General features: G+C 38.9%; 1 protein-coding gene across 2 annotated transcripts; it reads right to left on the bottom strand.

Annotated features, from left to right (window-relative positions):
- Positions 1-19,330: 19,330 nt before the first annotated feature.
- On the bottom strand, positions 19,331-50,391 carry PELI1 (pellino E3 ubiquitin protein ligase 1). Of its 2 annotated transcripts, XM_023746379.1 has the most exons (7): positions 50,263-50,388; positions 31,634-31,776; positions 29,753-29,882; positions 26,225-26,326; positions 23,238-23,435; positions 22,951-23,139; positions 19,331-21,772 (listed from the first exon to the last, which is right to left on the bottom strand). In XM_023746379.1, exons 2-7 carry the CDS (start codon positions 31,702-31,704, stop codon positions 21,206-21,208), a joined length of 1,257 nt encoding a protein of 418 aa, XP_023602147.1. In that variant the 5' UTR covers positions 31,705-31,776; positions 50,263-50,388; the 3' UTR covers positions 19,331-21,205. The 2 variants fall into 2 exon arrangements, with proteins under 2 accessions (XP_023602147.1, XP_023602149.1); XM_023746381.1 differs by lacking the exon at positions 26,225-26,326 and having other exon boundaries at positions 50,263-50,391.
- Between the last annotated feature and the right edge of the window lie 21,698 nt (positions 50,392-72,089).

Genomic DNA, 72,089 nt, shown 5'->3' with positions numbered 1-72,089 from the left:
AATGCATTTTATTGCCTGATGAAGCCAAATAATCCCCCTTTGCCAACTAAATTGTTTTTGCAGATGTCTTGGAGCTACTTGTTTGTCTCTATTCTGTTTTTCATAATTAGATAATATTTCAAATAACTTTCCTTTTTGCTTGATGGAAATAACCAAGCCAAGGTCCCTGATCTGATACCTCACACTGCACTTCTAGTTTTATAAAGAGAGCTGTATTGAGGCCTTGGTTTTTAGAGTTCTGTTTACACGTGTATCCTCCACTCTCTTTTATTCCCACCCTCTGGTTTTTCATGGGAGTGTTTAATGCTCATGTCCCCAGAGACCTGGAAGGACTGGCTACATGGATGAGCTACTCACACAGGTATTTACATGATCTTAAGAAGCAGGCATTGTATCTCACTTATGGATTGAAAAACTTTAAGCAAGATAAAATCTAGATCTTTCTTTCTTTTTTCTTTTATTTTGCACTTTAAGTGCAAAGACTTGAGTTAATCACCTGCATCACATGATCACCCACATGATATCTTTCTTACTTTATTTTCTCTCTTTATCTATATTCTTTCTCCAAACAATTCAGTTATAGAATGTTGACACCAGGCTTGTCTCTTTGACAACAATGGTGTTTGTTCGTTTTTTTAGGGTAATTCAACAGACAGTTTTATTTATAAGTAAATCTGTTGTGATGTTGACAAATACATGAACTCAGCAGGACCTGGTTATTCTTTGGATGGATAAATGAAATTGAGTTTTTGAATCACAAAGCTCAGGTCTACACCTCAGAGCAGGGGTACAAGTCACTATACCGAGGAAGCCTGGCTTGGACAGTGAGACTTCACTCACCATTTACTGTGCCACGTAAGGATAGTGGCTGCTAATCAATGTCTGTCACCTTGTTTGAAATTTGCCCCAGTGCAAACTGCTTGTGTGAGCCTATAGCTGCATAGCCTACAGATTTCTCGATTCACACTTCCAGTTTGGATTTGGGTGTGAAATGGCTTGCTGAAATGGGGCATGTGAATCAAGTTCTCTAGAATTCAGTTTCATTACTTGTAAAGTGAGGAAGTTGGTAAAGATTATGTAATTGGTATGTTGAAGAAGCACAATTCTCTGATCTAGTCAAAACGCAACTTTACTGCCTGGCCGAGGTGGCTCAGTGGTTGAGTGTCAACCTATTAACCAGGAGGTCATGTTCGATTCCTGGTCATGGCATATGCCCAGGTTTCGGGCTAGATCTTCCGTGGGGGGTGTGCAGGAGGTAGCTGATCAATGATTCTCTCTCATCATTGATGTTTCTATCTCTCTCTCCCTCTCCCTTCCTCTCTGAAATCAATAAAAAATATTTAAAAAACCCCAAATGTAACCTTATTCATTTATTTTTGTCCCCACTGTTCCTTTGCATATATATAAAGTAGGGTGTGTGTGAGTTGCGGGGGGGCGGGGGGCAAGTTCATCTTTCTCTGCTCTGGGATGAAAATTCTGACAGGCCCTTAAATTTTCCAGCCGCTCTGACACCAATTTCAGTTATAAACACAGTCTTGATGCAGAAATGAGGTAAGTCCAATATATTAATCAAAACCCCAAATCTGCATTATAAACTGATGAACAAAAATAGATAGAGGCAGAGCAGCATCGAACAGACTGTCAAACTACAGCGGGAAGGCCAGGGAGGGTTAGGGGGCAGGAGGTGGGGTAAGAGATCAACCGAAGGACTTGTATGCATGCATATAAGCATAACCAATGGACACAAGACACTGTCGGGGGGGGGGGGGTGTAGGGGAGGCCGGGGGAATGTCAAGGGGGAAAAAAAAAGAGGAGACATATGTAATACTCTTTGTAATACTTTAAACAATAAAAAAAAAACAGAAGCCCTAAAAAAAACCAAAAACCCAAATTTGATTTTTAGGACACATCCTTTACTCTTCCAGCCCCAAATGGCTTTTCTCTGAAAAGTTGAGATGGGAGGGGAAGGCATGTTGGATAGTTCTTCCTCAGCACTTCTCATCAGGTGAATCCTGGATATCTTCCATTTGCTCCTGAGATCCACTCTTCACCCTTTTCCACATTCCTCTCTGCCAGGGCGGCTGAACTTTTATGGATTTACTCCTTTTCCCTTTTGATTCCCGTTGGGTTTGGCCAATGTGGAGCCCTTGCCGAAGACCAGAGGAAGAGAGAAGAGGTCAAAGTATTCATCTCCTTGGCCTTTTCCCAGTGAGGTTGCCTCTGGTTGGCTGCGTCAGTCATTGCTCCTCTCACGGTGGTCTGCTCCAAATAATACTCCCTCTCCAGGTTCTGATAATCAGTCCCCCAGAGCCCATGCTGCTGCTTCTAACCCCTTTGGTTTCCATTACACTCCACCAACTCCCTTGTAAATAATCTCTTGGAAAAAACCCTCCTTAAATTATCCTAATTTAAGTATGCCATCTGTTTCCTGTTGGGACCCTAACTACTAGTAGAAAAAAAATCCATTAAAATTCATATTGCATAGCAACACTTGAAGTTAAAAAAAAATCCATTTTCTCAAATTAAGTAACTCACATTATAAAACTTACTCTTAAATAATTTGCTCCACAATATTATTGTCCAAAGTCATTCAACAACTACTGTAGCGTACTGCTCCATTCTAGGTTCAGAGAAACTACAGTTGGTGTTTCTAGTCTTCCCCGATCAGCTCTCTCTTTCAGGGCTCTCTCACTGGTCATCTCTCCCACTGGAAGGAGCATGGACCTAATTACTTTCAGTATCTTCATGAATTAGTCTAATATATGTCCAGGAATGCATGCATTTACAAAGAGAATTCCAGGATAAAAAATGAAGCGCTAATGGTAGAAATTTCAGACTCCGTGACAGCAGGAAATGAAAAAAATGCTTGACCTCATCCAGTCTGACCAAGATGAGGCCTCATTTCCCTGCATCTTTGCTCTAAGGCAGTGGTTCTCAACCTTGGCTGCACATTAGAATCACCTGGGAATCTTTTTAAAATCCTGATTTCTGGGCCTCATCCTCCGGAAATTCTGTTTCTTTGTTATGGGGTGAGGCCACAACATTAGTAACAAAGAAACAGCATTTCTGGAGGATGAGGCCCAGAAGTCAGGATTTTAAAAAGATTCCCAGGTGATTCTAATGTGCAGCCAAGGTTGAGAACCACTGCTCTAAAACGTGTCACCTACAGCAGCAGAGTTTTGAAGTCCCTGCTTCAGTGTTTGTGTAGCCATTCAGGACTCTCCAGTGAATCAGTTATTCAAATGTTTAGCACCTAGCAAGGAGCGCTAAGTTTCCGGTTTTGAAAGCACAAGACACACCTAAAGGCGCCTGAAAAACCATTCCCATTGCCTCTCTTTTTACATCTTGCCCCTGATCAGCTCTGCCTCTTCAGCCACCCTTAAAACGGAAGAAATCAAGTAAACAACTTGCAGCAATCAGGGGCCCTAAAACAGCAGATGATCTGCAGCCGGGTAAGCACACACCAACACACATGCAATCATTCAAATTTTGTACCTGGCAAATAAGACTAACAATTTGTACTTTGATCTGACTTGATTATTCGGAAAAGCTGCTTTTCTGTGGCCTAAATGTAGATAGTAGTTCTATCCTACAGCCAAGTGCCTCACTAGAAAGTCACATTAATCTTATCATTCTCTTACAAAGAAGCTAGTAGAATTGAATGGTTCCCTTTAAATGGCAAACTAATAAAAAGGTACCCACTAGAGCAGTGATGGAGAACCTTTTGAGCTCGGCGTGTCAGCATTTTGAAAAACCCTAACTTAACTCTGGTGCTGTGTCACATATAGAAATTTTTTGATATTTGCAACCATAGTAAAACAAAGACTTATATTTTTGATATTTATTTTATATATTTAAATGCCATTTAACAAAGAAAAATCAACCAAAAAAATGAGCTTGTGTGTCACCTCTGACACGCATGTCATAGGTTCGCCATCACTGCACTAGAGCTTGTGGAGTTAAAAAAAAGTCTTCCTTTTCCCCTCTGACGGAATTTTGCTGGGTTCAGTCCAACAAATATTTACTGAGTGTTTACTATGTGCCAGGCACTGTTTAATGCAAAAAATAAAGTGCTGAAGAAGGCAAACTGAGTCCCTGTCCAAGGCGACTCCATTCCAGGTGAGGGGAGATTGGTAATAAATATGTAAACAAATAAATAATACAATTTCAGGAACAAAGTGATAGGAAGAAGATAAAATAAGGTAATTGGTAGATGGTACTTGGGGGTGTGATGTGGCTCCTTGGTGACATCAGAATTGAGACCTGAAGGCTAAGAGGCAGGAGTATGACAATCTAGGGAAGGACTCTACTAGCAAAGAAACAGTAAGTGCAAAGGACCTGGGGTAGAAATGAGCCTGGCAAAAAATGGGCAGTGTGGCTGGAACAGAATAAGAGGGAAGGCTTAGAAAGAAAATGAGGTTGAAGAAGGAGGCAGAGCCAAGTCAAAGAATAATGGGAAGCTACTGAAGAGTTTAAAGCAGGAAAGCTAGGAAGTATTTGATCTATTTTATATTTTAAAAAGACATGTCCATCCCTGGCCAATGTGGCTAGGTGGTTAGAGAGTCAGCCCACATACCAAAGAATCACGGGTTCGATTCCAGATCAAGGGCATGTACCTGGGTTGCAGATTCGATCCCTGACCCTGGTCAGGGTCCGTGTAAGAGGCAACCAATCGATGTGCCTTTCTCACATCGATGTTTCTCCCTGTCCCTGTGCCTCTCCCTCTCCCTCTCCCTCTCCCTCTTCTCTCTCCCTCTCCCTTTCCCTCTCCTTCTCCCTCTCCCTCTCCTTCTTCCTCTCCCCTCTCCTTCTCTTCCACTTTCTCTAAAAATCAATGGAAAAAGTATCCTCCAGTGAGGATTAACAAAAAAACAAACAAAAAAGGTCAAGTCTGGCTACTTTGTGGAGAATGGGCTGTAGGAGATCAAACATAGAAATGGGGAGACCAGAAAGAAGGAAAGGGCAGAAGTCCAGTGACAGTCACTGGTGGCTTGGCTTAGGGGTTTAGCAATGAGGCCGCTGCTGGTCCATACAATGCTTTTGTAAAAATTAGAAGATGTCTCCCCTTTCCTTTAGTGGTCCCTAGGAGCAGCTGGATTAAATGCAGGGTATGAAGAAAAGAGAGGAATCCAGGATGACTCAAGTTTGCATCTGAATAATTGCGTGGATAATGGTGGAATCAATAGTTCAGTCTTCATCATGTTCACTTTGGACCATGAAATGTTCTCATGAAGTGGTGTACCTGTGTCACAACATAAAAACCTAGTAACACTTACCGTGCTGACATTGGCTTCCCTTCAGCCTGCCCTGGAAACCTTATGCCGATGTAATGGAAACAACGGTTGTGAGATATTCAACCTACAATTTACCTTCTCAGTAAACCCTTGTCCTTGGCTCCTCAACCATTGAGTCAATGGCATGCATTGAGTCATGGGGAGAGAAAAGAACCAGCCAAGAACGCATTAGTCATCACTTGGCTTTGAATTTCAAAATGCGATTTTAAAAAATTCATAGCAAGTGTTTGAAATCAAGCGCTTTTGATTAGAAAAAGCCAGACTTTGTTGAAAGAAAGAAAAAAATGTTTTTGTATACACCAGTGAGACAGAGGTTGGAGGACTGCCCCTGAACAGATCTTAGATAGTGCCAGGAAGAACACAGGATATGATGGCAGAGCCGTTTTCCCATGACTGCAAAGGGAGATAAAAGTTTAAGCAGCAGGCAGGAAGTGGGGTGATTCAAAAGGTATAGGCACAGGGTTGCCCCTTTTGAGTGGTGGTGGTAGTGGTAGTGGTGGTGCGGGGCGGGGGGGGGGGCGTGTTTTAAAGCAGAAGTGTGTATGGCTTTCCATTTGGAACTAGGCCAAATACAGAGAAGGGGAAGTGCTATGATTAGGCAGCCAGAGGCCCGGAGACAGTGCTCCCAGTCGCTGGAGGTCTGTGCATGGTCTGTAGAAGATCCAGTGGGAAATGATGAAGGCTGACAGGATGAACGGGCTGGAAGAGGCCTGGCCTTGCATCAAGAAAGTGCAAGTGCTTGACCACTGAGCATGGTGGCAGGGACTGTGGCTGTCAGGAGCTGGAATCAATCAATGTAGCCCAAAGGCCAGGAAGGCTGGGAAGGCTAGGAGGTTGACTGACTTTCCTTGTAAGTCCCCTGTAGCTTCCCCTCCACCTGGGCCACATTTTGGGAAAGGGAAGAGGGAGAGGAGAGTTCTGGGATAATGGGGAAACCCCAAAAGACAGAATGATTTCTCAAGGGAGACTGTTTGAAACCTAAAGTGACCGAGATATCTTTAATCTGCAAGGTCAAATGTTTTCAGGAATGGAGACTTTTTTAGCAAGAAGTCATTATAGACAATAATATATATATATATATTTATTTATCTATATAAAAGCCTAAGTGACCATCACAACTGAACGGACGACCGAACAGGCTGCGTGGGGTGACCAGGCTGGCAGGGGCGTGAAGGGCGACCAAATGACTGAGCAGCAGGCTGCATGGGGCGACTGGGCTGGCAGGGGTATTTGTTGGGGGCAACCAGGCTGGCAGGCAGAGGCAGTTAGGGGTGATCAGGCCAGCAGGGCAGGGAGGACAGTGAGGGGCGATCAGGCAGGCAGGCAGGTGAGTGGTTAGGAGCCAGCGGTCCAGGATTGTGAGAGGGATGTCCGACTGCCGGTTTAGGCCCGATCGGGCGTAAACCAGCAGTCGGACATCCCCCGAGGGGTCCTGGATTGGAGAGGGTTCAGGCTGGGCTGAGGGGACCTTCCCCCCCTCCCCCCCGCATGAATTTCGTAAACCTCTAGTTTATATATATTTATATAGATATCTGATCTTTTAGTGTGTATATTTCAAGATCTATATTAGGAAGGTCAGTATTGTTATTGTATGAAGAGAACTTGGCTTGATTTACCTCAGCCAATAATGAAGGGGTGTGGGAGGAAAGGGAAGGGCAGGGATTGGTTCTGTCAACACTGGTTACCTCCAGGGAGAGTAACTGGGGGACAGAGGAGAGAGTAACACATTTTTTACTGTACACCTTTTGTACCTTTTGCACCTTTTGCATTTGTACCATGTGTCAGCATTAACTATTCAAAAAACCAATTAAAAGTTTCAGTTTCCTAGGAGATCACACTCACTTATAGTACCTTAGGCTGATGATCCCAAATCCATTATTTGCAAGGTGGATCTCATTTTGTGCTTTCAGACGCACACATTCAACTACCAACATTACAGCATCGTGGCTATCTTATAGTGATCTCAAGCTACATTTATTCTCTGCCTCCAGTCTTGCACACCCATTCTCCACGGTACAGCAGAGTGATCTTTCAGAAGTGCAGATCTGATCCCATCATTCCCCAATTCCCTATGACTATTCCATTAAAAGCTCCTGGTGTTTCCAACAGAGCTCCTGTCTGTGTCCCCTGCCCATGTCTTGGCCTCTTCTCTTGCTATCCCCTCCTTTTACTCTCCACTCAACTACATTTAATTTCAGTTCCTCAAACATGTGCTACTCTCTATTGTGCTGAGCCTCTCCACAAAATCAGCTGTTTCCTCTGCCAGGACTCCTCTTCCCACTGTCTCCCCATCCTGGCTACGTCCCTGTTCGGTCAGGTCCCTGGCATTTCTTTCATCTGGAGAGCTTCTCAAGTCTGGTTCAGTGCCTGTCCTATGTGCTCTCAAAGGATCTTTATTTCTGACATGGCACTTACACATCATACTTTAATTGCTTATTACCCACTTTCTTCCACTAGGTTTTCAGCATTGTGAGGGTAGGCACCATGTCCATTTTATTCATCTTTATATCTCCAGTGCCTCATTTAGTAGATGCTTCATATATTTTTATTAAATAAATGAATTCAAAGTAGGTATTCAGTATTCAATACCTGCTTCCCTTTTCAAATGGATAAACACATCTGACTAGTCAGGCAATTAAGAGCTAGTCATTGGGTCCGATTGGCTTGGCTCAGCAGTTGAGCCTCAACCTATGAACCAGGAGGTCACCGCACATGCCCAGGTTGTGGGCTCGATTTCCAGAGGGGGGCATCCAGGAGGCAGCTGTTCAATGATTCTCTCTCATCATTGATGTTTCTATCTCTCTCTCCCCCTCTCCCTTTCTCTCTGAAACCAATAAAAATATATTTTTTAAAATGGCCCTAGCCGGTTTGACTCAGTGGATGATAGAGCACTGGCCTGTGGACTGAAGGGTCCTGGCTTCAATTCCTGTCAAGAGCACATACCTCGGTTGGGTTGCAGACTCCTCCCTGGCCCAGGCCCTGGTCAGGGTGTGTGCAGGAGGCAACCAATTGATGTGTTTCTCTCATATTGATGTGTCTCTCTTTCTTCCACTCTCTCTAAAAATCAATGGAAAAATATCCTCAGGTGAGGATTTTTAAAAAAAGATTCTCTGTCTTTGCCTGGCTGGTGTGGCTCATGGTTGAGTGTAGACCTATGAACTAAGAGGTCATGGTTCGATTCCCGGTCAGGGCACATGCCTGGGTTGCAGGCTCACCACCTCCCTCTCCCCCTCCCCTGCAGAAGGCAGCCGATTACATATAAAAAAATGAAGGTAATAATAATTATCTACACTAATAAAAGACAAACATGCAAATTGACCATACCTTTGCTACACCTTAAGCCACACCCACCAGCCAATCAGAGCGACTATATGCAAATTAACCCAACCAAGATGGCGGCCGGCAGCCACGGAGCTGGAGCAAGCAGGAGGCTTGGTTGCCCCAGTGATGGAGGAAGACAACTTCCCACCTGCCCCAGCCGGCTCTGAGCTCCACTCAAAGCAATAAAGTTTCAATTATAGAAGGTAAATAAACCCCAGATACCTGCTTTCAGCTGGCCATGGCCACGGAGCTGGAGCGAGCAGGAGGCTTTCCCTCCTGCCCGCCCTGGCCTGCTCTGAGCTCCTCTCAAGGCTACAAAGTTTCAATTATAGAAGGTAAATAAATCCCAGAATAAAAAAGAAAAAAGAAAAAAAGGAGAGGCTGTGAGCTTCCAACGCTGTGGGGGCTTGGCCAGCCTGAAAACGGCCCTCAGCCCCTCACCCAGACTGGCCAGGCACCCCAATGGGGACCCCCCCCCACCCTAAAGGGGGTGTGGCCAGCCTGAAAACAGCCATCAGCCCCTCACCTAGGCTGGCCAAACCTCCATGGGGTGAGGGTCCCCACTGGAGGGGGGTTTGACTAGCCTGCAAACAGCCATCAGACCATCACCCAGGCTGGCCAGGAACCCCAGTGGGGACCCCCACCCTGAAGGGGGTGTGACCAACTGCAAACAGCCATCAGCCCCTCACCCAGGCTGGCCAGGCACCCCAGCGAAACCCCCACCCTATCCGGGACACCCTTCAGGGCAAACCAGCCGGCCCCCACTCGTGTACCAGGCCTCTATCCTATATAATAAAAGGGTAATATGAAAACTGACTCTAACAGTAGAACGACTGGGAATGACTGGTCACTATGACACACACTGACCACCAGGGGGCAGACACTCAATGCAGGAGCTGCCTCCTGGTGGTCAGTGTGCTCCCACAGTGGGAGCTCTGCTTAGCCACAAGCCAGGCTGACGGCTGCCAGCACAGCGGTGGTGGTGGGAGCCTCTCTCGCTTCCTCAGCAGCGCTAAGGATGTCCAACTGCAGCTTAGGCCTGCTCCCCGCTGGCAAGTGGACATCCTCCGAGGGCTCCCGGGCTGCCAGAGGGATGTCTGATTGCCAGCTTAGGCCCAATCCTGCCTAAGCCAGCAGGTGGTCATCCCCCGAGGGGTCCCAGACTGCGAGAGGGCACTGGCCGAGCTGAGGGACCGCCCCCCCAAGTGCACAAATTTTTGTGCATCGGGCCTCTAGTAATAACAATAAAGAGACAGTCAGTGGAACAACCACTCTCATGGTGAATGAAAAAAAGAATTCTGTTCTCCAGACTTCTTTAATTTTTAAAAAATCACTAAGTTTACCAGAGCACTATAAACTGTGGTGCTCATGTAGGGAAAGAAATCAAATTAAAATCAGCTCTCACTTTCCAAGTTAAGTCGTCACCAGGCTTTCTTCTTTGAGGTTTCCCCAGGATTCCCAAGGACAAAGAGAGCGAAAACGGTGTATCATAACTGTCACCAAGACACTCATTACTGTCCTGCTCCACTCAAGAGTTCCTCTCTCCTATCTTGTGATCTCAAGGTGGCTAGAAAATTAAAATAGCTCTTCATCCTTCATGAAGGATGAGGAGTCCAGTTCTGCTCAAATATTCAATGAATATTTAACTGAAGGCTGACTATATGCAAGACATCCTCTGATGTCTTCTCAGGTCTTATAAAGGATCTGCAAGTATTTTATTTTAAATATATTTTTATTGATTTCAGAGAGGAAGGGAGAGGGGAGAAATAGGAACATCAATGATGAGAATCATTGATTAGCTGCCTCCTGCATGCCCCCTACTGGGGATCGAGCCATTAACCCAGGCATGTGCCCTTGACTGGAATAGAACCCGAGACCCTTCAGTCCACAGTCCGATGCTGTATCCACTGAGCCAAACCAGCTAGGGCTCTGCAATTATTTTATTTTCTCACATAGACCTCCCCCCTTTAACGAGGGTTCCTTATTCTATTGCCAAAGACTCCCTGGTCTTTAAGAAGCAGAATGAAATCAGATAAGTAGTTTCAGTCCCAATCATACAGGTTCAAACCACATTACTGATTTAAGACCCCCAAAATAATTTTGCTCTGAGCTGTTTTTCTAGTCATATTGATCATGATGCATTGCACTATTGCACTATACTCTCATATTCATTCATTCTAGTATATATTAGTCCCTGGTACATGTTTGCTGCTCATGGAATAGTTTTTCTCCATGAAAAAATAATTGGTCCAGAAAGGGGATCAAATTTTAGATTAATAAACTTACTCCACTATCTCCAATTTCACTTAGAGAACTGATATCCTAAAATTCCACAAAAACATAGCATTACCTTGTTGGCACCCATATAAGTTTATTTTGCTTAGACAAAACACCAGAAAACAAAAAGCAAATGCTAGCATTTCAAAGACGCTGTGTTAGTTGGAAATGAACCATGCAAACAGAAGTAAATGAAAAGTCAATGTGTTCTTACCAGCCAGGAAGATGGTGGTGTCACCGCAGAAGATTCCATTTTGTGTAATTATAGCTAGTTCCCCAAATAAAGACTCCTATCACCTTTCTACATAAAAAGAAACTTGAAAGAAATGAAGTCACAAGCCATTTTTTTTTCTGAAAATGTTTATACTTAATGAGATGTGAGCCTCGTGTTTGTGTGTAAATCTTTTCTAGCAAATGCTGGGCTCTGTGGTTACAGGCGTACTTACGAATCAGACCAAGGGTATTTGGGAATCCAGGTTAATTGGTAGCTCAAAGTGTCAGCCATCACGAGCAATAATAATGACCAAAATAAAATTAATGTAATATTCTCAGAGTAAAAATTTAACCGACTACATGTTACATCAAACCTTTCATTCATGTCTCTCCCATCTTGCAGTATATTTCATTGGTAAGCAGGCTTAATACATCATAATGAAGACATGCATGAAAAGGTTAAGATCAACTTTCTATTTGAATTCCCATTAAATCAAACATTTTTGCAGATCAAAAAGATGTTCAAACCAGTGCCACGTGTCAACATATAATTAAGTTCCAATATGGGTAAACAGGAACTGCTCCTTTGAATTTGTTATTAGGGAATTTGACATGTTGGGTCACTGCTCTAAAAGCTTTGTCTCCCAAACTCCGTCTTTTCAGAAGTGTTTCAGCTATAAATAAGATGGCGTATCTTTTCCATTAGTCATTGAATGATTAAAAACATCTTTAGACGTTTTTAGATAATTTTATAATTAAGGTTCTTTGACTTTGTTGTATTGCAAAGAGGCTACTGAGCTCCCCAACTGAAGAGGCCATAAATTTATTAGTCTGAGACCATCTGCTTTTACATAGGACCAGCACCAAAGTCCTAAGAAACTAAAACGAGGTAGAACAAGTAAGTATTCATTCACTGGGGCCAAAGAGTTGCATTATCTTGGTCCCATAGGATAGCAGGTAATGAGATTCATGACCACAGATAAAGCCAAGGAATGACACATAAAAAAGTCTGCTACAAAATTACAGGAGACGCTGGCTTCAGTATAACTGGATCCTTTCTGAAGGAGGATTGCTTATCTTGCTATTTTCTAACTCCCCTCACTCACTTAGCCTCTAGTTTATTTACAGTGAATAAGTGCCTATTGTAACCTACTTTGATAAAGGAACATCTAAGGACTGGTATCTGAGGCCAGACTGGATTAAGGCTTGGACTTGGGCCTTGTCTGAAGAATTCCTTCTGTTTGTAAAATTCCACCCAGACATTTTCAATGGTCCTTTTGTATTTAAAGAGGAATTAAAAACACTTTGGTAAATAAATATGGCCATATTTGAAGTCAGTAGCAATAATGAAACCATAAAAGCACCTTCAGACAAACTCTTGATTGTTAACTCTCAAACTTTCAGAATCCTATAGCCTATACCAAAGCTTAAACATTCTTTTACTGCTTCTCTGCAAAAGGCCACATCCCAAGAGTAATGCCTCTGGCTTTCATTTCATCACATCACACGTATCACGTCACAACTGTGTTACCTCTGCAACTAGATATCAACTTTGCATGGTACACCCAATTCAAGGATTCTTGCCATGGTTGAGTTATTGGAATAACATTTAATCAAAAATATAATTAACATTTGCATTCATGCAGTGTAACTGATATAGAAATTACACTAACAAACTTATTAGAATTTACATACTCAGGTGAACACTTTCTTTTTAAAAAGTCATCTTGAAAAGCTATGCTTATTCCAAAATTAGGAGCAGCTGTTTGGTGTGTGTGTGTGTGTGTGTGTGTGTGTGTGTGTGTGTGTGAGAGAGAGAGAGAGAGAGAGATCTCTAAGAAACTGTCTTGTCTCTTGATATGATTCCTTCCTATAATTTCCACACCTGGACATTTGGATAATTACTGTGGGGCTACAATAAGTTCTCTAACCCTGCACCCCAACCCCAATCCCTGTGCAACCTCAACTTTGGAAATAATTACTTTAGGGCACCTATCATGTTACTAAGACCTTCAGTGAGGAATTCCTACCATTACTCTTCAAATGCCACCTGGCCCATCCCTGCTTTGGGAGCTCTTGGATCCATTCTGTAGGAAATTCCTCTTCTTGCCCCCCTCCCCCCGCCCCCCGCTGTATGCCTAGCCAATTCAACTCCTGTCTCTCCACCTAGGGATCTGCCCACCATAATTCAAGATTTAGACAACTTTCTGGGCACTTGGGGTTTAGGTTACTATTATTATTCAATTATATTGTGGATTAATAAAGATCCTGAGGTGCTTGACAAATAATTTTAGCAAAGCATTACAATCACCATATTTCAAATAACGCATTTTCTGAAGATCATTTGACAAGGAAACCAATTGAAGGTAGAGTATCTGAATGTGTTGCATTCCTGTAGAGAGTGGTATGCAGAACAACTGTGCTAACTTCACAGTAAATAGAAAAGTAAAATAAGAGCTTTGTCATTGAGTGAGCACTCACCTTGGCTGAATGACTCATGTAGGGTACCGAAGAGCTCTAAGCGAAACTGCTGGACAACTTTTTTTTTAACATATGTTTTTATTGTAGAGAGAGAGAGAGAGAGCGAGAGAAGGGAGAGGGAGAGAAACATGGAGAGAGAAACCTCGATCTGTTGACTCCCACATTGGGCATCGAGTCTGAAACCAAGGCATGTGCTCCAATTGGGAATTGAACCAGCGACCTCTTGGTGCATGGGACAATGTTCAACCAAGTGAGCGACACTGGCCAGGGCTGCTGGACAACTCTTGATTCTCTCTTCCTACTCTTGTCTTTCATTTCCAAACTAGGCAGCCTCTTAGTGAAAAGACTTCTGAAGCAAGTATCCCCTACATTTGGGAGCCATTGTTTATATGACAAGAGCTGATGTTTTGACTCTGCTGACACTTCTAATTTAAAAATAAAAACTATCAAAGTGCAATGTACTTACTTCCGTTTCAACAAACAAAACATGGGCATTGAACGGAATCTTGGTGACTCAGGTTCATGATAATCAAGAGTATTAGGATAGACACAGGAGACCGAGCTTCTAGTACCAGATTTATCAATTAGTAGCCACTTCATCTTAAGCCTTGGTTTCTCATCTGTAACTTATGTTAAGATCCTATATTTTTATTAATAGTTATACACTAGTGATATGGTACAACTTTAGGAAGTTATAAGGTGGGTAGATCTTAGTTTCCCTTCCAATCATGGCTGCCTTCTGTGCCTTTCCTAACCATTAACAGGCTCAAAAACTTGACTGTATGGCCCTAGCCAGTTTGGCTCAGTGGATAGAGCCTGTGGACCGAAGGGTCCTGGGTTCAATTCAGGTCAAGGGCACATACCTTGCTTGCAGGCTCCTCCCTGGCCCTGGCCCTGATCAGGGAGTGTGCAGGAGGCAACCAATCGATGTGTTTCTCTCACATTGATATTTCTGTCTTTCCCTCTCTCTTACACTTGGGTGAGGAAAAATATCCTTGGGTGAGGATTAACAAAAACAACACCCTTGACTGTATGGATGGCATGTTTTGGGCTATAATTGATATTTTTTCTCTTTCTTTAGGATTTCTTTTGTTCTTTTCTGGCACCACCATGGGTTTTCTCTTGTAGCCCTGTCAACCTTCTAGTATTGTCACTTTTTGCAGTATCCCCATCTTTTCCCCATTTTTGTCTTTTCAGCCAATGAAAACACATTTTCTGATCACATAAATAGCTTCAGTAACCTCCATTCTTTTGACTATTTTGGTTAATGCTACTACTCAGAGACTGTTTTGGTATCTAAATGGTTCAGAGTTATAACAGTTTTCTATAATTATCTAAGAAATAGCTCTTGAGTATCTACCAGGGGCCAGGCGCCATGATAGTCCTTTATCAACTTGGGAAACAATTCCTTCAATGTGTTCCATCATTAAAGTGGGGAAACAGCAAATACGACACCAAAAACACAAGCAACAAAAACAAAAATGAACACGTGGGACTATATCGCATTAAAAGACTTCTGTACAGCAAAGGAAACACTGCAAAGGCAACTTATGTGATGGGAGAAAATATTTGCCAACCATATATCTGATAAAGGATTAACTTCCAAAATACACAAGAAACTTTATAATTCAACAGTTTAAAAAAACCTAATAACCTGATGAAAAAATTGGCTAAGGATTTGAACAGCCATTTCTCTAAAGAAGATCTACAGATGGCCAATAAATATATGAAAATAATACTCAAAGTCACTAATCATCAGGGAAATACAAATCAAAACCACAATGAGATATCACTCCACACCTGTCAAGTTGACTATTATAAAAAGACAACAAAGTATTAGTGAGGATGTAGAGAAATTGGAACCCTTGTACACTGTTGGTGGGAATGCAAAATGGGGTAGCCACTATAGAAAACAGTATGGAGGTTCCTCAAGAAATTAAAAATAGAAGTGCCATATGACCAAGCAATCCCATTTCTGGTTATTTATCCAAAATAACTGAAATCAGAATCTTCAAGAGATATTTGGACTCCCACCTTCATTGTAGCACTATTCACAAGAACAAAGATGTGAAAACCACCTAAATGTCCAAGAGATGAGTGCAGAAATAGAATACATACGTATATTGGAATACTATTTAACCTTAAAGAAGGAAGTTCTGCAACATGTGACAACATGGATGAAACTTGAGGACATTTGCTAAGCAAAATAAGCCAGTTACAGGAAGACAAGTACTGCATGAATCCACTTATAAAGGAATGGCACTACTTCCTGGATGTGAATTTCTCTGGTTGCAGGGCCAGAATTGATTCAGGCAGTTGCACAGATTTTGTAACTGATCATATTCCCTTATTAAATAACCTATTAAACACCTTTACACTAAATTGATTTGTGACTTAACCTATAGCAACTTTATAGGCTCTCATTAAATCCATTCATGTACTCATGCCACTCTGCTTCTTTCTTATTTTGTTATAATACCAAACTATTTTTCTTCTTTCTTTCAAAGATTTTTGCTGTTGATGTTTCATCTTAATTATAATTTTTGTTTGTAAGCCACCTAAAATCATTTTTGAAAATTTGGGATAAAGAAATAGAGTTCAAATTTCAAACAAATAAAAAAAAGGAGGGGCGGGGGGTTGAGGGAAGCAGCAAAATGTGGTGGCTGCCTACACAGATGTGGAGCAAGACTCCCAAGGTTCAAACGGACTCCTCTAGTTACAAACCATGTGAACCTTGGGCAAGTTACTAGACGTTGCTGTGTCTGGATTCTATTGTAAAATGGAGACAACAGTTCCTAGCTCATAGTGCTGTTTTGAGTTTTAAATAGTATCAGTAAAATACAGGGTGGAACAAAGGTAGGTTTACAGTTGTTCATATGGAAAATAATACAATAATAAATAAATAATAATACAAGGATAAATATTCCCATACTCACATCTGTAAACCTACTTTTGCTCCACCTTGTACTTAGAATGGTGCTTTTAGAACAGTGCCTGACACATAGCAAACACTCAAACATTAGCCGTGAGGAATTATTTTATGCTGTAGTTTATCCTTTAGCATACATAGCTGGGTTTACAGTCAAATCAGCATTCCTAACATATCATCCAACAATGTTTGGACATGATACTTTGCTGTTACTAGGAAAATTCATTTTTATCTTATTTACACCCTTTACTGCTGACAACATTATCAAACACAGGCATATTTCCTTAAGAGAAACTGGATATTAAGATCTGGGCTTATATACTAGTAATAGGCTTAAGAACTCTGTAAATATTTAAATAATAAAATAAAAAATAAAAATATAAAACACAACATGTACTCGGCCACTGCCAAAAAAGATTTGAAGTAGCAAAATACTGATTCAGTAAAACTGAGGACTTTTAAGAACATAAATGCAAGAGCTAAAGAAGAAGGTGTACATGAGTGAGAAGAGAGGAAAACTCTATCAGAACATGTTGGCTCAAGGAAGTTACTACTGCAGTTGAAAACAGAATTTCATTTCCTGAGAAGGCTGCCAAAACAAAGACAGAAACTGGAGAGGTGTCCCAACTCTCTATTTCAATGAAAGGAAGTTCACCACTAATCAGGAGAAATATTTTTTTGTTTGTTTCTAAGCAAGCATAGAATATATGGAGAACACTGATCATAATAGTTAAGTTTAAAAAAAAAAAAAAGCAGAGGTTTACCTTTGGCAAACATCTTGTCTAAAAGCAGTCTCAATCTAACGTCCAAGCTAAGTTCCCAATTCCACAAGCAGTGTAACGCTCCCCCTCCCCCCAAACCGCTCATAATCTTCCTCTCCACTGCAATACATGACAATTTTATCCTTTTAGTTGCTTAGGCAAAGCTGAGAAAAGCCTTGACTCTCCTTTCACCCCCATATCTGATCTGCCAGCAAATACTGTCAGCTCATATCGCCTTCAGAACATACCCAGGTTCTGGCCACTCTTCAAACTAGCTCCACTACCCCACTTGGATCCACATCACGTCACCTCTCTCCAGGATTACTGCATTGGCCTCTAAACTGGTCTCCCTGCTCCCACTTCAGTCTATTTAAATCTTTTAAAAATATGTCAGATCACATCTCTTCCCTGTTCAAAATCCTATGGCCCCCATCTCACTCAAAATAAAAGCCAAAAGTCTCAGAAGGTCCTCCAAGATTTAGTTTCATCCCCATGCCCCACTTACCCTCTGCTGCTCTACCTACTACTCTTCTTTTCATACAACAGAACCACACTGGCCTCTTTGCTATTATAGAAATGTCCCAAGCATGCTTCTACTTTAGGACCCTTACAATTATTGTTCCTCTGGCTCAATGTTTTGTTCCTAAGTAGCCACATCTTTCAGCTCCGTCAGATCTCTACTAGTATTCAAGTATCACCTTTCCAGCGGGGCTTTTCATTCCCCTATTTAATATTGCAAACACTTTACACATTGTACCTCCCTTCCTGCTTTATTTGTCCCTTCAAAACTGCTATCATGCTTTATCTTTTATTTTACTTATTCATTTCTATTTTTCCTACTAGAATAGAGCTTGGTGCATAGTGGATATTCAAATATCTGTTGTAAGAATAGATAAAATTTGAGGGCATATGGCCTTAAAGTATACTTATATAAGAGTAATTCCAAAAGTGGGAGTGGGAGATAGAATAATACTGTTCAATTATATATTATCTTGGTGATTAATACTTAGAACATAAACACAAAAGTGTGGGTCACAGATCTTTTAGCCAGTGGTCTCTATAGTAGGGTAGCACAAGATGATCCTGATCCATTGAAATGAGGAGGCCAAAGTGTTAGAATTTTATTTATCTTATAAATTTAAAGATGAATTTCCATGGAGCCCTTACTAATTCTATGTTTTAGAAGGCCATGCATCACACATGGTTCTTGAAGTATCCTGAGGGAAGAGTGGAGTGGAAATACTCATGTTAGATGTAATTATATGTTTACATTATTACTTATTCCTATTCGGTTTTATATGTATTAGACTTTTATATGATGAAAATGAGCAATTTCAGCTTCAAGAAGATAAACTGGTAAAGACTTCTCCTTCTGGCTACTGTGTCTTGCTTCATGACCCTACCATTTCAGATGAAGGGAAGTTTAATCCTCTGTACAAATTAAGGAACATTTAGATATTAAGACGTTTAGGTATTAGATATTTATAAAACAGTTAAGCCATAAAGAATGTCTTTCTTGAGAGTGCACTTAGGAGACCGGAATACAACTCTTTTCCCTTGGCCAGAATACTGGCATTGCCCTAATACAAGCATGTAAGTGAAAGTGTTTCATTTGGAATTGGCAAAGTGACAGAACAAAATTTTCAAAATGCTTAAACAGAAAAATACTTGACTAATGATTTAAATTACCTGAGTTTTCAAAACATGAATTTGATGTGGCATGAACCAGATTTTTTCCAGTTGGTAGAGGAATTTAGGCACTTTGTAATGAACATGAATCTTTTCTGGTCATTGAGGCACTATTTAAACAGCCTAGTATGCAACTTGCAAGGAGCCAACTCTCTTGTAGGACTTAACTTAGAGAAGAATCTCAATTCAATCATTAATAAGTAAGAGATGAGAGAGAACCAGAGATTTAAAATTATACCTCAAATGCAAACTCATCTATTTCAAGTGAGTAGTTTTGAAGTGTGCAGTAGTCTTGTCTGCAAATTAACACCTCTGATTTCCCATTCTAAGTTATGCAAAAACAAATGCACAGAGACAAATTCAAATATCTATTTTGAAAAGTATTTACTTAGTTTGAATAAATTAATTGCAAATAAAAATTAGCTACAATATATAGACTGAATAGAAATGACTAGAACAAATACAACACAGGACTTGATTTCCTTGCATTAGTCACAAAGCATGTGACAATCTAGAAAACTTCAAAATTAGTTATATTTCTTTGAAAAGGGGGTAACAGCAGTTACTGATACATCACAACTAATAAACTTATAATACAAATTTCCTGACATGCATTTCCTGAGTGAGCCCACATGATAGTTTTTAAAAACAAGTAAATTTTGACAAGTTGAAGTAAAGTAAGATAGTTCATGGCTTCTAAGCAACAGGTTTTGTGTGTTTTTTTTTAAACTGAAAGAAAATTCAGAACAGCATTGTAATAGGATAAATTAAAACTATGCTACCACATACAAAATTTTGCTAGAGTCAATTAAGTATTATACAACTTCTCAAACTAAAGGAAAACAAATCAAAAGATTAAAATAATGATTCCGTCTAATCTAAAAGTGTATTGATTTCTACAAGTGCCACAGAGGGTTTGATGTAGTGCAACTGTCTGTACTTTCCTTGTGGTGCATTAAAAAAAAAAGGGGGGGGGGAGGAGGGATTGGAGGAGAAGAAACTTTTTCCTGTTTCTGAAAGCAAATGAATTTATTGGAATTAGAGACTAAACAGACCATGCAAATATGTCCCTCCACTCTGCTGTCAATGGTGCTCCTCTGCCAACCAAACATTTCCTTAACACTGGCAACTTTCCTTAGGATTCAAGCCAGAAGCTAAGGCTGATCTGTGAGGTTAAAAAGGGGGGGCGCACTATTATTATTCAACCCTTTATATCTCTCTAGATTTCTTAATGTCTGGATAAGGCCCAAAATAGAATAATTAATTACTTAAGCATTTCTTTTTCTAAAAGCAAATCAAGTCACTCTCCTTTCTTGTTAATTTATGCTTTTTCTCATGAGAATGATTTTTTTTTCTAGAAACAGTGAACAGATGAACCACAGTTTATATCTAAAAAATAAACTTGCCAAATGTTGCTGATACTAAAAACAGATTAGTTATCACGGGAGAAAAATAGATAATCTAGATAAATTGCATATTCAAAAGGAGCATATAAAATGTTTCTTAGCATTAAGTTTTGTTATAGTACTACACTTGAGAGAAACTTTAAGGAAAAAAGCTCTTTTCCTGATCATCTTCAATGTGGTTAAAAACAAACACCTTTTACACAATGGTAATTAATATAAATTTCATTTTACAAAGTATTCTAATTTACCAAAGTCCATATTTAGACAGGGGGTGGGGAGAGGCTCTTTTGCCCATCTTCCTAACTTTGCAAATCCTTGAGCTATGCTCACTAACCTACCATTCACACCAAGAGTGTGACACCATCATTTACCATGCTACTCTATCAAGAACATTCTAAGATATTTTCTATAATAAAGATAAATAGAAAAAAAGTTAATATACATGTTGCTGTAATTTACAATGTTTGCAATAAACTGTAAACTAACATAGTTTGAACCAACAGTACCCTCAGTTATACAAAACAATTTTTCAACACTGAGGATGGGTGATTCAAAAACACTAAAATGAAGGCATCATATTAGACTGTCTTTTTCTCCTCAAAATAGATTTTAAAAACTCAGAATTCAGAAGTCAGGTACTTTTGAAAATTCCTTTGCTTGAGTTTCCCAGATTTTTGCTCAAAAATTGCTACAATTTATTATAAATGTTTAAAAAAATTCTTCATCTTAATGCAAATGACCAGATCAGAGAAACCGTGACTTGGACAACAAGTTGAAAAACCCAACTCACTTAGCTTATCAATGTATAATGCAGTCCTGGAGGACAACTGTCTGTTAGTCTAGAGGTCCTTGGAAAATAAGTCTGATGTAGCCTTGTTCACCAGCCAACTGATGTGCACAAAAGGGACAGGCTGCGTGAAAGGTATGAGTACCATGAGGAAGTGGGATCTGGGACCAATAGGCAGTTGTCTTTTCTGAACATACATGCCCACATGGGCTAAACGCGTGGGTTGGAGGGCCGGCGTCCACATAAAATCCAGCTTCACATCCAAGCCACAGAGGGACATAGGGACCAACAGACCTACACATAGGACATTCCCGATCTTTTCCATCACGTTCTTCTTTGTTTCCCCAGTTATGATAGCCATGCACATGGCCGCAGTTTAGATAGACCCATGGTTGTTTCTCATCAACAACATCTTTCCTCTTCATACTAGGAAATGCTAGTGTGTTGAACCCTACAGGGCATTGAGGTCGTGCTGCATTGATTTCCTGTCTTAAAGCTTCTAAATGCTTCACTGTTGGAGTGTGGGAAAGGCCTTCTGCAGTACGCCACAGCAATGTTGCACCACAAAGGTCAATTAATGAGCCATCTTGTAACTGATTGGTTTCAATTTCCACCTAGAGGAAACAAGAATTAAAAAAAAAAATTTCACCATTGTGCTTTAGATATCTGCATAAGAGTGTTGGTCTTACATGTATTTCTTTTCAGCCTTAAAAAAGATAATTTATGATTAAAACAAAAGGGATAGGCTGCATGAACAGTTTAAGTACCATGAAAAAGCAGGGATCAATAGGCAGTTGTCTTTTCTGAACATATGTGTCCCCACAGGCTTATTTTCCAAGGCTAATCAGTTGGTCAAATATATCCAATAAATATCATGGCCAAAGATAGTACAGATGTAAGTAGAAAATATAAAGTGCTGTTTAACTTAGGAAAGCTTACATCTTAAAATATCCTATATAATAAAAGTCTAATATGCAAATAGACCAACGGCCGAACAACCGGTCGCCATGACGTGCACTGACCACCAGGGGATGTGTGCGGAACATGGCAGGTGTCAGTAGCATGCAGAATGGTGGAGCAGGTGAGCGGGGGCGCCAGACCAACCAAGGTGGGGCGCCAGTCGCTGTCATTGGGGCGAGCCTCTGGTGATTACTGAAAATTCTTTGCTCCCACGTGCCACAGTCCTGCCTGGCGCTCGCACCCACTGCTGGTGCCCGGCGTTGGCCCTGATTGCTTGGCCCCGTGAGTGGGTGCAAGCAGCGGCTGCCAGCCCCAATCGCCCCTGAGGGCTTCTCCACCTCCCCCTGCTCCTGAGGGGTGATTGGGGCAGCAGCCACCGCTCGCACCTGCTGATGGCACCAGCCCCAATCACACCACGCCGTCAGCGGGTGCAAGCTGGGCTGGTGCTGTCAGCGTGTGCGAGGGGCTGCTGACAGACAGGGAACCGGGGGCCGCAGCAGGAGGGGCCGGGCGGGGGTGCGGAGGATGGGACAAGACCTGCCCCTGTGCCCACCACAGCCTTGAGACCCACAGTTCCTTTCAAGGTGCATGAATTCGTGCACTGGGCCCCTAGTATTAACATAATATGAAAATAAACTTTTAAAGTTTCTAATTGAAATATTAAAATATTATCCTATAGTATAGTATTTAGTAGTCAGTGTATGATAATCAGACTTAGTATTATGTATCAACAAGAGATTTAAGAATTTTTGGGAATATGTAATGCGTTCAGTCCAACTCACCCCTATGTATTTACTGTAGCTAAATAAAGGAGCTACATCTCAGTACTTACCATTTTTCCTCTCTGCTGAGCTGATCTGGTTTCACGCAGGCTGAATACATTTCCACACACTGATATTTCTCTCCATATTCCAGGCTTGGAGTCTTCCATGAACCCATTACGTGGATGCATAACAAGAACGCCATTAGTGGTTAAGCCATCCATCTGCCCATCTGATGTCTTCCATTTGGCAGCCTTCTCCTAGTAGGAGTAAGAAGAGTGAGAGCTTCTGCTTATTTGTAATTTGGAAATACAAGTGATTATAAAATAATGCATCATATAGGAAAAAAGCTTTTTACCCCAAGAAAGATGTTTTTTGATGAGTCAAATCCTGCAGCATAAATCCGTGCTGTAAATGGGGGATTCCGTTCACATATGATTCTACAGGCAAATCTTGATATAGTGCTTTGCACTGACTGTGTATCAGAATTACTTTGACTTCCAGGAACTGTGTCTGTTACTACAAAATCAATGGGACTTTCAGTTGACCGGCCAATCTAAGGGAAAAAGAAATGTCTATAAACCTAGTCAAAGGAACACAGTGGAAAACCCATTCAAAAAAAGACACAATAAGGTGAAATCATTATGCCTCTGAAACTTCTAAAGCTCAAACTTATACTTAACTCTGGGGGCATCTATACTCTTGAAAACTAATCTGACTTGCTCTGATATAATAGTCGCTTAGAGCGTAGAATTAAGTGAGAAGTGATGACCCAGAATATATGAAACCCTCAGGGAATAAGGAGTTTAGGATGGCTGAGATTTCTTGATGGCTGCAGATTTTAATTTTAACCCACTTGGATGAAAATGTCTACCATATACTACTCTACCTTCTTTAACAGAATATAGTTGACATATAAGTAAATCATTTATGATGACTCCAGTTTATGATATTACACTAAGAATACCATTTATATTCAGCTGAACTAGTGATATCTTTAGGTGCTATTAAGGTGTACAAGAACGCTGATCCTTATGTTAAGGCCTTACATAGTCTTGCTTTGCGGTCTTATATATACTTTTTTTTTTGGCCTTTTCTGCCAGGTTGTCAGTTATCATTTCTTGCTGTTGGGCAAATTTGTCTCCAGCACTATACACCCCTCCTCTATCCAGCTACTCTTATATGGGTTGAGAAATCAAATAACTAAACTTCAAAGAATAGTATTTCAGAAGGTTACTGTTAAGAGCTTAAGGGATTCTCCAGGGAGCAGAGAAAGGAATGTCAGTGCTTGGCCTATCTGACATTTATTTTATATGCCTAGATGTCCTTTTAATTTTTTTTCCTTGTTCTTGGCCATATTTCAGAGACAAGATTCCCAGATAAAGAGTTCTGGTGGGTAAAGTGTTAGAGAATTGAAAACAACTTCAGAGTACTAGCTAGTAAATAAATTAATTTCATTTTGAAAGATAAAAGTTGAAAAGAAAAAAGGAAATCTGTGGGATGGATGATAGAACTAAAAAGTGTCACAGAGTTTCAGAGTAAACATTTAAAATGATCAGTTCATTAATGTATTTATTATAAAGTAATATCATAAAATTGAAGAATGTGGGTACTAAAAAAAAAACAAAACCTGACCCTCTACAAAGATGATGACTTTTAAAAGCCATTCTTTGCATAGCTGAGTCTCAGGAATTCCTCATATCAGCATACTTTCAGATAAAACTCTTTAGTGTTTTGTTCCTATCATCAAGTATAAAGTCTTTATTTAGTTTGGAGAATTTTAAGGGGAAATTGGTTGGTTAACAAATGTAAGACTCAATGTCCCTTTTCCTCATTTTAAAGATAATGATATCCAAAGAAAATGGTCTCAGACCTTTGAAATAGTTCCAAAAATAAAAAGGCTGTTTTAGAGCCAAAAGATGTAGACCAAGGATTGGATTAAGAATTGATATTCAGAAGCAGCATTTATTTGGGAAGAGAGATTGTTCCAGAGGAGCTGATATTTGATCTAGTCTTAGAGAAGATTTGAGACATCAAAGCAATATTGGTAATGACAGGTAAGAAGGAAGAAATCAGAAATATCTATAAAGAGAAAACCAACATGATTGTCCTCAGGTACCAACATAGAATTGTGCTAAGATAAACTTTAGTAATTCCTCCTCTTTCTAATTGCTACTATTAACTTCAAAAGTATAGATCTTATATCTCTCCCACTCCAATTAAAAACTTCAGTAGTTCCTTACAACCTATCTGAACTTATCAGTTTATTTCTGATAATAATTAAAAACTGACTTCACAATTTGCCTCCCACCTACCAATCCAGACTAATTTCCTGTTATTTCTGTTGACACGAAAGTGTATTCTAGCTACCAGTTACTTATTCATCAATCTTCTACCATACTGTGTATTTCTTTGTCATTTCTTTTGTCAGAATGCTTCTACTGGTTGGACTGGCAAAATCCTACTCAACTTGATTAAAAAAAAAAAAGGCACTGCCATAAAGCCTTTCCTCACCCTTCTTCAACCCAATTAAAAGACTGTACTTCTTAGACTGCCAATGTAGCACCTGTATGTAATCAACTTGTTATGTCCCCTGTATTTACTTCAGAGTGTTAAGCAATGCACAGAGTTGAAGTTTGAATATCTGATGTTTTGAACAATAAAGTTCTTGTTCAGTTTAGAAGGTAAGTGGATCCTTGAATGCTTACAAAACTAGTTCCTCAAAGACTGGCTAATTTATCGGGGTAGTTTCTGATATATTTCAGGTTTTTTATGTAGAAATGTTCATATCATCCATAAGTACAATGCCTGTAGAAAGGATATCATCAGTTTACTATTATTGGGGGGAAACTCCATTCCTTTATGAAAAAGACAAAACAAAACAAAAAAGACCATAATTTATTTAAAAAGTAGTGGGGGGGAAAAAAGGTCATAAACATGTGCAGAATATTTCTTGGTTCCTTTTTTCGGGATAATAATAGCTAACAGAACGACTACATCTATATTATAGCTAAGTGTTTACTTACCATCTACCTGATATACCTTTGACCACTTTACATGTACTAAACTATTTACTAGTAAGCCTCCTAATAGTGAAGTTCTATTAACCATACTTTAGGAGGACACTGAGGCATACAGTGGCTAAGTAATGCTTACCAGGAATTATAATTTCAGAGACCATCTCTTAACTATGCTACACTAACTTCTATATATGGGGTTTAGAAAACAATATATATTTAAATAAAATACATGAAAATATGATCATCTTTAATCTGAACAGAGCAAAAGTCAATGACAATAGGCTTTAACTTTTTTTATGAAAAAAGAATTCACATATTTTAATACCTGAAACATATCAGTGTTGCTGTCATGAGTATATTCAACCACCACTGTCTGGGCCCGAGATAACGTATATGATATGCTATGCTGGTCCTTGTTGCTTATTGCCTAAGAAAGAAAAGATTAATAGCAAAACTAGTGGGCAGGTCAATCAAATCAGATTTTTTTTAAAAAGGGTAACCTATCACACATATGACATATTTTCCCCCCTCCCCCCAACAATTTAGGTTAGAGATTAATAACTCTTGTATAACCTCAGCTGTGACATAATTTCTCAGGTTGAGAAGGGTACAGAAGAATACTTCAAAGTAGTTATAGCGTAAGAATACAGTTTCATTGTATACAAGGAATAAAATTGAGTCTCCCTTGTATTTTAAATTATAAAGTAATCAAAATCAAATTCCATGTAGAATCTGAAAACAGTACTCAGTACTGCTCTGATAAGAAGAAAATATAAAATCCTGCAAGACAAAAGGAATTTTATTTTTAAAGTAACTCTAAGAGTTATAATGTTAACCAATAAGGAGAATTAACTGGTTTACTTAACCATTCTGTGACTACAGGTGACAAATAATTGCCATATGCTGGGCTAGATACAGAGAGATTCATAGAATGATTAAAGATTACCAAAGGAAATGGATATAAAGCTTATAACTGTACTTCTGACTTATCCCAAATGAAAAACATTGCTAAAAAGAACTTTTCAGTTTTGTTTTCAGGCATATTCTATGTATATGAGTTGGAGATAATTTCAGAGTGGGGAAAACCCAAACAAAGGAAGTTGAAACAGGTTGAGTAAGAGGAAAAGAGATACAAAGAATGATTATACACAGAGAGGCTAAATGGAAAAAAAAAAAAAGGTTTATTAATTAGAGCTCTGGCATTTTCAAATTTTACTTGGTTTCAATTTGTAGCTAATCTATAATAAACAAAGCCTTAAAATAATAGCTCTAAGATTAAATAAGATTGTGATATTTTCATATACTATACAAAGAGAATAAACAAATACCTGGGTACTAACTACCCAGCTTTATCCAAGTTTAATAATGTCATTTTTGCTTCTGATCTTTTAAAAGAAATTAAACTCTACAGATCCAATCAAGGCTGTTTGCATGTCCCTTCCCACTCCCCCTTTAAAAAAATATTTTTATTGATTTCAGAGAGGAAGGGAGAGGGAGAAAGAGATAGAAACATTAATGATTAGAGAGAATCATTGATCGGCTGCCTCCTGCATGCCCCCTAATGGGGATTGAGCTTGCAACCCGGGCAATGTGCCCTTGACTGGAATAGAACCTGGGACCCTTTAGTCTGCAGGCAGACACTCTATCCACTGAGCCAAACCAGCTACGGCTCCCTTTTTCATAGAGGTATCCAACCTCAAGAATGCAGCATAGATCATTCCCATGCATGCGGTTCTTTTTTTACTACACATTTATGTATTCATAAATACTGTGTAATTGTTTTATAGGTTTAAAAACCTACAATTACTTTAACTCGACATTAAGCAACTGGTTAATCAAACACAGAATTGCTCAGTATTTTGGAAGTTAATTCTTAATGGCTAAAGAGATTTAAAAACAGGTTTTTGTGTACTTTGAGATTGTAATCCCTGTGTACTTTTTTTTAGCGATTAAACCTACTCTTAGATTCAGATCAAGAACTATGTCAAGTTAAGGTCTCACTGGACTGGAAGGCAGGGTTTAACCATTCATCCCAAATGACTGCCAGACTAAACAGTTTTCTTCCTGTCCTCATACGGCACTCCTCCAAAATTGAAATAGTAAAGAGGTAATCTTTGATCCCTAAATTTTTTGTTGTTCAGTAAAGATGAGAAGGAGCTAACATGAAAACATGAGAAGTATGACAGTTAAAAATGCAAAGAAAGGTACAGAATAAAATATTACAGATATAGGAATTAGAAATATTTTCCCATGATAATTGCTCTTAACCAGAGGTCATATTAGCTGTGTAAGAGGCATCTGGAAATATGTAGATGCATTTTGGGGCTGTTACAATGATTTGAGGGCTTAAAAGTCGTCCTGCAATATGTGATACAGCCCTGCACAAAGAATAATTGGCACATCCAAAATGCCAAAGCATTCCAATGGGGAAATACTGAAAAGAAGCTCTTCTGATTGGATCAATAAGTTGTCCACTTCCACCACCTGCTTAGCTCATCCGTTCTCTTCAAAGGAGCAAAAAGAAACACCTAAAAGAAACTATCCCTAAAAGAAACACCTAAAAGAAACACCTGAAAGAAACCATTCACTGGTTCTCAAATAGTAATAGAGGAGGCCTAGCCAAGGCATGAGGACTGTTTTAGACACCACACTGAATATAAAACAAAGCCAAAAATCTGACTAACTCCAAGGACTGGAGTTATGACCCAAAACAAGGCATTATATACCCATTTCTCTGTCTCTCGTTACTTAGCTTACAAAGATACACCTCAGATGGTATAATATTGGCGTACATCCTGAGGATGCTTGGCTACAGATATAGATACTTCCCTAAGTCAAGGAACTCTTTAATTTTTATTCACTCATCACAGTATCAAGTTCAGTTTGTGTTATACAACTGCAAGTACAGGATTTACAGGAAATGTGTGGAGATCTAAAACTCCCCCTAATTGTCTATCACTCTAGGCAAAGTCTAAGTGTCCTGAAATGGTGGCCCAGGTTCTGGAGATTTTGGTAGGGAAAGAAAAAGGGGCTAAAAGCATTAGGCAAGTAGATAGAGAAGTTATACTGTAGATAAGGTTGAGTATTTGCTTTTTCATAGCTTTGATTTAATTTAATAATTACGGAAGTCTACTTTTTTCAAGACACTATGCTAAAACCTATGAAGGTCATAAAACAATAATATAAATAAATAAATAAAAGTAAGAGCATCCATAGAATCTTTGAGAAAAACCCTTAATTTAAAAAATTGCCTCATCCAGCCCAGCTAGTGTGGCTCAGTGGTTGAGCCATGAACCAGGAGGTCCTGGTTCAATCCCAGTTGGGGCACATGTGGGCTTGATCCCCAGTAGGGGGCATGCAGGAGGCAGCCAATTAATGATTTTCTCTCATCATTAATGTTTCGATTTCTTTCTCCCTCTCCCTTCCTCTCTAAATTTGCCTCATCTAAACATGCTTCTAATACCTGAATATACTTCTTATATACTACATTCCTTGCCAAGCCTAGGCAAGGGGCCTTTAGTAAGAGCAGGAACGTCCTACTTCTCAGGGCTGACAGCTACACAATTCTAAATATTAGATAAAGCCCCAAACCTACCCCTGCTCTGGTTTAATAGGAAAAGAGATGTTTCTTTCTAATTTCCACCTACTGATTCTCGTTTGTCATTTTTAAAAAAGTTGATGCCCTTTCATATGGCAGCCCTTCAAATATCATGTCTCCAACGTGTGTTCTCCTATCCAAACAAAAGGAAACTTCTGGTATAGAATGTGAAGGGAATGCTAGAGAATATAAACAACATGTACAAGTCTTTCAATTTCTCCAAGTTAATTCACAGTTTTTGTTTTGTTTTTTTACCTTTGCAGCCTGAGGAGTACAAGCAATATGCACAGTGCTGGGCTTCACCCCATTTGCCTTAGGTCTTTTAAATAAAGCAAATCTACTTTTCCTTCTTCCTCTATCGCCGTTTGGGAGAGACCCATTATACCTGATTAGGGGAGAAAAAAGATTAGGTGATCTCTTGTAAGAACCATACAATTCTAACAAATGTGTTACTTTGCCTTATAGGATCAATCCCCAATTATCTATTAACACAATATAAGTATCTAAAATTCTTTTTAGCAATTGCTGATCCCCAGTTGCCTGAGTAGAAAACAAAATGAGATTCCTCCTGGCCACATTCTAAGTCACATAGAACTACTGTTTGTATTACACATATAAAGCTAGAATTTGGATTGTGGTATTTGTCATTCTTTTTTTCAATATTACTTTAAGTTACCTATATTTTTCTTCAAAGAGATGATTAGTGGCATATCTGACTCCTCATGACTCATTCTATTTTTTTCTAAAGGTTAATGTTTGCATGTGCTAATCTAACCTTTAAAAGTACAATATAAATTGTTCAAAATAGAATCACCTTTAATTGTGAACCTAACACTTTAAATAGCTGAACTTTTGAAATATGGTATTTTTAGACTTGTTTGTTAAGTCTCAGCCACCTGAACATATACATACACATTCACATTATGTTGGCAAAAACCTGTCCAACTGAGATGCCTGCTAAGCAGCAGTTAAACATACTTTTGTTATTCAGACATTATGACCATTTCTCCATGATAAGATACATATATGTTCTGTAGGTAAGCAAGTGAGCAAGGACTGAACTACTAGGGAAAAAGTTCAAAACTAAACATCTGGTGTTTACTATGTAGTAGGAACTCTTCGGTTCTACCCCATACAGTACCTCACTTAATCCATCCTCATAAAAAACTCTGTGAGACTGGTATCACTCTCCACTTTTATATGTTAGGAATTAAGTTATTCCTCAGAGGAATGAAGTTCCTTAGAGACTCAAAGGAATTAAGATATTTTCTGAAGGTCACACATGTGACACTGGCATAGCTAGAATTTGGATCCAGGTGTTTGTCATGCTTTTTTTTCATTCTTTACTGCTTCATTATGGCATGAGCAGCTTAATAATAATTTCTCTTCATTCACTTTTCCCCCTCCCACCTTGAAATCATGGTCAATCTGGGGGGAAATGAGGCAGGGAATAGAGACAGTTTTGAGGTTGGAGGAGAATGTGATTGTAAAATGGCCTACATTAGTGGTTGACAAGGAGGAGAAGGGAGTTCACTCAAAAACTGCCATATGTAAAAACTGTACTGACTTTTAAAAAATACATATATTTTTTATTGATTTCAGAGAAGAAGAGAGAGGGAGAGGGAGAGAGAGATAGAAACATCAATGATGAGAATCACTGATCAGCTGCCTCCTGCATGTCCCCTACTGGGGATTGAGCCTGCAACCCGGGCATATGTCCTTGACCAGAATTGAACCTGGGACCCTTCAGTCTGCAGGCTGATGCTCTATCTATCCAGCTAGGGCTGTACTGACTCTTTATAAAAAAATTATAAAGTCAGCCAAAGCAAATTTTTCTAAAACAAGGAATAAGAAAGACAAATGGAATGATTATGTGACTCTCTAGACACATTTTTCATTTCACCTTTAAGAAGCTCTGTCCTTTCTGGGGGTGAGGGTGAGGCAAAGTTTATGCAGTATTTGTACACTTATAAGTGATAGCATAAAACTGATAATTAAAAGAGTCTCCTGATTTGGTAATGTTACCCTGCAGCTTTAAGCCCTTTCTGGAAATAGGTAGGGTATAAATTCTAAAAAAATACTTTTAAAGTTACCATATATTATTCAATTTTATGTCATCAGATGGGGAAACCTTACCCTAAGACAATGAGTTCCCCATATTTTACTGGTGCTTTGGATGGATGATTTTCTTGATCAGGAGAAAACATGAGCTTGGCTGTCGTTTTTCTCAAATCTTTGTTCACTGGTCAGGAGCCTTGGGACACCTTTTGCATTATTTCCTAGAGGGGAAAAGTTTTCATTAATAATATGAACAATAAATTTCAGTTTAAATAAAGATGTTATTTTCTAGCTGACTTTGTGAGCACAGTATTATGCAAATTATCAGATAATATTCAAAGTATGAAACATTTCCCCCAATAATGATTATATTTTGATACAACTGTTTAAATGGATTAAAATGTGCATTTGGGGACTTCCACCTCCAGGAAGATAGAGTAGACATATTTTTCCCTATTATTTACACTAAGTACCACTAAAAACCCTGGACATTAAATATAAAACATAAGAAGAGCCTGGCCAGCGTGGCTCAGTGGTTGAGTGTTGACCTATGAACCAAGAGGTCATGGTTTGATTCCTGGTCAGGGCACATGCCTGGGTTGTGGGCTCAATCCCCAATAGGGGGCATGCAGGAAGCAGCCAATCAATGATTCTCATCATTGATGTTTCTCTTTCTCCCTCTCCCTTCCTCTCCAAAATCAATAAAAATGTATTTAAAATAAACAAACAAACAAACATAAGAAGATTCTGAAAAGCAGAGAGAAGGCAGACCAGCTAGGAACCACAGGGTCCAAGGAATGACACAATGATGAGTTCCCTGGGTTTTCTTTTTGCCAAATATATCCCAGATTTGGAGCTGAAGAATCCAGCAACCTGAAATGCCAACTAGCAGATTAAAAAAAAAAAAGTCCCAACAAAGTCTCTCTAGTCAAAAAACAAAAACAAGAAAGGAGCAGCCTTAGCAAGACTGAAAACTTTTGACAATAGCTGCTCTACTGCAGCCAAACACCACAGAAAACTGGTTTTACCTCTACCCACAGCACCAATAGCTGAGTGGGAGCCTAGACTTTGACCTCATGAGGCCATAATGAGAAGGCCCAACCTCCCAACCAGTGTCAGGGAAGGCCAAGTAGGGAGCCAGGACCTTCACCCCTGAGGATTGGTAACATGCCCCCACTAATAGCCTAGCAGTGCCCTGGGAGACTACCTGGGGAGCCTGGACTTCCACCCTTACCCAGCAGTAATAATAAGGATCTCCTTCCCCTGGGTGTCAATGGAGGCTGAGTAGAGAATCTCGACTTCTATGTCCACCTGTTAGAATTACTTGATAAAGATTTTAAACCAACCATGATAAAAATTCTTCAATAAGCAATTACAAACATGTTTGGACAAATAAAAAAAATATGAAAATGTCCAGGTTTCAATAGAAAATCACTCATTATATTAAGAACTGAAATATTTAAAACCATGCAAAATTATAAGATGACAGACTGAAGAAACAAAACAAAAACAGCCTCATGAACCCATAGGATTACAGCAAAAGATCTAAATTACAAACATGTTTGGACAAATGAGAGGAGAAAGAATGAAGCTGAAAATGTACTAAATGATCTCAACAGCAGAATGAAGGGACACAGTAAAGAATCAGAACAACAGAGAGAAAACAGACTGAAGAAACAAAACAAAAACACATCATAATTAAACTTCTGAAAACCAAAGGCAAAGAAAATATTTTGAAAGCAGCCAGAGAAACTACACCTTATCTATAGGGGAAAAGCAATTAGAATGACAGGGGATTTCTCACCCAAAATTATACAAGCCAGAAGAAAGTGGCATACTGTTTTCAGGTTTTGAAAGAAAAGAACTGTCAACCCATAATCCTACAGCCAGCAAAACAAGGGGAAATCAAGACATTCTCAGATGAGGGAAGGTTGGCTGAGTGGAAATTCTACAACTAGAAGGAAAGAGAAAAGCACACTGAGACTCAGAGGAGGTGCGGAAGTAAAGTGCAGAGGTACGGAGGCGCACTCGGAAAGGGCTGGCAACTGAGGACACGGATCGGGAGGGACACAAGCTCCCGACTGTTCTGAACTCCAGTTCCGGGCCAGTCTCTGGGGACCCAGACTCATACCGGGAGAAACTGGACTGTCTGGCATTGGGCGGAACTCGAGGGCGGCCTTCTCTCAGAGGTGCTTGCAGCGATTACCGGGACACTGAGACCTGGGGCCTCTTAGGGCAGGGCTGAGGATCAGCGATAGCTGTTTGCTCCGCCTTGTTGATTCCCTGAGACCCCGCCCCACCCAAGCTGCACGCAGAGGCTTTTGCATATGAATGGCCTGGCCCTTTGCAATCTAAAATTACCTAACAAACTGCAGCTGGGCCAGAACATCCAAAAGAAGGCCCAAGGCCCCACAGCAGCTTGCATTGCTTCACAGCTGGGGCTCATCTGGGCACCTCCAAACCCCAAACAAGAGGAATCTGCAGATCTCTCCATAGCTCCTGCTGAGTAGCCTCAAGCAGAGGCTAAATTAGCACCTCCTTAGAGGTCCAAGTGCCAGTGTACCCAGTGGTCAGAGTGGGACCATCCAGATTACAACTTCTCAGATCCATAAGGGACATACTCAGGGGGCAGACACAGTGAGCACCAAAGCCCCACTGAAGCAAGTCTTGCCCCAGAAGGGTGTCTCCAGCACAGAAGTTCTCCCACCGTAGACACAGCTGATTCTCACAGCCAATTGGCCTGGAGGTCAATCCCTCCCAGTGATACCTACAACAATCAAGGCTTAACTACAACAAGACTGTGCACAAAGCCCACAAAGGGGTGCACCAAGAGTGTCCCCCTCTGGTAATTGGGGAGGCTGAGCCACTGGGCCCTATAGGACACCTAGCACAGAAAGCCACTCTATCAACACAGGGAAGCATAAAAAATGGGGAGACAAAGAAACAGGTCACAAATGACAGAAATGAAGGAAAGCAAACTACTGGATATAGAGTTCAAAACCACGGTTATAAGGTTTTTCAAGAATTTTCTAGAAACCGCCGATAAATTTGGTGAGACCCCCAATAAATCTAGTGAGACCCTCGAGGATATGAAAAAGGACCAACTAGAAATTAAGCATACACTGACTGAAATAAAGAATATTATACAGCAGACTAGAGGATCACAAGAATCAAGTCAAAGATTTGAAATATGAAGAAGCAAAAAACACCCAACCGGAAAAGCAAAATGAAAAAAGAATCCAAAAATATGAAGATAGTGTAAGGAGCCTCTGGGACAACTTCAAGCGTACCAACATCAGAATTATAGGGGTGCCAGAAGAAGAGAGAGAGCAAGATATTGAAAACCTCTTTGAAGAAATAATGACAGAAAACTTCCCCTACCTGGTGAAAGAAATAGACTTCCAAGTCCAGGAAGCGCAGAGAACCCCAAACAAAAGGAATCCAAAGAGGACCACACCAAGACACATCATAATTAAAATGCCAAGAGCAAAAGACAAAGAGAGAATCTTAAAAGCAGCAAGAGAAAAACAGTCAGTTACCTACAAGGGAGTACCCATACGATTGTCAGCTGATTTCTCAACAAAAACTATGCAGGCCAGAAGGGAGTGGCAAGAAATATTCAAAGTGATGAATAGCAAGAACCTACAACCAAGATTACTTTACCCAGCAAAACTATCATTCAGAATTGAAGGTCAGATAAAGAGCTCACAGATAAGAAAAAGCTAAAGGAGTTCATCACCACCAAACCAGCATTATATGAAATGCTGAAAGGTATTTTTTTAAAATATATTTTATTGACTTTTTACAGAGAGGAAGGGAGAGGGATAGAGAGTTAGAAACATCGATGAAAGAGAAACATTGATCAGCTGCCTCCTGCACACCCCCCACTGGGGATGTGCCCGCAACCAAGGTACATGCCCTTGACCGGAATCGAACCTGAGACCCTTGAGTCCGCAGGCTGATGCTCTATCCACTGAGCCAAACCGGCTAGGGCTAAAAGGTATTCTTTAAGAAGAGGAGGAAGAAGAAAAAGGTAAAGATAAAAATTATGAACAAATACATATCTATTAACAAGTGAATCCAAAAATCAAGTGAATAAAAAATCTGATGAACAGAATAAACTTGTGAATATAATAGAATCAGGGGCATAGAAAGGGAGTGGACTGACAATTCTTGGGGGAAAAGGGGTGTGGGGGGTGCGGGAAGAGACTGGACAAAAATCGTACACCTATGGATGAGAACAGTGGGGGGGGGTAAGGGCAGAGGGTGGGGTGGGAACCGGATGGAGGGGAGCTATGGGGGGGAAAAAGAGGAACAACTGTAATAATCTGAACAATAAAGATTTAATTTAAAAAAATAAAATAAAGCCCTGACTGGTTTGGCTCAGTGGATAGAGCGTTGGCCTGCGGACTGAAGGGTCCCAGGTTCGATTCCGGTCAAGGACATGTACCTTGGTTGCGGGCACATCCCCAGTAGGGAGTGTGCAGGAAGCAGCTGAATCGATGTTTCTTTCTCATCGATGTTTCTAACTCTCTCTCTCCTTCTCCCTTCCTCTCTGTAAAAAAAACCAATAAAAAAATAAAGGACATCCCAGCAAAAATAAAAAAATAAATAAATAGTATGAGTAAGTACACAGATATGGGAAACATTGGACAGTGGTATGTGAATGTCCATAATTGGCTGATATTAGTCTATTACATGGCTAGCAAGTATTCATGTTCTAGTTCTAGCTCTCTTTAAACAAAGCAATCTGCTTCCTCATTTCTAAAAATTAAGGGACTGAAGTAGACTGAAGACAATTTTGGAACTAGAAATATATGCGACCACATGGTCCTAAAATAAGTATTTACAAGTAATGTGCACATAGCACTATAGATTTAGTCCTATTGCCACTATAGCAAAATAAACAATTTTTACCTTAGACAAGGAATTAAGAGTAGGGCTGGCATATACCCACTAGAGCCGTTGGCTACATTAGCTAAGAGAAACAGTGTATTTCTAAGTATACTTATTCTTACTCTGATTTGGTCCTTAAAAGGCCTGATCTTGGGATCTTTTATCCGTGATATCCAAGTTTCAATCACAAGAACACAGTGAAAGATGAATTCTATTTATGTATCTAAAAATTGAAAACCTATAGTAAAACACTTGAATAGTATTGGTTACAATAACCATGGTTAAAACAACCCAATTTAAATGGCATATAATCAATTTACATATAACTGGCAGTCTTACACTACAAATAAAATGTGCCTTGATAACTATTTCTCCTTGAGTCTTTTATTGCAGGTTCTAATACATGCTGATAGGTGACTGTTGTAAAGAAGTTGGAAACCCTGTATTCTCAAGAAAGATGCTCTTCACATTGGTGTAGAATCTTTAACAAAGCCCAAAAATGCTCTAGCACTCACTCTCTTTATATATTTCCTATGTTTTAAAATCTGATTAAGATATAGAATTCTCCAAAATCAATTCCTAAAGTCATGCACTTGAGGACTTGAAATGACTTTGTATATCAATCAAATTTATTCTAATGCCTCCATTACTGCCCCCAGTTGTTGGTATTCAATTAAGTTAGTTAATCAGACCCCAACTCCTATACTTAGTTCCATTCCAATGTGATCTAGCATAAAGAACATGAAATAGCACCATTAATTCTAACCGAAACTAAGAAAAAATGTTAGAGAAAAATCTTCCTAAGATAAGAAGGCTGTTTTCTATATAATATCTTTTACTTTGAAGCTTTAGTTGATCCTTGAAAATTAAATATATTGCTCTATCAGCAGAAACCTTCCAAATTTAAACAAAAAAATTTTTTTAAAGAAGTATATTCTGGAATAGTGCTATTTTCTGTGTGTGGAGGAAAAACATGAAAAGTTAGCCATAATATATATATATTAATTTGAAATAGTCTCGTTAATTTGACTAATGCAACATTCTTTTTAAAAAAATACATTTTTATTGATTTCAGAGAGGAAGGGAGAGAGAGAAACATCAATGATGAGAGAGAATCATTGATTGGCTGCCTCCTGCACGCCCCACACTGGGGATTGAGCCTGCAACCCAGGCACGTGCCCTGACCAGGAATCGAACCATGACTTCCTGGTTCATAGGTCAATGCTCAACACTGGCTGGGCTGGCTAATGCAACATTCTAATCATTTGTTCTTGAAAGCCAGTGAACTACAATTATTTTCATATCAAGTTTTCCCCAAGGAAAGACTTTTTATAATATTTGTCTGTTTCACATAAAGGAAAACTGAGAAATCAATCTTTGTCCAAATTTCTCCCTCAACATAACACATTTTCTTTTATTTATATTGCACACAGCCTTTTGCTTACTACCTACTAAACACAAACACAAAATTCCTGCCCTGAAAAATTAAAAAGCTAAACAAATATTAAACAAGGAACAAACAGACCTTATGTAGATATTTACATTCATCTTTAACACTTCTATTTTTGGTGGGCAAGTGAGTAGGCACAAAGAGGTGTTGAGAAAAAAAAAGGTAAATATTTTAGGAAATGTTATGATGCTCTATGGTGAAAAATATAATGTGGATTGCATATGTTATCTCTGATAAAAGAGATTTCCATCTATACTAGAGGTCCTTTCTGGTTGATTTCAAAAGGACAACTCAAACAGAAAGAACTGTTTCGGTATATCTGTAGTGGAGCCATTTTATGAAACCAATTTAGCTGATATAATTGAATGGAGTTAAATTTATAGTAGTTTCTTGATAAGAGTGAAAAATTAATCACCTTCTTCCTTCTTTCACAATTAGCAGGATTAATAAGCAGCAGCTTTCCATAAAAGGAGAGAAGGGATAGGAGAAACAATAGTGTCAGAAGTAGGAGTATGAGGTTATTACTTTTGCCAGTGTCTTTAGGTTTTTCAACACAGCAATGAAGGAAGTCAAGTCCACGCTCCTAGTCCCATGATACAAGGCACTCCCTGGGTAAACTCCAAGCCTCCCCCTTAGGGTAGCCAAATGACATGCTAGTCAAGACTTTCCTACTAATTAACAGGGCTATTGTGATATTCTATCACCTATAAGGATAGAGCATCATAACATTTCACCATAGAGCATCATAACATTTCCTAAAATATTTACCTTTTATTTTCATCCTGATAGGAAAGCAATTAACATCTTTCCTACCTAAGGACAGTATTTGTTCCTCTAAACTAGGGTTTCTCAACCTTGGCACTACTAATATTTCGACATTGTAAGGAGCTGGCTTGTGATTATAGGAAGTTCAGCAGTACCACTGGCCTTTACACCCTCGAGATGCTAATAGCATCTCTAGTTGTGATCATCAAAAATATCTCATATATTTTTGATACCTGAAACCTATATAATTTTATCAACCAACTAGAGGCCCGGTGCATGGATTTGGCCTGCGGGGATCAGGCCAAAACCAGCTCTCCGACATCCCCCAAGGGGTCCTGGATTGCGAGAGGGCGCAGGCCAGGCCAAGGGACCCCACCAGGGCACAAAGCCGTGCACCGGGCCTCTAGTATGCATATAAAATCTTTGGTTAATCTCTTCCTGCCCTCCCCGCTTCCCTCTGAGATTCATTAGTCTGTTCCATGTTTCCATGCCTGCAGTTTCCACGCCTGCATTGAGCATCTGCCCCCTGGTGGTCAGTGTGCGTCATAGCTACTGGTCAGCTGGTCGAACAGTCAGCCGGTCGCTTAGGCTTTTATATATATAGATAGATGTCACCCCAACAAACTCAATAAAAAAAAAATAGTTTCACCTTCCCTTCATCCTGTGAGAATCACTGCTCTAAATCTCAAATTGGGAATGACAATTTGTTTTTAGGAGGGAATTTTCCCTATTTTTGGTACAATACTTGCCGCATACTAAGGTATTTAACAAATGTTTTCTTACTAACATCATCATACTGATGTCTTAAAGGGCTATTATTAACCCTGTGTTAGTAAAGGCAATGGCTTTAAATGTAGCTGCAATTTCAGTATTCCATTATAACTGATAAGAGTGGCTGGGAGAGAGAATTGGATCTATCATCATATCATGATGGTGATTAATTATTAACATTTCTATGCATTTAGATATTTTAATAATGAAACAACCTCTCTCAAGTGAAGGAAAGGGACTGGAGCTGGGGTGACTATAGCAGTAGCTATAAGGCCAGTGCTGGGTAGTCTGACGTTTAGAGAAGTGTTAACCTGTGGAGGCCAGATAAGGAAATATCTTTTTGACCTAGGGGACCCATGTCTAGAAAAATTAAAAAGGGGTGTCAATCTGAATCAATCTTGGATAGAGGTGTATAGTGTGCTTGCACAGAATGTTAATTAGCAAAATGCTTTCACATACGATTACTTTGACTCTTACAATAGCCCTGTGAATTAGTAGGAAAGTCTTTTTAACTCAATTTTCCAGATAAGGGGACAAAGTGTGTCAGTCGGAAAGGCCAGTGGCTAGTTCAAGGCCAAACAGGTAAATTCTGGCAGAGCTAGAACTAAAACCCACATATTGATTCAGCATACATTAACTCATTAAATTTCTATCACAACTACATCAAGTATAATTATTATCTTGCTCCTAGAAGTAGTCTGGGTATTCTGATATCACTAATCACAACCTAGACAAGGTTGGGTAGAGCTGATTCCATACTAAGAATAAGAGACTTTATTAAGGGACTAGTTAGGAGAGAGACTAGAAATAGGAAGTACATCTGTGTAAAATAAGCCCTAATCAAGTTATACTCTAGTATAGACTAGTAACAACTATTCAACTATGACTAGTGCTTTTTGAGATTATTTGAACCTTTGTCACTTCCTCAATGTTCCTTGTATTTGTCAACCCTGTTTCCTGGTAGTGACCAACAACAAAAACTTCTGTAAATGAAGTGGACTATGGGGGGCCACTGGCAAGCACATTGGGCATTTTTAAATATGTCAGCTGAACCCAGGGCGCAGGCAGAACCACGCCCTGGGGGTGGTCCTAGCCAAGAGGCAAGGATGCCACTCAGTCTGACCTTTTCCAGCCCAGGTGCTAAGGGGGTGGATCCCATTATGTTGCCAGGAACTCAAGGCCCACCCAGATGTGATGTAACTTCCTGTTACTTCGAGTATATATTAAACTTACTTCCGGTGTTGGGGGCTCTGTTCATCTATCAGAGGGCAGACGCCACACCCGGTCCCAGCTTCTTCTATTTCTGTGTCTTGTCTCATTATTTCATTTTTCCTTAATCTTCGTCACGTTCTACTCAAGATTCATGAACCCCCGTTCTCTCTTTTGGTGCTGGTCGCGGGAAGAGAGAATGTTCCCCCATAGTGAACTTTGCATGTTCATTTAAAAAATGGGGAAGGGAGAAAGGAACCCAAGAGGAAAAGCAGGGTATTACACTAAGGCAAATTCCTGGGTACCATCAGGAAGAAACACCTATTAGAATTGAGTTCAGACAGCCTAGGAACAGAAGGCTTCATGTACTCCCTGCGAAGTGACAGCCAAGACAAAACTGCAGGGCATTGTTTAATGGGGGGTTAAATACAACTGCACCACCCTACCCCAAAATAATCACTAATTCCCCACATCTAGAAAGTGTATTTTAAAAGACACAACAAAGGATATGTTTATTGTTCCTGCCATCCTTTTAGATTACCAAAGTTCCTAAAATGATGATATGCTTCTCAGAAAGCAGAACTAGAAATTCCCCTTGGTTTAACCATTAAAACTTTGAAACAAAACTGCAGAAAACACCAAATTCAGTGGGATTAGATGGTTATTTGGAACAAAAACTTTGGATAGAAGTGTATTCACGGGAAATTCTATCATTTTCTAAAGTCAGCATCAACCTGGCAGTCAACTCATGCTTATGCTACCCTTTTCTCAGAGTGGCTAACACTGGGTTCTGTCTCTGTGCCAAGCACTGTTACAAGCACTTTACATGTATTAACTGATTTACTTCCCAGAAAGACCATGAGACAGAAACTGTTACGAGCCTCATTTTATAGATTAAGAAAATGATAAGTTTACAATTCAAACTCTAGTCAACACTCTGGAACTGCTGAAAATATGAGTAGCGGGGAGTGTGAGGGAGAGGAGAGAACTACTTTGGGAAACAAAATTAAACAACGAACAAGAAAATACCTCAATTCTTTTCCTACTATGTATAAAGTATTAAAGAGCAAAAGATTACATAAATGCTATTGCCCTAACATGGGAATAAACTTCTGTAATACTAACTATTTTAATTTTCTCAATAATTCAATCAATCATTTAAAGCTGTTTAAAAGTTCCTTGGATAAAATTTAAACTTGGAAAAAAATGAATAAAATAAAAAAATTTCCAATCAATTTAAATCTATACCAACTTATGAAATAAAAAATGGAACACTGAATCCATGGTCGTATTTTTATATCCCAGGAGTAAACCATATTAATTTTATGTAGATTATGGGACCTTCCAAAAAAAGTATTGTGTAATGTACTGTGGACAGGTAAATCACTTCCAGAAATAGAGTAATATGGGCTTTCTTTAGTCCTTATAAAACAATGACCAAATTATATGGATTAAAAAAAAAGGCAACAACAATAGCCTCAAAGTATCTACCCTACAAGACTTATTAATTATACAGGTGACAATAGTAACTTCACAGTGGGAGAAACCTGGAAGACATCACCTTAACCACTGACGGAGCTTAATATTATCTGTAATGAGACATTTTGATATGTATCTTCTATGATGCACTGGAGACACATCAGTTCTGTGGTACACTGCCAAAAAATGCATAACCCCAATCTAGTCATGAGAAAACACCAGACCAACCCAAATTGACAAGTGTTCTACAAATAACTATCAGTATTCATTAAGGGTGCCAAGGTCATGAAATATAAGGAAAGACAAAGAAATCCTCAGATTGGAGGAGTTTAAGGAGATGCAACAACTACATGGGATCATGAACTAGATACTGGGCCAGAAAAAAGGACATGAGTGGAAAACTGGTTAAATCTGAATATGGTCTACAGTTCAATACTACAGCTAATAATATTGTACCAATGTTAATTTCCTAGTTTTGATCAATATACTCTGGTTATACAGATTGTGAAGCTGAGTACATTTTATATATATCCTATATAATCCTATATAATAAAAGCCTAATATGCTAAGTGTCTGATCGTTCGACCAGTCGTATGACATGCACTGACCAACAGGGGGCAGATGCTCTGAAGGGTAGGTTAGCTTGCTGCTGGGGTCCGGCTGATCGGGACTGGGTGAGATGGGTTGGACACGCCCTGGAGCCCTCCTACGGTCCTCCCCGGCCGCGATCAATTGTGCACTGGTGCGGTCCCTCGGCCTAGCCTGTGCCCTCTCGCAAACCAGGACTCCTTGGAGGATGTCGGACTGCTGGTTTCAGCCTGATCTCCACAGGCCAGGCCAAGGGACCCCACCGGCACACAAATTAAGTACATATATACATATATGTACTTATTCCCCATATTTTCTGTAGGCTAAATTATTTCAAAATAAAAAGTAATAATAATAATAATGGAAAACAAACAAAATAGGCATTTAATAAAAGGCATTAAAATATGAATTCAAGATTCAAAGTTTGCTTCCTTTCAGCCTTCTCACCGCTTAAAGGTGCAAGATTTCCAAGCTGTATTTGGTCCTGTCAAATCACAGTGCCCGCCAGGTCTCATGTCCTCTCTCTTGATGTAAAACTGCACCTTCCACAGCCTCTTTGATCAGGAGTGTTACTACACAAGTGTGGCCACTCACTGGACTGAACAATACCTGAACCAAAGTAATTCACCAACATACTGAGCAGAATTTGATAGAACCATGCTTCATGGGGTTTTCTTTGGGGAATCACAAAAGTTATGATATAAGGGCAATTTTACTATTGAATGATGTAGAAAGTTTTATTAGAAAACAGTTTGTATATGTAATTATATCACAGCTTCTGAATTAATGCTGTATACTGAAATCTTTAACAGTATTTGAATTTATTTGAATTCCATCTACCTAACTACATGAATCCTAGTCTTAAAGAATTTATGAAAGGGAATGGAAAGGGGAGCTGGGAGGAAGAAGAGTGAGGAAGCAGCAGCGCTGGGTAATTTTGATACCTTTCATTTTAAAAAGCAAGAAAGTGAAACACTTTTCTGAATTATTCACTAATTATTTCATTTGTGATAATGTTTTCTTCAAACTACAAGAGACACTTATAAAGGACTAAGTAAGTTATGAGTGTACCTAGGGCCAACTCTGAATTATCAGATCTCTAAAACTAGCTCTGTAGGCACATGATTTTCTCATCTTATAAAATAATGACAGTATTTCCCACACCTCATAGAATTTGTCACGAGGACTGAATGAGAACAACAAAGCTGCACTGAAATTTGGATGTTGAGCCATCTGCTTGGTCCACTCACTAAATACACAAGTCATACAGAGACTTGTGGGTCTCTTGAAGTTATTCAAACTGTGAAAATTAAGCCAGTGATTTTCAAGGAACAAATGTAATGTAAAACAAAAAAAGTATTTTTTAAGAATACCTAGTATATATTTAGTCATACAAAGTATTATAGGTCCTAATAATACTTCATTAATTTATAGTGATCACTTAAAATTTAATTATTTTCTCAGAGATTCATCTTTATTTTTCAGTATCTAAACAAATGTTATAATCTGTTCTTTGTAGTAACTTCAACACTATATAGTTAATTCTACTTTTTCTACTGCTCTTAATACATGACAGGCCCTTAAATATAACCAAAGGCCTCAAAAATCATTGCAATTTGTTTAAAGGTTGAGTGCTGCATAAATGTTTGATTCTCACTAGCACATCTAAATAAAATAACATTTAGTATATGTAGTCCCTGCTCTTACAGGGACATTAAGTCTTTTATAGTTTCACAATTCCATTATAAGCTCTATTTAAAAGATATGGGGGGAAATGTAGTCAAAAATTCAAATTACAATTGAATCTCCAATATTGTTTCTAACCAGTAAAGTTAGCTACTGACAGGGAAATCACCATAACAAAATAACTATTTCACCGTGGCCCGTGTTCTCAGTGGTTGGAGCGTTAGCCCATGCACCAAAGGGTCTTGGGTTCAATTCCTAGTCAAGGGCAAGGACCTGGGCTGCAGGTTTAATCCCTGGTCCTGATTGGAGGGTGTGCGGGAGGCAACCAATTGATGTGTCTCTCTAACATCTCAATGTTTCTCTGTCTCTCTGTCTCACCCTTCTTCCCTCCCTCGCTTCTACTCTCTCAAAAAATCAATAGAGAAAAATATCCTTGGATAAGGATTTAAAAACCCACAAAACAAACAAACAAAAACTTTTTCGCCTGACCAGACTGGCTCAGTTGGTTGAGCATCGTCCTGTGCACCTGAAAGTTCTATTACCGGTCAGGGTGCCTACAGAAGACAACCAATCAATGTTTCTTTCTCATATTCATCTTACTCTCTCCCTTCCTCTCTCTAAGCATGTTCTTGGGTAAGGATTAAAAAAAAGAGAATAATAACTATATCTAATCTCACCAATGAACAAAAGTATCCTCTTATGCGAGTTCTAGTTTTCTCTTTGGTTCATGAAATGTTCTGAAAAGGAGCAGCTGATCTTTCTTTGACCAAATCATAATGTTTTCTCCATAAATTTTTATAGCAGCAATTTAGAGATATTGTGTGTGGGAGGCTTAGAACATCTATTTTTTTTAGCAGAATGAATATTTTAAATCACTCAGTATGGTATTCCCATTTAACTCTTTTCATTAGGAAAACGGTACATACATATAGCTTGGATATTTCTACAAACGTTCTCTCTCCACTCTAATTATTGTTGTATTTTCACATTACAAACACTCCAATTAAGTAAATAGTGATCAATTTAAATTACAATTGTAATTTGCAACTTTTCTCGTCACTGACACTTGCCTTTTCTACATATACAGAAGAGAGTATTTCCCCCTCACAAATCGATTAGAAAATGATAAAGAATAAACACACAGTACTGGGCATCATGTCAGTGTTCTAGCAAGCAGATTCAGTTTTTCATGAATTTCCTATAGAAAGAAAAATAATCTCAAGTATATCTTTTCTTTTAATAAAAATAAAATGACTCAGAAAAAAACAACACTGCTGGGGACGATCATTGTTCATTTTTTAGCAGGAAGAGATGGTTCCTCTGCCCCCATAAATCACCAGATCTAAAATCATTAAATCTCTTCCCACCATATCAGAAGAACAACAACAAGATCCAGGTAGAAACATCACTTAAAATTCTTATAAAGCAAGACTCTCAATATTTTAAGAATTCTTTATATTTTCCCCTACCTTCTGAAAATGTTTAAAAATTAAACTGCAGTTATCCCAAGGCCTAGATCTCTTTGAAAGCAACTCAGGAGAAGATTTATGGTTAAAAAAACTAGACTCTGAATAAACTGTTAACGGCTAGCCAAAATACAATGACAGCACCATCATGCTGGCTACCAAGTTCCTTCAGAGAGCAATGTAATTCTCAAATTTAATAATTCAAAAGAAAGCAACAGATAACATTAAGTTCTAAAATATGTAAAAAAGAACCAAACAAACAAAACAACTCACACTAAATACTGTAGCTTGGATTGGAAAAACATTACAAGGGAAGAGTTTTCAGTTTCCTGTCGACAGGCAATCAACACCCAGTTATTTTTCTTATGCTTTTTTTTAAGACTAATTATGGAGGTGAGAGTAACAGTGTAAAGCCTCCCTAAATACACAAAAGCCTTTGGAATTTAAGATTTATTCAATCTCTTCCCTAAAACGGAAAATGCAATTCATACATTACACATGTCTAAAGCTGAATGTGAAAAAAATGTGAAACAATTAAATATAAATGATCTGATTAATTATGATTCAAATCATTCCTTTTACAAACTTACCTGGAACCTTGAAGCCCTGACAATGTTACACTTAAAATTAAGCCACAAAACACCTACCTCTTTATTCCATCGCTATCACAAGCTAGACAAACAACCTTCTCACCAGAGGATAAAATCCAGATAGTATTTAAAGCATCTCCCAATTACACTTGGAATCACACAGTGAATAGCTGTCTGCTCAGTGTTCTTTCACTTAAGCATCTCATAATGTGTGTGGGTGAGCCTGTGTTATGCAAAATAGGTAAACACTATATAATTCTAGATTCTATTGGCTGAAGTAAGAATTCACTTCTCTCTCACCTCCTCCTTAAGGAAGTCTGTGGCCCAAAAGGGAAGAAACGGAAGTAAGCAAGAAGCACAGAAAAAATTCTAACATGGGCTTATTCTCAAGTTATGGAATTAGGTACTTCAAAAGGGGTTCTTAAAAGGCTAATGTAATTAACTATATAAATGCTCTATAAATGTCAGAAGTAGAGCTGAAATACTAAACTACCTTTTCATGATAGTGTAATAGCCTATTTGAACAGATTTAATCTTTTAAAGAACACTCCTTTTAAAAAAATAGAAGAATCAATATAATTCATGTGAAGAAAGAGTGCCCTTTTAGCACTCAAATACATCAGATTTTTGTTTTGTTTTGTTTTGTTTTAGAACACTATACAGTATATTACAGGCATAAGAACAGGTGAAAATTCAATCACATTTTCAAATGATCATGCTTGTTTATTCCCAGCTATATACTTTAAAATAAATCAGATTAATTTGCTGCTTATTAACATGGAAGAATGACAGCAGTACCTAGAGGTGAGTTGGAAGTATATAAGCTTCATCAAATAAGCTACTGAAGGTACCATACTTACTGAACTTAGCTGCTTTTAGATTATGCTACCTGTAACCTTCATTTGAGGAGTTATTGCCTACTATTCCAAATTCCCCCATATCTTCTCTTAAGAATGTGTTTTATTATGGTGAAGGATTGGTTGTGCAAGGAACTAGTCTATTCCTCTACACAGCCAAAGGTGAACTTGCTTTGTGCTTAATTACATTTAAGATAAATAAAAAAAACCCCCACATGCTAATTCGTCACAAGAATAAATGATAGTTCATACCTGTTCAATAAGCTGCATATGCAAACCATCTGTACCAGCGATTTTCAACCATTTTCATCTCATGACACACAAATTGATTACAAAATTATGTAGCACACCAAAAAAATATTATATATTTTGCTAAACATTAATAAAAAAATTAATAATAATAATTACCCTCTTTGCTACAAAGTGACTTAAAAAAAAATCAGATGCCTATGCCTATATTTATATATGTAAGGATTTCTGGTACCAAGAATTAACCAATCAGATGTAACCTTATTATGTGACATGGTTAATAAGATGCAATTCTATTATATGACCTATATATATTTACTAGAGGCCCAGTGCATGATATTCGTGCACTCAGGGGAGGGGGGGTTCTCTCAGCACGGATTGTGAGAGGGTGCAGGCCAGGCCTAGGGACTCCACCAGTGCACAATTGGGGCTGGGGAGGGACCACCGGAGGGCTCCAGAGCATGTCCGGCCTGTGTTACTCAGTCCTGGTAGGCGAACCCCAGCAATAAGCTAACCTACCAGTCAGAGCGTCTGCCCCCTGGTGGTCAGTGCACGTCATAGCGGCTGGTTGACTGACCCTTGGTGGTCAGTGCACGTCATAGCGAGCAGTTGAGTGGCCTTAGCATATTATGCTTTGATTGGTTGAATGGCCGACCAGATGACCAGACATTTAGCATATTAGGCTATTATTATTCAGGACTAGTTGCCCGGTGCATGAAATTCGTGCGGGAGAGGGGGGTGGGGTGTCCCTCAGCCCGGCCTGCACCCTCTCCAATCTGGGACCCCTTGGGGATGTCCGACTACCAGCAGTCGGACATCCTTCTCACAATCTGGGACTGCTGGCTCCTAACTGCTCACCTGCCTGATCACCTCTAACCACTCTGCCTGCCGGCCTGCTCACCCCCAACTGCCCCCCCCCCGCCCCCACCGGCCTTCTCGCCCCCAACTGCCCCTCCCCGCCTGTTGCTGGCCTGCTCGCCCCCAACTGGCCCCCCTTGCTGGCCTGATCACCCCCAACTGCCCTCCCCTTCTGGCCTGATCGCCCCTAATCGCCTCTGCCTCGGCCCCGCCACCATGGCTTTGTCCAGAAGGGTGTCCGGAAGGTCTCTCGGTCTAATTAGCATATTACCCTTTTATTAGTATAGATGGTTCAGGGAAAAGAGAAAAGAGGTCAGTGTCCCTGACTAAATAGTCAGGTATTGCATATTTTAAAAATTCTCTGGCACACCGGTTGAAAATTGCTGATCTATACTATCCACACATTAAACTGACACTCAACTTAAGTCTAGGGCCTAAATTCTCTTTCTCTTTTTTTGAATCCTCACCTAAGGATATTTTTCCATTAATTTTTAGAGAGTGGAAGAGAGAGAGACAGAGAAATATTGATGTAAGAGAAACACATCGATTGGTTGCCTCCTGCACGTGCCCCGACTGGGGCCTGGGCCAGGAAGGAGCCTGCAACCGAGGTATGTGCCCTTGACTGGAATCAAACCCGGGACTCTTTGGTCCACAGGCCAATGCTCTATCCACTGAGCCAAATGGCTAGTGCAGGGCCGATATTCTCTTATATAAAAACACTTTTGTTGGTCCTAAGTCTAATAATACCTTGTCACCTAACACCTTTGCACAAGATGAACTGCCCTCTACATATAGCAGCAGGTTTAATTCTGCTGCTTCCCAGCATTCCACAACTGTGCCACATCCCCTGAAGCTGTTTTTCAGTAAATCTGCATGTTTCTTTTGCTTATTCTGTTGGCAGCAGGCCCACGTAGGTGACAATCTGCTCAGGTATCCTGCTTTCATCCAATATAGATACACATCCAGTCCAGGAAACATATCTATACAAATGATCTGGGCATATTCTATCTAAAGATTTTGCTAATTGGTGAGCCTGCCTTGGTCATGTGATTCTAGTCTGATGAAACTGCTCAAGAAGCCGGACATGACAGGTCCAATACTCATACTAAGCAGAATGTAGTTGTGACTATGTCACAACAAAACCCAAGGACTTGCCATACAGACCAACATATTGACTCTCTTATTAACTGTGGGAGTGTATTTCTTGCTCAACTCCTAGGGCAACCAAGATGTCAACAACTCTTATGCTATGATCATGAACTACTTTAATGATTAAGAGAGCATTAAGAGTATAAAAATTCCTTATGTATATCAAAGCTCTGTGTTTATACAAAATAATCTCCTGAGGAAATATACTTTTCTTAAAGAGCTCTAAGACATTACAAACAAAAATACTCTATATTTTCTGAGTATGATGAACTATTTTTATAGGACAAAGACCCATATTCATAAGGGAGAGAAGGGCTAGAATTAAATTTTTAAGTGTTTCTTTCCCAATCTGAATTCTGATTTTTTGTAAAGAACTTTCTTTATTTTTGCTTTTCACATGTGCCTTATTTACAATGATGTCTGATTAATAACTCCATGGAAGCCATTCAAATACAAAAACAAAACTTTACTTAGCTTTCTTGGCTGATGGGACAAATGAACTTGAATCTAAATGACCTTTCCCCTACTCTTATTCCATATTTGGCTTGGCTTAAAACTTCCTTGTCTTCATTTACAATGCCTGAACTTCTGGCAGTTATCTCAGTTGAGGTCAGGAACCAATGTTAAACTTCCAATACCCTGAAAATGTTTAAAAACCATTCCAGAAAAACAAAACAAAACAAAGTGCACTTACCTCACAATTTCTAGGCCTTTTCAGTTGTTTTTCTTTATCTTATGGTCCTATTTTTCTTCTTATTTAGTTGTAGCCTAGGTTTTGAATTCACCAACACATGTGACCTCCTAGAGCTTGCTTCTTCTCTAATGATCTCTGAATACTTCTAAGGAAGCAATGAAGTACTCATTCCTCACAATCCCTTTACTTCTAGCCACACCCACAGCAGGCGTGTAAATTATTTCATTCTTTAGTTGCACCTCACTGGTAACACTAAGGTCATGTTCCTCTAAACCGTAAGGCAAACTCACACAGAAGGCATTTGCTATTCTACAATATTTCTTTCCTGAATTATCTACATGTGTCCAAATTTTTACTTGCCCAACCCACTAACTTCAATCCTTTTGAGGAAAAGGTACATTGCAGCCTAAAATTTTCCAGCAAGGCCTAATTCTTCCTTGTTGGAGGCAGGAAGAAAAAAAATCACTGGTCCTACTGTATCATATAAGCACATTTTAGAGCTGGAAAGAACCTTAAAGAATATCCTATTCAACTTGCTTAATTTTCCTTTCAATTCCCTCATTTTATAGATGAGAAAAAAATCTATATCCAGGGAGGATAAATTATTTGATGAAGGTCACGGGGCTAAGTAATAGAGTTACTTAATAGATCTTTTTGATTTCTTCATTAGTTTCATTATTTTGGAGGCAATACCATAAATGCTAAAGAACAGAGCAGTCAGCTAACAAGTAACTCATACCTCGCATTATGTAAGTACTAGAGGCCTGGTGCACAAAAATTTGTGCACTCGGGGGGGAGTCCCTCAGCCCGGCCTATGCCCTCTTGCAGGCTGGGACCTCTCGGAGGATGTCCACCTGCTGGCTTAGGCCCACTCCCTTGGGGGATCAGGCCCAAGCTGGCAGTCAGACATCCCTCTGGCAGCCCGGCAGCCCTCGGGGGATGTCCACTTACCAGCAGGGAGCAGACCTAAGCTGCAGTCGGACATCCTTAGTGCTGCTGAGGAGGCGAGAGAGGCTCCCACCACCACCGCTGTGCTGGCAGCCATCAGCCTGGCTTGTGGCTGAGCAGAGCTCCCACTGTGGGAGCACACTGACCACCAGGAAGCAGCTCCTGCATTGAGCGTCTGCCCCCTGGTGGTCAGTGTGTGTCATAGTGACCAGTCATTCCCAGTTGTTCTACTGTTAGAGTCAGTTTGCATATTACCCTTTTATTATATAGGATAGAGGCCTGGTACACGAGTGGGGGCCGGCTGGTTTGCCCTAAAGGGTGTCCCAGATCAGGGTGGGGGTCCTGCTGGGGTGCCTGGCCAGCCTGGGTGAGGAGCTGATGGCTGTTTGCAGCTGGTCACACCCCCTTCAGGGTGGGGGTCCCCACTGGGGTGCCTGGCCAGCCTGGGTGAGGGGCTGATGGCTGTTTTCAGGCTGGTCAAGCCCCCCCCCCCAAGTGGGGACCCTCACCCCATGGAGGTTTGGCCAGCCTGGGTGAGGGGCTGATGGCTGTTTTCAGGCTGGCCAAGCCCCCCCGGTGTTGGAAGCTCCCAGCCTCTCCTTTTTTTCTTTTTTATTCTGGGATTTATTTACCTTCTATAATTGAAACTTTGTTGCTTTGAGTGGAGCTCAGAGCCGGCCAGGGTGGGCGGGAGGGAAGCCTCCTGCTCGTTCCAACTCCGTGGCCACAGTCGGCTGAAAGCAGGTATCTGGGGTTTATTTACCTTCTATAATTGAAACTTTGTTGCTTTGAGTGGAGCTCAGAGCTGCCACGGCAGCTTGGCTTCCTCCATCATTGGGGCAAGCAAGCCTCCTGCTTGCTCCAGCTCCGTGGCTGCTGGCCACCATCTTGGTTGGGTTAATTTGCATATAGTCACTCTGATTGGCTGGTGGGCGTGGCTTAAGGCCTAGCAAAGGTACGGTCAATTTGCATGTTTGTCTTTTATTAGTGTAGATTATCATATGAGATGGCCAGATCTTCACCTCTAGCTCTATTCTTTGCTGTGTGTGGTTACAATTCTACATTTTTTTTATGGTTTTTTGTTTGTTTGTTTGTTTTTCAGAAGGGAGAGGGCGAGAGAAATAGAAGCATCAATGATGAGAATCATTGATCGGCTGCCTCCTGCATGCCTCTTACTGAGACTCGAGCCTGTAACCAGGGCATGTGCCCTGACCAGGAATTGAACCATGACCTCTTGGTTCATAGGTTGACACTCAACCACTGAGCTATGCTGGCTGGGCTGTTATTCCAATTTTATACCATAAAAAGAAAGCTGAAAATCAGACAAATAAAAGCGATGATTGGCGTATCATGGAGATTTGTTTTTTTCTGCTCACCTGATAGGCCTCCCTGAATTGGCTGTTCACACTCCCTTTGTGGACTTTGCTAACCTAGAAATCTCCTTAACCCAAAGAAAGAAATCTAAATACCAAAAGTACTGCCACATAGAGGACCTGAATACATACTTTTCCAAAGAGGACATAGAGATGACCAATAGACATATGTAAAAATGCTCAAAGCCACTAATCATTAGAGAAATGCAAATTAAAACCACAATGAGATATCACCTTATACCTGTCAGAATGATTATCATCAATAAATCAACAAACAAATGTTGGTGAAGATGTGGAGTAAAGGGCATCCTTGTGCCCTGTTGGTGGGAATGCAGATTGGTGCACAAGGGTTCCCTTTCCTCCACATCCTCCTTTGGAAAGCAGTATGGAGGGTCCTTCAAAAGTTAAAAATGCAACTTCCTTATGACCCAGTGATACTACTTCTAAGTAAATATTCAAAGAAACCCAAAACACTAATTCAAAAGAAAATATGAACTGCTATGTTCATTGCAGTGTTATTCACAGCTAGAGGCCCAGTGCACGAAATTCGTGCACTGGTAGAGTCCCTAGCGGCTGTTGGCTCGGGCCTGCCTCCCTCCCTTTCTCTGGCTGGCCCTGCCCCCGGTTGAACTCCCGGACAAACTCCCATTCGAGGGAACAATGTGCATACTACACTTTTATTATATCAACAGACAAGTGGATAAAAACATTGTGATACATATTCAATGGAATACTGCTCAGCCATAAAAAAGCATGAAATCTTACCACTGACAGTATGGATGAACCCAGAGGGCATTATGCTAAGTGAAATAAGTCAGTCAGAGAAAGACAAATACCATATGATTTCACTTACATGTGGAATCTAGAGAAATAAAAAAACAAAATTAAAACAGACTCAGATACAGAGAACAGACTCATGATTGCCAGAGGGGTGGGGGGTTGGGAGACTAGGTGAAAACAGTGAAGAGATTAAGTACAAATTGGTAGTTACAAAATAGTCACTGGGATATAAAGAACAGCATAGGGAATATAGTCAATAATATTGTAATATATGATGCCAGATAGGTACCGGAAAAATTGGGAGAAACACTTTGTAAGTTTATGATTATCTAACTAATATGCTGTACACCTAAAACTAATATAAAATAATATTGAATGCATACTATAACGGAAAAATAAAATTTTTAAAAAGGAAAAAGAAAAGTACTGCCATACATAACCCAAAGAATGAAAAAGAAAATTTGCATCTGCCCTGGCGAGTGAGGCTCAATTGGTTGGAGCATTGTCCCATGCACTGAAAGGTTGGGGCTTCGATCCCTGGTCAGGGCACATACCTGGGTTTTGGGTTTGATCCCAGTTGGGGTGTATGTGGAAGGCAATGGATCGATATTTCTCTCTCACATGGATGTTTCTCTCTCTCTCTCTCTAAGATCAATAAAAAAAAATCCTCAGGTGAGTATTAAAAAAATTTGCAAATCACATATCTGATACAGATATATCTATATTTAGATACAAATATATAATGAACCCTCACAATTAAATAATATAAATGATGAAATTAAAAACTGGTAAAGGATCTGAACAGAGATTTCTCCAAAGAATACAAATAGCCAAAAAATACTCAGCATCATTAGCCATTAGGGAAATGCAAATCAAAACTACAATGAGATATCACTTTACACTCTCTGGGATGAATATAATAAAAAAGACAGATAATGACAAGTATTGGCAAGGATGTGGAAAAGTTGGAATCTTGAGATAGGAAAGTGAAATGGTGTAGTCACTTTGCAAAACAGTCTGGCAGTCTCTCAAATGATCAAACATAAAGTTATCATATGACCAGGAATTCCACTCCCACGTGAAATAAAAACATGTCTACAAAAAGATTTATGCACAAATGTTCACACTGAACATTAGTCATAAAAGCCAAAAACTGGTAAACCAAATATCCATCAACTGACGAATGAATAAACAAAATGTGGTATATCCATACAATGAAATAATACTTTGCAATAAAAAAGTAAAATACTGACACATGCTACAACATGGATGAACCTTGAAAACATGCTAAGTGAAAGGACTATATACTATATGATTCCATTTATATGAAACTAGAGGCCCAATGCACAAAATTGGTGCACGGGGAGGGTCCTTAGGCCTGGCCGGCGATCAGGGCCAATCTGGCTGCCAGCCAGGGCCTTCCTTCTGGCTGCCGCCCACTGGTGGTCAGCACGTATCATAGCAAGCGGTCGAACTCCTGGTCTCCTGGTGGAACTCCCGAGGGGAACACTTTGCATATTAGCCTTTTATATATATAGATGTCCAGAATAAGCAAATCCAGAAAATAAGATTAGTGGTTGCCTAGGGTTGGGGTGTGGAAACTGGGGGGATTGGGACGTGACAGCTAAAGGCTATGGGGTTTCTTTTTCAGGTGATGAAAATGTTCTAAAATTGACACTGATGATGGTTGCACAACTCTGTGACTATACTAAAAATCACTGTGTGGTATATAAATGATATCTCAATAAAGCTGTTTAATAAACAAAGCATTAACTACATTAAAACAAACAAACAAACAAACAAAAAACCCACACAAAAGCCTGCCATAAACTCAAGATCATTCACTGGATACTAACATATCTGGAATTCAAATACTGATTTTTTTAAACAAGAGATAAGAAAAACTTATGCAGCTTTAGAACTGCATTACCCCTACTCTTCTAGAACCCAGAGAAACTGAGAGAAAAGTCATTTGAACATTCACAGGGTATCCTATATAATTAAAGCCTAATATGCAAATGGACCGAACGGAGGCGACAGGTGGCGGCAGCGGGGGGCAGGTGGGCGAGTGGGCAGCTGCAGGCTGGCCAAGGCGGGTGCCAGTGGGGGCTCCCCGATCGCTCTGCCAGTTGCCCCACAGATCGGCCCTGATCGCCAGCCAGGCCTAGGGACCCTACCATGCATGAATTTTGTGCATCGGGCCTCTAGTATAAGTATTCAAAGAGGTGAAGATTTTCCCAAACCAACTTTTTTTTGTACCAAAATAACAAAATTCACAATTAGGGTTGGAATTTTTAATTTCATATTCTGTTTCAATCTAGCCTTAATTGTAGACATGAATTTTTGCTTTATGTTTTTGCCAACATCTTACATCACTTTCAATAAATGCAACTGAGGAGTGTTTTCTCTAACACCAACCAGTTAATCAATTCTCTGGCACCAACTGGGTGTCCAACAATTCCTTTCAATTCTGATACTACCTGGACTTAGCTCAAATCCCACAAGTTAAAGGGCTCAGTCCCACAAGACTGCCCCACTTCAGATGCCAAATGCACGTCCAGGCCACCCTTACTTCTTACAGACTGGCTATAAATCAGGAATTCCCTTGCCCTCCTCATGTTCTATAATATACTAGTACAGCTCACACAACTCAGAAAAACACTTTACTTATGTTTTTCCAGTTTATTATAAAGTAAAATACTAGCTTATTGTCCTACTTGGCTAAATAGCTAAAAATAGTTTTTAAAATTAATATTGCTAGTTTTAGGAAGAGCCACCCTTCTTCCAATATTCTAGATTAGTACTTTCCATTAAATGTTTATTAAAGATCTCTTCTAACAACAGCAATTATGGGCTTCCCTTGCAGTTTAATTAATTTAGGTATTGGAGCCATTTTCAAACTGAGGGCTGTAGTCTCCCTACTTTTAATTTTGTGCATCTAGTCACTAATAATGTAATTATTAATCCAAAAAATATTACTGTGCATTCACTACAATGCCAGAGGCTATGGGAGTATTCAAACTAATGCAAAAGGTATGATTTCCTCCACCACCACTTGCTTACTTACAGTTATGAAAAAAAAAAAGGTGTACATCAATCACCCCAATCCAAATCAATATAAGACAGGTACCATATTAAAGCAAATACTATAGATATTGTAAGATTCCAAAGAAAAGTGATACTACTTTGGTGGAAGATGATCCAGGAAAAGCTTCAGAGTTTGATTGTAGAGTATACAAGAGTATGTTTAAATTTTTACACCTATCTTTGAATTTCATACAGCTTAAAATTCTCAGCTTAAAATTCTCTATTAATATTTTCACATATTAACATTTGTCAAAGCACTGGATTCTATGTAAGCTAACAGGATTATTTTTCATAATAGAAATAAATAAGATTCTAATTAACATATTTTTCTTTCTCTCTTTGAGGCCCTGACTTAGATATAAAATTGCTGATATTAAATCTATATGTTTGGTCGAGTTTTTTTGTTGTTGTTTGTATACCTTTGACCACAGAGTCTATCACTGTGTTTACTGAGCCATATTTATCTACAAGGACAAAGAGCAAAGCTTCCTATTCATTCTAGCTAAATCAATTAGGTTATTCACACACTTATTGAACATCTGCCAAAAGTTGTTTTTTTTTGTATCAAAAAAAAGCAGTCTTATAATAAAGGTTTATCTTGTTTTGGGGGAAAAAAGCCAGGGTTCTCAAATTCACTGTGTTACTTTGCAACTCTTGCTTCACTTTCCTTTAACATTGTGTAGGTGGAGGGAAGAAACCAAGACATTCAGAACAAAATGTGAAGTCAAGGGAAATTTTTAGACAGCAATAAATTGTGGAAATGACTTAAACTTACTGTCAGAACAATCTTTCATAGAGAAATATAAATGTAGGCACTTTAGTACATCCTTGACATTCAATGAAAAATACTAGGCTCAGAATACCATAAATTCAGGCCTTATCTGTTCAAACTAATTTGGACTCTTTTCATATAAATAATACCTCAATAAACAGAAATTATAATAGGTTTTGTCTAATTGCTATTCTTAATACTTAAAAAAGACAAGTTCTTAATAATTCATTCATATATATTAACATAAAAATAGAAGGAGCTATCTAAATGACTATATTAGACTAAAATGTAAGTGTCATTTTCTACTTCATTTCATATTTTTGGTGTTAGAAAGGAAGAGTAACCCCTAAGAGGTAGGTATCTTATATTCCTTTTCAGCAAAAATTGACTTTTCATTTTCAGACTAAAATCTGTCACAGAAATTAATACACAAAGCCTTTGTTAGTGTCCCTCATCTCCCCTTACTCCATCTCTTCCCAAGACCCTGAGTATCTAGAACAGAACCTTAGATTTCATGGTTCTTTATAAGTTTCTTGGTCGAAAAGCCCAGTTTGCTTAAGACATTAAACAAAGTGTTAACCTGGAAAAACATGTTAACCCCTAAAGACACTGCCTTATGTCACAATAACTACCAACAAATTTGATTACTACAGCTAACAGGAAAACTAATATTATGGTATTTGTTAAAGTAGCACCAAATTTTATGTTGATATATTCTCAAAGATCTTCAGAGATGAAGTCTTAGCAATTCCCATTTGTATGTTGATTTAAAACAGTAATTTGGAAGTGAATTCATACAAATTTCAAATTAGCACTAAACACTAAACAAACAAAACATACAAACTGCTCTTTCCTAGACAAGAGCTAACCCTTATAATGGAAAAGGAAAACACTATCAAGTGTTAAGGACAACTACTTTCTGCTGCCCAGAAAACATTCACCTTTCCTGTGGTATAATAGTGTCTTCATTCCTTTTTGGAAATAGTTTATAGTATCTGCTGGAGTTGACTACGCCCTCAATCTTGATGGTTGGGCATAAGGCTCAGTCCCAGTCAGAGCTTCACATTCCCCTCCCCACAAGGGGAATGGGCCAGTCTGAGCCAATGAGATGCAGTGAGACTTGCTGGGCTTCTAGCAAAACGATGGTCACTCTTTCCAGATACACATTACACTGTGAGGATTTAGGGGCTGAAGGGACTGAAGTTATCTTTTGTTCATGTAGTGCTAAGGAATAAAGCCAAAACGAAGAAAACAGTGCTGAGAAATATACAGAAATGAAGTCTTGGTTAACATAGTTTGAGTCTTGGGTGGAGCCATTCTTAAAGCCACATCTATCCTGGACCAGTTTACACAAACCAATGTCTTTTCCCCACTTAAGCTAGTTTGAGGGGAGTTTTATTGTCAGACTGAAAGAGTCTAACGGATAGAAATACTATTTTAAGTGTATTTGTTTCCACAAGAGTAAGTACACTAGGTCACAGAATTCAGTTCCAAAAAAGGTAAAAACAGATTCTTCCCTCACATGATTCTGGTTTTTCAAAGTCCACTCTTTCTGAAGAACTCCTCCCTGCTAAATTCAAAGGCTACAAGACTTTATATCTTTTGCCTTAATGTGAAGAAATTTTTTTTTGCCACAAATGAGTAAGAATAAAAAAAATCAACTGTGGAAAAAAGAAGTAAGTATAGGGTTGGTGAGGGGAATCATCTATAGAAGCTGTAAATAGTAACCAGATGTGCTTTTTTACTAAAGACCTCGATGAGAGTCAAAGACAAAATCTTATAAAATTAAACAGATTCAACTACATACAGACTCTAATACAAAGACACCAAAATACTAAAATCAAAGCTCCTATTTTAAAAGCAGCTAATAGAATTCAAATTCAAAGGAAAACTCTTTGGGAAATTGAAACATCTTAGACTCTGGACAAAATCATTATATAGTTTCAAAAGAGTAAATAGTTAAACATATCAAAAAATATTTATTTTAGGCACTCTATGTTAATACTGAGCCCTCAAGTCATTCTGAAAATGTTTAGGAAAATAAGACTTAACAGAGTACATAAATCACACTTAGGAGTAATATAAAAGTAGTACTTCCATTTTCTAGGGATTTTGATGACTTAACTGCTAACAAGAAAGGGAGAATAACAATGAACAAATAATAAAATGGAATTAAGATGTATATCCTTGTGCTTCTCAGATCATACTGAAGTGAGCTTCTACCTACCTATTTGAGATCTTCATTTTAAACACCAGGTATGAGCACTGTAATGAATTACAAGACTCTTAAAACAATGAGACCATTAATATGGAGTCTGTCTATGTGCAAGAGGATGAGATAAATTATTAGTTGAAATAAAGTAAAATAGAGTGGTTAAGGGAGTTCTGGAGTCAGACTGTCTATGTCTGTCTCCTGGCACTGTCATTTAATAGCTGTGAGACTTGGACCAACTTCAGTAAGGTTCAGTTTCCGTATTTGTAAACCTAAGATAATAAGTAATAATATTAACATGTATGTAGTGCTCATCATAATTGGTGCCAGGCATTTTACAAAGATCTTTACATATTAATTCTTTAACTCCCAATGATATTCTTCAGAGATAAATATCATCTCTGGTTTTAAAAAAATATTTTTAATTGATTTTTTAGAGAGACAGGAAGGGAGAAAGACAGAGAGATAGAAGCAATGATGAGAGAAACATCATTGATTGGCTATCTGCTGCACACCCACTACTGGGATTTGAGCCATAAACCTAGGATGTGCCCTGACCGAGAATCAAACCGGTGAGCTGTGGGTTCCTAGGTTGATGCTCAACCACTGAGCCATAAGAGCCGGGCTCATCTCTCTTTTTTTAAAAAAAATATATTTTATTGATTTCAGAAAGGAAGGAAGAGGGAGAGAGAGAGAGAGAGAGAGAGAGAGAAACATCAATGATGAGTCCTAACCGGTTTGGCTCAGTGGATAGAGCGTCGGTCTGCGGATTGAAGGGTCCCAGGTTTGATTCTGGTCAAGGGCATGTACCTTGGTTGCGGGCACATCCCCAGTAGGGGGTATGCAGGAGGCAGTTGATTGATGTTTCTCTCTCATTGATGTTTTTAACTCTCTATCCCTCTCCCTTCCTCTCTGTAAAAAATCAATAAAATATATTTTTTAAAAAAAGAAACATCAATGTTGAGAGAGAATCATTGATTAGCTGCCTCCTGCATGCCCCCTACTGCGGATCGAGCCCGCAACCCAAGCATGTACCCTTGACTGGAATCAAACCCGGAACATTCCAGTCCGCAGACCGACGCTCTATCCACTGAGTCAAACCAGCCAGGGCCATCTCTGTTTTATAGATGAAGAGACTGAGGCTCAGATCAGTAAATTACCTGAGGTCACACAGCTAGTAAGTGGTAGGGGCTGGCATTTGGGATAGGAATCTGCGAAGTCTTGATTAAGAGTCTATACTTACAATCATTACAGGTGACTACTTTTCACTAATATTACCTACCTCAAGAGTTGTTAAAAGAATTAAACAAAGTACCTAGCACATAATAGTAGCTCAATAAAGGTTTATTGTTACAGTACTTCTGATGGTCAATTTCTATTTACTTGAATATTTATATTATTAATTATTTAGAAATGATTACTTTAGTATGGAACGAATGCTGGAAATGAATTTTTATGAAGGGTAAAAAACTTCTATAGTCTGGTACTTCTGAGGCTCCCATGAGTTTGACCTTGAACATGGGAATCTGAGGTACCTTTGAGACATCCATGGGAAGAGATGGAAGTATTTATACAGGTTGGGACAAAAGTAGGTTTACAGTTGCGAGTATGTGAAACAGTTTATTCCTGTATTATTATTTATTAATTACTATATTACTTCCCATATGAATCATTGTAAACTTAATTTTGCCACACTTTATAGATAAACATAAACCTGGAAACCTTTAACATACAGATGTCTTTACCTAGGGAAAGCATATAGAGTAAGAGAAGAAAGCCTAAGATTAATCTTTGAGGAATTCAAAAATTTAGTAATCTGAAAAAGCAGCACCAACTCCTAAAATAAAAAAAGTAATAACAGCATCAAGGTGCTGGTTATGGTTATGGTGTATGGTATCCTGGAAGTGAAGACGAATGTTTCCAAAAGTAGGAAACAATGTGGTCAAAAATGTCAAATTCTGCTCAGAGGTCAAGAAAAATGTCACTGGATTTCACAATATGGAAATAATAAGTGATTTCCACAGCTATTTCAAAGAAATAATTTTATTATTTTTATTTTGAGTATACTTATGTGTATTTTTATCAAGAATGGCAAGCAAGCATTTGAGATATGTTGATACTGGATCTTCCTTTCTACTATCTCAGGCCCCCTTAATGCCCACCCACCAAGGGCATTATTGGTGAGGTATTCCATAACGAAACTATGGTCTACCATCAGCATTTTCCTGATTGGAAGTTAAACACCGTACTGGCACTAGGAAGGCAAAGAAAAGCAATATTCAGTTCCTATCCTTAGGAAACTCATGTAAGGTAATTTAATGTCAATGTAATATGATAAAAGTAGTATCTGGATCCTATGGAAGCAAAGAACACTCATCCCCCGTCAGGGCCTGGAGTTAGACCAGGGGTGGGCAAACTTTTTGACTCGAGGGCCACAATGGGTTCTTAAACTGGACCGGAGGGCCGGAACAAAAGCATGGATGGAGTGTTTGTGTGAACTAATATAAATTCAAAGTAAACATCATTACATAAAAGGGTACGGTCTTTTTTTTTTTTTTTTAGTTTTATTCATTTCAAACGGGCCGGATCCGGCCCGCGGGCCGTAGTTTGCCCACGGCTGAGTTAGACTGTTTATGGACAAGCAACATCCACTCATTCCCTTCCTGAGTAGCTCCTACGTCCTTGTATGCTAGATCCTGGAAACACAGAAACAATAAGCTTTAATATCTGTATCCACATAACTCACGGTTTAGTGAAATGTGTCCAGATATGTTAAAAAAGAAATTCTAATACAATGTGATAAGTACTATAACAGAGATATTAACAAATGACAGTAAAAAGGCCTGAGACCCTAACCTAAACCTGGAGAAGACACTATAGAAGAATAATACATACAAGGCTTTGAAGAATAAAAAGGCTTCAGCCAGAGACATATATTCCAGAATAACACTGGCAAAGGGTCAAAACTGTTTTGAGGCCTGGCCGGTGTGGCTCAGTGGCTGAGCGTTGATCCATGAATCAGGAGGTCACAGTATGATTCCGGGTCAGGGCACATGCCCAGGTTTCGGACTCAATCCCCAGTAGGGGGTGTGCAGGAGGCTGCCAATCAATGATTTTCTCTCATCACTGATGTTTCTATCCCTCTCCCTTCCTCTCTGAAATCAATAAAAAATATATTTTTAAAAAGTATACAATATTCTAAAAAAAATAAATAAAACTGTTTTGAGAACAGTAAGAATTTCATTATGGCTTAAGCACAGTAATGAAGGGAAGGTGAGGAAGCAGTTAGAAAAGTTAAGTTAGGGTCAAAAGTCCTACTATTTAAGGACTTTATAAACCAAGATAGAATTTGAAACAGATCTATTAGAAAATGGGGACCCAAAAAGAGGACTGATGTAACTACATTTATTTTTTTCACATTCTCAAACTTGAAAAACTAAATTTATGATTCCACCCCCTTTTCCAACTTGTCCTACCCCTATTCTTTTCTGTTTTAGTAAATGTAGCACTATTAACCCAGTAATGGCTCATATTAGAAACCTGGAAGTTCTTAATACTGCCTTCTCATACTCGATGTCTGGACCATCCCTATATCCTTACATTTCACTTCTAAAGCATACTGAACTCCCCCACCTCAGGGTCTTTGTTCATGCTGTACCTTCAGCCTGGAACAATATTATCCGCTCTTTGCTTAGCTGTCTCCATCTCATTCTTGAGATAGTAGCTTAAGTATTCCAGTGTTAAGAACTGCTTTCTCTGACCACCCAATATAATCCTTTTATTCTCTCTCACAGCACCTTGTCCTGATTTGTTTTTAGTATCTATCTCCATCACTAATGAGGGATTTTCATTAGGAAGAAATGGTCTCATTTTGTTCTCTCATTGTATAGTCAATGCCTGCACAGTACCTTCTACATCAAGCATGTCAAACTCATGGCCTGTGGGCCACATGCCTCATTAATTTGGCCCGTGTTAGCCTTTGAGTTTGACATGCTTGCTCTACATAGTAGATGTTCAAGAAATATTGGTTTTTAAAAAAAGGATTTTTAGAAAAATAAGCTTGAAAGCAGTATGGAGCATGTGTGCAGAGGAGAAAAAGGAGGAGGACATGAGTAACATGAGCAGGCTAATACCAGCTAGATCAGTTAAAAACAGCCTCGGTGAAAGATTATAAAGAGCTTACCTTAGCTAAGATGGTAGAAGTGAGGACAGAGAAAAGCAGTACTGTACTTGGAAAACCAAGGCAGAACCAATAGGTTCCTGTCTTGTGCAGGTAGAGAATGAGACATTAACTTCCATCAGGAATGAACAGATCAGGAAAGAAAAATAAAGGTCTTTTTTGACCATGGTAAGTTTGAAGAATTTTAGTTAATATGTCTAGCAGGCAGTTGGAATTTTAAATGTGAAACGCAGGAAGGAGGTCCTGGGCTAAGGACAGATCTTCCCCTCTCTTTTTTTTCTCCTCCACCAAACCAAAGAATCTCTCTGGGATCTTTTATAAACCCCATTCATGAGGGCTGTGTCCTCATGACCTAATCACCTCCCAAAGGCTCTATACCTCCAAATACCATCATATTGGGGATTAGGTTTCAACATGAATTTTGGGAGGACACCAATGTCAGTCTATAGCATTACATGAAATGCAAACATGCTATCCCTGACTACAAAGAATTCTTCAATTCACACAGTAATGTTCAACCCTGACTGATCAATGTGAAGAGACAGTAAAGACACAGAAACAAGAGATACTTTCTACAGGCAAATCATTTAAAGATGGAATCATGGAGCTGGAAGAGACCTTATAAGGCTGAGATGACAGGTAAATTTTATCTAGAATGCCAACCATATATCTGTTGACCAGGCTATATCAAAAAGAGTCTGAAGCTATTTGGGGTCAGCTATTAGCTATACCTGCCATGAGTTGGTTCTAAAAAGGGCTATCATAAAGTTGTTAACCTTGTAAAGGTAAGGACCAGAACTCGAGGTCTCCTGACTTCTGGTAGAGTGGCTTTTATCCTCAATCACACTGCTTCTCCTCTCTGATATATTTGGTCAATCAAAAAATAAAATCCTTGCCCTGGATGGTGTGGCTCAGTTGGTTGGAGCATCATCCTGTACACAAAAGGTGGCAGGTTCTATTCCAGGTCAGGGCACATATCCAGGTTGTGGGTTCAATCCCTCGTGGGGGTACATGCGGGAGGCAACCCATGGATGTGTCTCTCACACATAGATGTTTTCTCTCTCTCACCCCCTTCCTCTCTATAAAATCAATTAAAAAACATTTTCATGTAATAGATAATAAAAATCAACCCAATTAAAAATTAACTGGGAATAAACAAGTCCTCAGAATTCACAAGTCCTATAATAAAGACTTACATGTACTTGTAAGTACATTAAAAATCTATACTAATAATAGAGAAATATGCAAATTATCTGGGATGCCATCACAGTAATAATAATGACCAAACAGCAGGCTGTGTGGGGCGACAAGGCTGGCAGGGGGGTTAGTGAGGGACAACCAAATGACTGAACAGCAGGCTGCGTGGGGCGACCAGGCTGGCGGGGGGCAGTTAGGAGCGACCAGGCTGGCAGAGGAGGGCAGTTGGGGGTGGCCAGGCTGGCAGGGGAGGCAGTGAGGGGCAACCAGGTCAGCAGGGGAGGGGGCAGTTGCAGGCGACCAGGCCGGCGGCGGGGGGACGGGCAGTTGGGGGCGATCAGTCAGGCAGGCAGGTGAGCAGTTAGGAGCCAGTGGTCCCGGATTGTGAGAGGGTGCAGACTGGGCTGAGGGGACCCCCCGCCCACCCGGTGCACAAACGGGCCTCTAGTTTTAAATAAAGCCCAAACCTATAGGTTGTATCTTTGTGATCAATGATCACTGATTCAAATTGTTTTCTGACAATTTTTACTTCATGGTGAGTTTTTCCATGTGACAATTTTTCTTGAGTGTTTAGCCATGATGACTCAGGGTACCTAGATGCTATGAAAGAGCTCTCAATTTAAGAAGTGGGAGGAGAATGAGGGGGCATATTGAATCATTAACTGCCTACTCAGTTCTGAAACGTAGCAAATCCTTTTTGGAAGCCATGTGAAAGAGCTTCAGGAGGCAAATTATGGCTAAAACCTTAAAAGACTGGTCTATAAGAGCTGAACTACATGCAAATAAATTGGCATGCCATTTCTAAAAGAGACACAACAAAGAAGCTTTAGCAAACAGTGATTTTCTTTTTTTTGGAGTGTTAAAGATGGATTGAAAAAAAAAAAAGTCTGGTATCACTGAAGTCACAGACCTTATAATTCATTGCTCCTTTGGTGAACTGATAGGACTAGTTTAGAGACTGAATCATCCCATTTCAAATGAAAATTACAGTAAAGTATTAAGTAAATTTAAAAAGCTTTCAATTACATGAAGCATGTCTATAGGACTGTGGTTTCTAATTAGAAGCAGCCAGTATTTTTAAACAGACATACATTTAACAAAATTGCTCATGAATGATAAAGTTAATTCGTTTTGTAATTTGGATTTTGTAATTTAACTAGTTTTTGATCCTTTAGTACATTACAATGAGCATCTACCAACTAGCAAAAAATCAGGGCCAATCAACTTGTAATTTATTCCATGGAAGGAAGGAGAAGTTATAAATTTCTTCACCACATTACTAATCTTTCTGTCCTTTCCTCTTGAGTGTCAGAAAGCTCAACAGAAGTCCAGGCATAGTTTATGTACAAGACCATTTACAATTAAGCTAACATTACAGTGATGATGAAGACCCTGTCTATTTGACATTTTTGGGAAAAAAACAACATACTAGTACAAGAGTTGAAAATAGCTTTTGAAATTCCACTACGGTGTTAATTCCACTACCAAATTTTGCTAGTTTAGGTATAGGTTCTGGGTAGATGCAGGATTAAGTCATGAAGATTTCAAATCAATGAGTTTATTACTGTTTTTGATATTATTCAGTTCAAAAAGTATTGCATCCTATAGGTCACACAGTTATTGCTTGGTGTCTGACTGGATGGAATACACCATCTCTTCACCTAAAGCACACACCAATAACAAGGGCAAGAAAAGATAAAAAGAAGCTACATAGTTCAGACACAATTAGTTAAAGTGCCCTTTACATATGACTGTTTTAGGGCCTTAATTCATTCCAAGCCTAGTTTATAAGTTTACAAAATGGCAGGCAAATGTAGAAAGTACTGTGGAAGAGCAATGGGCACTGCTAAGCTGGCAAAGGAAGATAAACAGAGCTAGTGGCAGAGTGATGAAGAGATGAACCTGAGACAGAAGTGTAAGAGGCAGGAATGTGTAATACAAGTATCTTGCTCCCCTCCTATCTCTTCATCCCCCATCCTAAGTTATTTATTCCACAAAATTGGAAATGAAAACCAGATTCATAATCCTACCACCAAATCAACAGACTGAAGGCTATTTCTAAAATGAGCCACACACCAGTATGGTCACCATCACAGATTTTCAAAGTCCTTCGTGAAGAACTGCTGCCATTTAAATTTTCCAGATTAATCAAAGACAGCCTGTTAAAGACTTTCCAGAGTTAAAGGAAAGCCCAGGAATTAAATGTGGGCTTTGTGTTCTATGCTAATAGGTTAGCATTTAAAGCACATTAAGTAATCCAGCCTAACAGCTCAATCCTAATAATATGTGGAATATATGAAGAAAGGGTCTAGATATCTATCTACATACACACATATGCATATACATATATGTACACCAAAGGGACAACAACTCTGAGTAAATTGAAGAACTAGATACCTAATGATTTTCTGAAAAAATGTTTCAAGTAGGAAGCTTTGTTAAAATATTCTTTATATAGTTATATACACCTATGCTCTCAGTGGTCACTTTATGCAATATCTTATATAATAAAAATTTACTTAATTCCATTAAATTCTATATATTATTGGTTAAAAATACCAAAGAAAACACTGCCCTCCCATTATGCATAATTAAAAATGGTTTTCTTTATTCAGTGTTATTAGTAGAGTAAAAGTCATTCAAGTAAATTTATTTTTCATAGGTTAGAAAATTTATTCTTATAAGAAATAATCCCTGCTGTGGCTGAGTGGCTCAGTTGGTTGGAGCATCATCCTGTACACCAAAAGACTGTGGGTTTGATCCCCGGTAGGGACATGTCTGAGAGGCAACCCATCAATATTTCTCTCTCACATCGATGTTTCTCTTTCTCTCCCTTCCTCTCTTTCTAAAATCAATAAAAACATATCTTTGGGTGAGGATTAAAAAATAATTCCTATAAAAATAATTCAAAACGAGTAATCTCTACATGTACCCTGTCCCATGAGATTTTAAAAATCCATATTTATGGTTTTTGGGGGAGGGGGCAGTACTTTCAAACATTTGGAGCAAGAGACCCAGTTTTCCCATTATTTTAAATAATAAAGATTTAAAAATAGTTCTTTATGGAAAATTAGCATGTTCTTGAAACAACTACTAACTTGAGAACTGAAGCATAAATACAAGATCTGAGAGCCAGATTCATTTTGCTAAAGGTGTGCAAGTCTTTCAGTTCCCCAGGGTATGACAACAACAAGGAAGTTATACAGTTTCATTACATTATAAATGCCACCTTTTCAGTCTTGAATGCATGACACAAATGAAACTTATCTGTATAACTGTTTTGAGTACTTAAGTATTAAGAAATGTGCATGGTCTTCTTGTATATAAGTGTACATGTTTTAATGTATCAGACAGAACTTAAATTAAGTATCCAAATAAGTGTAATCTCTTCCATATTAGTCAATAGGTTATATACTTATTCCAAATGATGCTACAATTGTCCCAAACATTATTAAAACTCCTTTTCAGTCTATGGGTGGATCTGATTTTTAGAAACACGGTCTTCTCAGAGTGGATCTGATTTTTAGCAATAGCTTGAGGTTGTTTCCTATTTTCTTTCTGTCAAAATCCTTTCTGAGTCATATCTGATAAATAAAATGAGATATCATGTGGCTAATCCCCCCCCCACCCCCGCCTTTCCTTAAACACAAGGAACAAATATAAAGTATATAGAGTAATGAGCTATTTTCATGTGTGGCATTTAAACTGGTTTAGAAGACAATTTTTAAAAGTTCCAAAAATATTTTGAGTAATCTAGTATTGTTCAAATAAGGTATAGCGCCAAGGTGACCAAAGTAGACTTACTTTAAATAGATGTATAAATTAATTATCCTTACTTCAAAGCAAGAATGGATAACCAGGCCCTACACAATCTGTTCTCCTCTACCATCCCTTTATCTTTCTGACTTAATCTGCTGCTACACACTCTCGCTCTAACCCAGCCACACTGCTCTTCTTGTAGTTTCTTGCATTCTAGTCAAGCTCCTGTCTCAGGGCCATTGTACTTGCTATTCCCTCTGCCTGGAATGTCTTTCCCAAGATTACCTGCAAGGCTTACTCCCTCACCTCCTGCAGGTTTTTACTCAAATATCTAATACTTTCTCAATGAGGTCTTTTCTGCAACCTCTTCCCATTCCATATACATATCCTCTCTTCCCCTTCTCTATTTTATTTTCGTGTATGTGTCTGTGTGTAAAACTGTTCTTTATGGAAATTTTCAAACATACACAAAAGTAGAGAGAATATAAGAAATCTCATGTATCTATCATCTTACTTTCAACAATTTTCAATATGGTCAATCTTGTTTCTGATACTTTCCCCTTAAAATTATTTTAAAGCAAAAATCTTGCCATCATAGTTTAATTCATAAGTACATTATATCTCTAGAAGGACTCTTTAAAAACCATAATACACTGTCATATCTTAAAAACTTCACAATTCCCTGTCATCAAATATCTAGTTAATGTCCTAATTCCCCAATTTTTCAAAAATGCCTTTTTAGTTAGTTTGCTAAAAGCAGAATCTTACTAAGGTCCATATTGCATTTGGTGGATATGCATTTTAAGTCTCTTTCAATCTTATAGTTTCATCTCCCTCTCTTATTTCTTGCTATTTATTTCTTGAAGAATCCAGGTCATTTGCCCTTAAAAATTAAATATTTTACTTATATTTATTGTGTGTCTTATTAGAATATAAACACCATGAGGCAGGGATTTTCGTCTGTGTGATATCAGCATCTAAACCAGTGCCTGACACATAAAAGATATCCAATAAATACTTACCAAATGAGTATGTGGCATCAATGCCAAAAGTCTACTGCCCATCCAATAGCAAAATCTTCTCTTTTCCTGCTGAGTCTGACTTAGGACTCCCAGTTTACTGAACATTAACACTCCAGGCAGCCACCACCAAGCAATCAGATTTGGTACCCAAGGTGAAATCTATTTGCTAGCCCTGCATTAGTCTTCTTCATAATAAGTGTGCTTCTATCTCCAGATTCAATATATACCTTTACGTTTAAATTGAACTTAAGTTTAGCATAATAAATTATTGACTGTCATACTTGTCAAGTATGTTTAAACATTTCTTAGCTTATTTTACAATTTAGAGGAAAAAGCAAATTGTAGCCAAAAAAAATAGAAAAAGAAACTGTAGAAGATGGTGGAAAACTGGGGGTACCACATATTTTCAGAATTAGTAACATCCCTAGAGATTCATTATAAAATAAAAATCAGCAGTACATTTTTTTGAAAAGAAAATAAATTACATGTGTATTGAATTAAAAACTTAAAAACACACACAATATGAATGGTCAAGATTAACTGGTGGATGATGAATGTCAGGATTGTCCCATTTATAGGCACCAGAAACATAATCTATTTTTCTGTAAATGGTATTTTGAGGTGTATAAAAGTATTACAGGGATGATACAAGAACTATGTAGAACCCTATTTTTCTGAAAGAGTTTATTGTGGGGGGAAAAAAACCTCAAAAAACTAAAACATCTTGTACAATATTCTGAAAAAAAAAATCAGGTCTTCTTAGACTCATTTATAATTCATTTCTCTTCAATTACCTGATGAAGTTCTTTTCCTCTAAGTTTATTTCTGAAGGAAGCCATGTTAATTTAAAGGCTCCAATCAGATGTTCCTGTTTCCATTACTTATTTCTATTTAAAAGGGGGGGAAAAAAAGCAGAAATTTCCTGACATTCACTCAAGGAATCTTGTGCTTTCTCTTTATTATTTGCAAATTCATTCAGCAACAACAAAAGTTATGAAGAACCTACTAAGTGTATTATGTTAGGCAATTATTTTTAACCTTTGGAGAGAAAAATTATTAGGAGTTGTCTTTCAAGATAACATTTTAAAAAAAAAGATAACATTTAAAAAGCTAATGATATATCTAGTTCTTTCCGGGACCAATATTTTTTGTTTTGAGGTTCCCACGCATTAATCTGGGGAAATTTTTCTCTGGCAGAGGTCAAGCTTAAAGAAAAACAACAGTAAATGACCAATACCACATGTGTAAAAAAAATCTCCAACAACTCCAAATCCCTGGAAACAATGACTTTTATTTACTTTTCCTGTGTGATCTATTTAGAGCAAATCTGAAAAAGATGGCTGAAATCTATAAACAGAAAGTGCTGAGTGGAATTCACTGTTTATAGACTTTAGCTACAATTTTATATAATGTTGCCAGGACTCTTTAATATTGTACTCTTTTAAAACATCTTCATCAGGTTTCCTTCATTCGTTGATTTTCTCTTTTCTTTCCACTGGCTCGCTCTTAAATTTGTTTGGAATAACATGATTTTTCCAAAGAAACTCCTAGAACCATTTCAGTGCTGCCATATACTTGTCATAATGAAATTTTAATATATAGTTAAAATGTATGATAATCCATATGAGCGTTTCTGATTTTAAAAAAAATGCTAGAGTAGGTTCATACTTATGCGCCATGTAAGATGTATATATATATAAGAATGTTAGAAAGATAGTTTTCAGTTCTAAGTCTTTTGGCTTAAAATCTTTATCAGCTACAGAAGCTTCTATCTGAAAACAGTCGTTCACAGAGTAGGACTACTCTAGTCCTTATCATATGACCTACTGGACAAGGTATTTTCTGAAACGACAGAACCTTTAATGTACAAGTGATAGTTTGAAAACCTGAAAGGAAGCTGAAACAAAGTCAAATGGAAACATACTCAGACTCCTTTCTCCTTTACCATTCAGCAGTACTAGAGACTCAGGTCCCTCCCCTGTCCTTTTCAGTCATTTCTTTTAAGGGGTCCCAAAGAAATCAGGAAACCTTCAATGCCAGCCTTCACCGGTCAACTCTAATTTCTGCACATGGACTCGAGTAATTGAGCAAAGGTATTACCTTAGTAGCTTCCTTAAAGTTCAATGCCTCTGGTAAATTTGGTTTATAAATGCTACAGAAAAAGTGCAACATAACCAACTGTCAGCTCAACCTTAAACTGACAATTTAAGGAGGAGCACAGATTTCATCCCCCTCCCCCACCCCAAATCTGCCACTTAAGACACAATTCCAGCTCACTTTTTTTTTCCAACTCAAATATTATTGTTACATTACAGCACTTCTATAACAGTAATAAAAACCTAGGTGAGAGTTTTCACTTTAAAAGTTACATATTTATTAGATGACATTATATCCACTTCACTACATGCAACTTTCACATATTTAACTGTTCTATTTTCCAATCGTTTGTTTTAACATACTACAGAAAGGGAATTGGTTAGGGGGTTGGGAAAACTGT

Source organism: Myotis lucifugus, unplaced genomic scaffold (assembly GCF_000147115.1).
Source record: "Myotis lucifugus unplaced genomic scaffold, Myoluc2.0 scaffold_6, whole genome shotgun sequence".
NCBI classification, from domain to species: Eukaryota; Metazoa; Chordata; class Mammalia; order Chiroptera; family Vespertilionidae; genus Myotis; species Myotis lucifugus.
The sequence above is the reverse complement of the archived record's forward strand: the minus strand, read 5'-3'. Positions and strand labels throughout refer to the sequence as shown.

What these genes read in the sequence shown, in the direction of transcription:
- PELI1 (XM_023746379.1), bottom strand. Translation starts at nt 31,704, where the DNA reads ATGTTTTCTCCTGATCAAGAAAATCATCCATCCAAAGCACCAGTAAAA. An exon ending in GTACTCCTCAGGCTGCAAAG is followed by an intron (nt 26,327 to 29,752) that starts GTAAAAAAACAA and finishes TTTCTTTCTTAG; the next exon opens with GCAATAAGCAACAAGGACCA. An exon ending in CTCAGCAGAGAGGAAAAATG is followed by an intron (nt 21,773 to 22,950) that starts GTAAGTACTGAG and finishes TGTTTCCTCTAG; the next exon opens with GTGGAAATTGAAACCAATCA.